Source organism: Scomber japonicus, chromosome 19, assembly GCF_027409825.1.
Source record: "Scomber japonicus isolate fScoJap1 chromosome 19, fScoJap1.pri, whole genome shotgun sequence".
In the NCBI taxonomy this organism is placed as follows: domain Eukaryota; kingdom Metazoa; phylum Chordata; class Actinopteri; order Scombriformes; family Scombridae; genus Scomber; species Scomber japonicus.
Genome location: NC_070596.1, coordinates 3853333 through 3925421, shown reverse-complemented (window position 1 = coordinate 3925421; position 72089 = coordinate 3853333). Strand labels below are relative to the sequence as shown.

The window sequence follows — 72089 nt, the reverse complement described above, 5'->3', positions numbered from 1 at the left end:
CTGGCTGTCCTAGGAACTCTGGGCCAGAGAACCAGTTGGTATTCTTTAGGGCTGCCGCTGACACAGGTCTTGTGGCGTGGTCAGCTGGATTACTTTCAGTTGCGATGTGGTGCCACTGTTCTGGGCGACTAGACTTGAGTATGCGGTTGACTCGGTTGGAGACATACATGTAAAACCTCCTTGAGGTGTTATGAATGTATCCAAGGACGATTCTACTGTCTGTGTAGAAGTCAACAGCATGTACATCCTCATCGATCTCACGGAGAATCAGCTCCGCCATCTCCACTGCTAGAACGGCGCCACACAGCTCCAATCGTGGAACTGTGTGAGCTGGCCGAGGTGCCAGCTTGGCTTTTCCCATGACAAACCCCACGTGACATTGACCTTCACTATTAATGACTCGAAGATAAGCAACCGCTGCAATAGCCATCATTGAGGCGTCAGAGAAGACACACAGCTGCCGGTGTTGAGCTGAGGCAAAGGATGTAGGGAAGTACGTTCTTGGGATGCTCAGCCCTTCGAGGTCTGAAAGAGATTCTTTCCAGGCTTCCCAGGGTGTTTCTTTTTCAGGGGGGAGAGGGGTATCCCAGTCGAATTCCTCGGTAGAGATTTCTCTGACTAGGGCTTTCCCTTGCCTGGTGATGGGAGCAACGAGCCCAAGGGGATCAAACAGGCTGTTGATGGTCGACAGGATGCCCCTGCGGGTGAATGGTTTGTTCTCCTTTGACACTTGAAAGGTAAAGCAGTCTGTCTGAAGATTCCAGACAAGTCCGAGACTGCGTTGCAGTGGCAGAGCATCAGTTCCCAGGTCAAGATCTTTTAGATCGTTGGCGAGATCTTCTGCAGGGAAAGATGCCATGACTGCAGCACTGTTGGAAGTGATCTTGTGGAGGCGCAAATTGGACACTGCTAGCATCTCCCTTGTTCTTGTCAACAGGTCGATTGCTTCTGCTTCTGTGGGGACTGATGTGAGGCCATCATCAACGTAGAAGTTCCTCATCACAAATTGCTTGCAGTCAGTGCCGTACTCATCCTCACACTGCTGGACAGCTCGCCTAAGCCCGTAAGTGGCTACAGCAGGGGAGGGGCTGTTGCCAAAGACATGCACCTTCATTCTGAACTCTCTGACCTCTTTGTCCGGGTTGTTCTCCTTGTACCACAGGAAACGCAGATAATCACGATGGTCTTCTCGAACCTTGAAACAATAAAACATCTGTTGGATGTCAGTTGTGATTGCAATGCGTTCCCTTCGGAAACGCACGAGAACTCCTAGCAGAGTGTTGTTCAGGTCCGGCCCGCTTAGCAGCACATCATTCAGGGAGATCCCATCCTGCTTTGCGCTTGAGTCGAAAACCACTCTTATCTTCCCCGGCTTCTGAGGATGATACACTCCAAATATAGGTAAGTACCATCGTTCTGCACCACCTGCGAGTAGAGGAGCCGGCTCTGCATGGTCATTATTGAAGATGTCTTTCATGAACTCAATGAAGTTCTGTCTCATGACTGGCTTTCTATCCAGTGTGCGCCTCAGGGAGGAGAGTCGTTTTGACGCTTGCGTGTAGTTGTTGGGCAGACGGTGGCGTGGGGTGCGAAAAGGTAGCGGTGCAACCCAACTATTTGTCTCGTCGATGAAGACCTCTTGATCCATGAGAGTGAGGAAGGCTTGATCTTCAATAGACTGGCCTGGCTTGTCATCGTCTGGAGTTCGATTGAAGACAGTGCTCCCAAGAGCTGAAGCTTCTTTTCCACTCTGGAGAGATGGAGTTCGTGCTAACATGACAGCTTTTTCTTTGACTTGAAAGTTGTTTGAACAGGGACTGAGAATAGAGCTCCGACCATTTAGCATTACATTTGTCTTGTAAATGCTCACACTGCTAGGCTTGTGGGCATTCCCCAGACAAACGTCCCCCACAATAACCCACCCCAGGTCCAGTCTTTGTGCAAAGGGTTCATTATTCTTTCCATTGTATTGCTGTCGCACTTTGTGGACTCTCAGGATGTCTCTCCCTAAGAGGATCAGGATCTGGGCTTTAGGGTTGAGTGGAGGTATCTTGTCTGCCACAGGCCTCAGATGTTCATGGTGGCGTGTTACTTCTGGAGTGGGAATCTCAGTCCTGTCGTCAGGGAGCATATCACATTCAACGAGTGAGCCGCACTTGCCCATCTGTTGATTCAATGACAAAGTTTGTCGCTCTCCTTCCTGTCGTTTCCACTATGCCAGAGCAGGTCTTCAAAGTGTAGGGGACTGCACCTCCTCTCACATTGAAGAGCTCGAAGAAGTCTGGTCGTGCCAGGGACCGGTTGCTTTGGTCGTCTAAAACAGCATACATGGGGACTGCCTGTTCAGGCTGATCAGCGGGATACACTGTAACTAGACATATTTTTGAGCATGACCTTCCACTAGCAGCTCCTGCACAGACCTCTGTGCATTTTGAGGTAACCTCTGGATTCTCAAGAAGGTCTCGCTCCCCGCCTTGCTCTGGTGCAGTCTCTAAGCTGGCAGAGATCCATGGTGCTGGACCAGGATGTAGTGCTGCTAAGTGCCTGTCACTGCTACATTCTATGCACTTGATGACATCTTTGCAATCCTTTGCCATGTGTGATGTTGAAGAGCAGCACTTAAAGCAGATGTTTTTCTCTCTGAGATAAGCTCTGCGCTCTTCCAGTGGTTTTCCTCTGAAAGTGCGGCACCTCTTCAGAGGGTGCGGCTTGTTATGCACCGGGCAGAACTTCCCTGGATCATCCGGCTTTTTCCCTGATGCACTTGAAGAGGTAGCCGCAGCTTCAGCTGCGACCTCTGTCTTTCTTACTGACACAGGTGTTTTGGTGGGCTTTGGAGCTTTAAAGTGGCTTTGTGTGTTGGATGTGAAGATGAAGCTTGGATCATTTTTTGTTTTAGCCTGGCTGCGTATGAACTGAGAGAAGAAGCTGAATGGGGGGAAGGGAACTCGGTACTCTTCTTTGTACCTCGACCCCTGACTGACCCACTTCTCCTGTAAGCCGTATGGGAGTTTTTCAACAATAGGGTTGACTCCACGTGGCGTATCAAGGACTGCCAAACCAGGTAGCTTCCCTCCTGATTGTGCAAACTCAACTTCAAGTAGGAGGTCTCCAAGCTGCTGTAACAACTGGTTGTCTCTGTTAGACATCTTAGGGAAGTCTTCTATTCTCTTAAACAGAGCATGTTCAATGACTTCTGGTGATCCATAGCTGTCTTCGAGCCGTTGCCATACCATGTCAAGCCCTGCAGCTGTATTGTGGATGTGCACCGCTCGCATTCTTTTGGCCAGCTCTGTTGACTTAGGTCCTAGCCACTTTGACAGGAGATCAAACTCTTCTCTTGAGTTCAAGTCCAGCTCTTTGACGACTGCAAGGAAAGAGGATCTCCATGCCCAATAATTTTCAGGGCGGTCATCGAATTTGAGAAGGCCGGAGGTAATCATCTCCCGACGCATCAGGTACTTCGCGACATCTGGCATGGGTGATGTCTGGCCATCAGCGCGGAGAGGTGTCCACTGCAGACTGTGGTCTGGCTGAGCAAAGCTTTTGCTAGCTCCTGCAGTGTGGTGCGTGGCTGGGATGTTGATACTGGCTCCTGCAGTGTGGTGCGTGGCTGGGATGTTGATAGTTGGCTCAAAGCGTAGTGGTGGTGTCAAAGGCCCTGAGACCACAGATGATTCGTCAGCCTTTTCATGAGAGTGCTGAAGTACATACTCAGATGTTCTCTGGGCAGGTGGGAGTGGTTCGAACTGGAGATCAAGTTCCCCTTGAGACCCAGTGATTTCGTTTTCCTCAGCTGCTTCATACACTGCTGCCTCGGCTGAGGCTGTTGCTGCATCTTTTTCCAGTTTCAGCACATGCAGCTTTGCCTGTACTTGAGCTTGTTCTATCATAACTTTTGCTTCCATTTCTGCATAAGCGGCTTGTGTGCGTGCTGCTTCTGCCTTTGCTCGTGCGACGACTGCAGCAGCGCTTGCTGACGACAGGCGCGTCCGTCTTGAAGCCCTGGAACCTGAGCGCCGTGACTGCACTTCTGGCTTATCGTCTGCGTGTTGCTGCTGCATCCTTAAACTGATGTGTGCGGCAAGTAAAGAAGGAAGCTGAATGCTGTATACAGGTAAGTTGTGTTCCAGATGATGAGTCCGCCGTATTGACGTCTTTCTACTGTTCTGCCCTCACTGTGCGTAAAGCCACCCTTGCAAAGCTAGGCAGACAGTTAACATCAGAAGGTGGGAAAAAAGACCAGGAGGAGACTGATTTCAGTTTGAAGGCAAAGTCTTGTTTAGTTTTCTGATACTCTTTTCTGTCCTTCTTTTAATTTTTGTAGAACTGCAATGACATGAAATACACATAGAATGAATGTTACAGTGTGTACTAAATAATGTTTAGTTGTAAATATTTAACCCTTTTTTTAACAATGATTTTTTATGAATCACATGAATTGTAATGGACATGAACTGAAAATATTCCCAAAATAATAATGCACAAATCACTCTCAAAGTGCACAAATAAATCATGTGAGTGAACAGGAGAACTAAAGCAGCCTAATGCTAAAGGCTAACAAATAAGCTATATGACTAGTACTGATTAGCAGCAAACGTTACATTTCTGCCACAGAGTGAAACACAAATGAACTATGAAACAGGTATCATCAATAAACATCAATGAGACAATGAATTACTACTTACAGACGTATATTCACCCGGGCTTGTCAACTAGAAATGAGAGCTGCACATGGCTTGTTGTAGCATGACCCAAAACATAAGTGAACTGAAAATACTACTGGAGTAAGTAATGTGAAAAGGTGTCAGTGGGAGGTGCTGTTGAACAAACTGAAAGAGCTGAACAGAAACTGAGATTTAAGGTGAGTACAGAGAAATGTTCACCCTTCAGCAAATTAATGTGAAAACAGCCATCTAACTCATACATCATTCTGCACATGAAGTTCAAACATTCATCAAATGGAACAATGTGCAAGGAAAAATGAGTTATGTTGTAATCCTTTAGATTTCAGTCCTGGTTAATTTGGCAAATGCAATTTAATAATACAGCAAACACTTATTGGGCAGCTAAAACAGGCAATTGGGTATCTGTTAACAGAACAAACAACAAAACTGACTGCATTTTAAGGAAGACACATTTATAATCAAATATTACTTTTGGTGCTAACTATGGTGACAAATACAATGCATTTCCTGTTTCTGTTTTACTATAAGAATCAGCATATATTTCACCAGTTGAACACTTTTAATCTGAAGCAGCAGCAAGAAGAAATATTGGTATTGTATTTGGAGTAAGTAAATTCACCTTTAATGTGGTGTGACGGCCTCATGGCCTCTGATTGGTTGTTTGGGAGGTGGCTCATCATGAGAGATGGGCAGCACCTGGATTGGTGTGAATGCTCCTTTATAAATAGAGCTCTGAGCATTCAGTCTGTCTCTCCTGTTTTGAGTTGCTGGGTTTGTTTGAACTTTGGTAATTTATATTCTTGTTTTATCTTACACATACATACACCCACCCACCCATACATTACAAACATTACTGATGAACTGACATACATAGTTATTTTTGTTTAATTCAATAAATTTATGTTTTCTAGTTTGAAGTCATGTGTGGTCTCCATCTTTTGTCCTACCTCCGAGCCAGGTTGTGACAAAATGGGGGCTCGTCACGTTGGATTTTGGTAGTACTCTGTGTTGATTTTGGATGGAGTATTGCACATGGCTGTAGTGTTGTTTTGGTTTGGGGGAGCTTTATTCTAATCCGTTTTTTTGTTGGGTTTTTTTTCCCTTCCTTTTGGGCTTTTCATTTTGAGGTGAACAAACTGTGATAAACTTGATGGCAATATTTTAACTGGTGTTCTCTTCGGTTAGGCATAGCAGCAGGCTCTACTAGAGGGTCTATTGCATGGTGTCCTTGTAGTGTGGCGGGGAAGGTGGTTAGAGCGGTTGGCTCAGGATCACGTCCAGGGTTTGTTGGGGGGTCGCTGTTTCATGCAGTTGCTCTCCAAGGCCACTGGGTTACAGTGAATAAATACCTGCCACCGGTACCTGTCTGAAGACTAGGGATGAGTTTTAGTTAGCTAGATGATTTTACTAGTCAGTTTAGTATGGGGAGGCACCGGTTTTTGTTTGCCAGTTGTATCGCATGTTCTGTTTGTACCTCATTTTGATTGTCAAGATTTCTAGATTTGGCTGGTTATGGCTAACATTGTGGAGGAGTTTCTTCAGCATCCCTCTGAGGAACTGCTGGAGCAGTGCACCAAGGAGCAGCTGATTAAGGTTGCTCAGCATTTCTCTGTTGCAGTGGAACCCAAACGCACAAAGGACAACCTGAAGAGTATTATCAAGGCTAACTTGCAGGAAGGTGGTGTGATGATGGAGGAAGGGGCTGAGACTGGTATAAGTGTGTCTAAACATGGCTTAACATTTGAACAACAGAAAGAATTGCTACTTTTGAAATTGGATCATGAAAAAGAACTGGAAAAAATTAAATACAAAAAGGAACAGATGAAATTGGATTTGGAACTACAAAAATTGGCATTAATTAGGGATGGAAAAATGTCTGCATCTGCTTTAAATGGGCAAACCACTGGTTCACATTGTGATGTTGCCAGTAATTTGAGATTGATGCCAAAGTTTAATGAGGATGACGTTGAAACCTTCTGTCTGTTTGAACGTGTTGCAGACTCCAGATTTTGGCCTGATGAGGAACGAACCTTAATGTTGCAGTGTGTCTTTACAGGTAAAGCTCAAGAAGCCTATTCTGCACTACCTTCAGAGGACTGTAAAGATTACAGCATGGTAAAATCATCGGTTTTGAAGGCTTATGAGTTGGTTCCTGAGGCCTATCGTCAGCGCTTCAGGAGCTGGCGAAAGACTGGTAAACAAACACATGTGGAGTTTGCACGGGATTTGGTCACACATTTTAATCGCTGGTGCTCTTCATCTGGGGTAAACACATTTGATAAATTATGTGATTTAGTAGTTCTAGAACAATTTAAACAATCTGTGCCTGATTACATTGCCACCTATATTAATGAGCACAAAGTTACCTGTCCTAAGGAGGCTGCAGTGTTGGCCGATGAATACGCGCTAACACACAAGCGTATCTTTGGTGAGCGAGGTAGCAAGGATAAATATCAGAAAACAGATTATTTTTCCCCAAAATTGGATCAACCACTTGATAGGACAAGTGATCCAAATGTGTGTAATTATTGCCATCAAAAAGGTCATTGGAAAAAGGAATGCCCCTTGTTAAATGAGAGAACAAAAGCAGCCCATGTGAAGTCTGCTGGTTTGGCTACAACTATTCATACTCCCAATTTTGGAGGTGATCAAAAACTGGTGGCTCCATTTCAAATGGAGGTTAAACAGATAGAATCTTCTGAAATTGAGTTGGGTTATGCCCCATTTATGTCTGATGGGTTTGTCAGCCTAATTGGAGGTGATATAAAGGTTCCAGTCAAAATACTGAGGGACTCAGGAGCTTTACGCACATTTGTGAGGGAAGCTATTTTGCCCTTTTCTCCACGTACAGATACAGGGGGCTGTATTCTGGTCAGAGGGATGGGCTTGACAACTCTTTTTGTACCTGTACATAAAATGTTCTTGTCATGTGATCTGGTACAGGGGGAGGCTGAGGTTGGTGTTCGCCCTGAATTGCCAGTGGAAGGAGTTGACATCATACTGGGAAACGACCTGGCAGGAAGTAGGGTATGGCCAGACACTGTAGAAGTTGATAGTCTACAGCTACCCAATGTATCAATCCAGCCAAATACTATAGGGGTTGCAGCCTTGTCATCTCCAGAAGTCCCTGAAACTGAGCAAGCCATTTTAACAGCTGGTTCTGTGGGAACTAAGGGACTTAGTGAATCGGAGCCAGCAGTTATTTCAGTCTGTGCTGTGACTCGTTCAATGACTGCTGCACTAACTGATATGAGAGAAAAACCATGTGATGTAAAGAAATTTGCATTGTCACTGCCACCTGATCTTTGTGTTTCTCGTTCAGAGCTGGTGAAAGAGCAAAGAGTGGACCAGTCTCTGAAGGCTGCGTATGATCTGGTTTTGTCTACAATGCAGGTAGGAAAGGTGGAGCAGGGATATTTCCTCCTGGACGACATCTTAGTTAGAATGTGGGCTCCTCATGGTGAGACATTCAGTGGTGATCCTATTGTGCAAATTGTGTTGCCTTTAAAATTTAGGACAGCCATAATTCAGACAGCTCATGATAATGTTGCGGGACATATGGGTGTAAGGAAAACATATGATCGGGTGCTTCGGCATTTTTTCTGGCCGCGTATGAAACGTGATGTTTCTGCATATGTAAAGACATGCCATACTTGTCAAGTTACAGGCAAGCCTAACCAAACAATAAAACCTGCTCCTTTGTGTCCTATTCCTGCAATGAGTCAGCCTTTTGAGCACCTGATTATTGACTGTGTGGGTCCTCTTCCCAAGTCTAAGTCAGGTTATTCTTACTTGCTAACTGTAATGTGCCAGTCAACTAGGTATCCAGCTGCTTATCCTCTACGTTCCATCTCTGCAAAGTCTGTTGTTAAGGCCATGAGTCAGTTTATATCTGTGTTTGGCATTCCCAAAATAATACAGAGTGATCAAGGGTCAAACTTTACATCTCGACTGTTTGCTCAAATCCTTAAACAACTTCACATAAAACACAACAGGGCTTCAGCATACCACCCTCAGAGCCAAGGTGCACTAGAGCGCTTTCACCAACATTTGAAATCTTTGTTGCGCGCTTACTGCACAGAGCTAAGAGCAGATTGGGAGGAGGGTTTGCCATGGCTCTTGTTGGCAGCGAGGGAGGTTGTTCAGGAAAGTACAGGATTTAGTCCTAATGAGCTTGTTTTTGCTCATACTGTCCGTGGTCCCCTGTCTGTGGTGCATGATCAGTGGAGGTCGACTGATCCTTCACAGAATTTGATTACCTATGTTAATGGGTTTAGGCAGAGACTATATGAGGCTGGGGAACTAGCTAAACAGAACTTACAGGTTTCTCAGAAAAAAATGAAAAGACTGTTTGACCGCAAGGTAGAGAAACGACACTTTAGCCCAGGTGACCAGGTTCTTGTTCTTCTTCCATTGGAGTCACCTTTTCAGGCAAAATTTTTTGGTCCATGTCATGTAGTCCGTCAGATTTCAGAGCAAAATTACCTGATTGAAATGCCAAATAAAAGAAAATCATCTAAAATATGTCATATTAATCTGCTCAAGCCTTATCATGCGCAGGCTTTTTCAGGTGAGGATGCCCAAAGTTGTCCAGCTCTCATGGTAAATGATTGCATGTCAGTGCTTGAGGAGGAGGAGTTAGCAGGTGATGGGGTTTTGCAACCTAGACTGAAAAATTCAGAAACTCTGTCAAAGTTGGATGCAATGCTTGGCCATTTGGAGGAAAGTAAATGCAGACAGCTGGTTGAGCTTATCGGAAATTACCCAGGTCTCTTCTCTGATACGCCTACTCGCACTCATTTAATTGAACATGATGTTGATGTGGGAGATGCTAGGCCTATCACTCAGCGGTTCTATAGGGTTTCTCCAGAGAAGCGAAAGATCTTGGACTCAGAACTGTCATACATGTTAGACAATGGCATTGCCGAACCTTCTTCATCTAGCTGGGCCTCACCTTGTCTTTTGGTTAGCAAGCCTGATTGTACCTATAGGCCCTGCACTGATTTTAGGAAGGTTAATGCTGTAACAAAACCTGATTCCTTCCCTCTTCCCCGGATGGAAGATTGTGTTGATCAGGTGGGTGCAGCCAAATATGTTAGCAAGTTTGACCTTCTTAAGGGTTATTGGCAGGTTCCACTCTCTAAAAGAGCCAGAGAAATTTGTGCTTTTGTGACACCATCAGGTCTGTACTCTTATACAGTCATGCCATTTGGACTGCGTAATGCTCCAGCCACATTTCAGAGGTTAATGAACAGAGTTGTGTGTGGGCTGAAGGGTTGTGCAGTCTACTTGGATGATGTGGTGGTCTATAGTGAGACGTGGGAAGAACATCTTAGTAGAGTAAAGGCTCTATTTGACAGGCTGCTCTGGGCTCATTTGACGATCAATCTGGCCAAATGTGAATTTGCAAAGGCTACAGTAACCTATTTGGGTAAGGTTGTGGGACAAGGAGAAGTTCGTCCCATTCACGCAAAAGTCTTGGCAATACAAGCATTTCCTGTTCCGTCCACTAAGCAGGAGTTGTTGCGTTTTTTGGGGATGGCAGGTTATTATCGGGGGTTTTGTGCCAATTTTGCCTCTGTTGTGGCCCCATTGACTGACTTGTTGAAAACTGATAAGTATGTTTGGTCTCCCCTTTGTCAGCAGGCATTTGACCAAGTGAAGTGTCTGTTGTCATCTGCTCCTGTGCTCACAGCTCCTCGGCTGGACCAGCCTTTCCAGTTGCAAGTAGATGCAAGTGATGTTGGGGCTGGGGCAGTTTTGTTACAGACAAATGAAAGGGGGGAGGAAAGGCCCATAAGTTACTTCTCGAAGAAGTTTAAAGTGTATCAGAAGCATTATTCTGTGATAGAAAAAGAGACACTGGCTCTTATTTTGGCCCTTCAACATTTTGATGTTTATGTTGGGTCAGGTTCTAATTTGGTGGTTTACACAGACCATAACCCATTGACCTTTTTGCGTTCGCTCCAAAACCCGAATCAGAGATTGATGCGATGGGCCTTATTTTTGCAGCCTTATCATTTGGAGATGCGTTATATTAAAGGCAAAGAAAATGTGGTTGCAGATGCACTGTCACGTGCCCCTTTGATTTAGGATCTGCATGCAAAAGATAAGAAAAGGAAACTGTCTTTTTGTATGTCTTATTCCCCAATTTGTATGTACTCTTAAAAGTGCTTCCTTCAGGTTTAAGGTTGCGGGGTCATGAGAATTGGGGGTGGGAGACATATTGGGAGCTGATGGGACAATTTTTTGTTGGTAGATAACGGATTAGATAGGTGTTTGGAAACTGAAGTTTAATATTTTGATTTTTCATTGCAGGGTTGGAGGTGGGACGTGGCTCTTGTGGAGGGGGATGTGACGGCCTCATGGCCTCTGATTGGTTGTTTGGGAGGTGGCTCATCATGAGAGATGGGCAGCACCTGGATTGGTGTGAATGCTCCTTTATAAATAGAGCTCTGAGCATTCAGTCTGTCTCTCCTGTTTTGAGTTGCTGGGTTTGTTTGAACTTTGGTAATTTATATTCTTGTTTTATCTTACACATACATACACACACCCACCCATACATTACAAACATTACTGATGAACTGACATGCATAGTTATTTTTGTTTAATTCAATAAATTTATGTTTTCTAGTTTGAAGTCATGTGTGGTCTCCATCTTTTGTCCTACCTCCGAGCCAGGTTGTGACAGTGGCTATAGGAAAGTTAACAGTAAACTGAGGCTGATATCAAAGAGATCAAATTAAAAACTGTATAACTGAATTACATGCTGCATTTTCCCTGTAGATACGAATCAGAATACAGGGCAAAATGTAAATAGGTTTAATGGCTGTAGCTGGAAATATGTTGTGTTATCAAAAATACTATAAAAAATGTGGTTTGACTTAATAAAGATCTTTTATTATATTGTTATATAGTTATGTTGGACTGAAACCTCTCAATCATTTACTACATTATTTATGTAAACAGATTAAAAAATACATAAACATAAAAATAGTGTCCCACCTAAAGAATATTACTGGCTGCTTCAATCACACCACATTGTGCTGGAGCTCCTATGAGCCAGTAAAATAAGCAGAATGTCACTGAGGGAACACGAGGGAACAGAAAGGAAAAAACAAGTTTTTGTGAAATCAGCTATTTGTAAGATTGCCAGTCCGTCCTCCCATGTATAATTAGGCATGACTCTTTTCTCTGTCCTGTCTGTGTTGTTTGTTCAGGAAACCAACATTGCTCCATTCACAGCCTCCTCCCATCGAGTCTACATTGTTTTCCAAGCCCAGTTGACCAGCCTGCCTTCAGGGTTCAGAATTACCTGGAGCAGCTGAAAAAAATCACTTATTCACACACACGCACACACCAGCATATGCAGATAACAGAGTTACTGCAGATCTGCAAGAAGACACAAATTCTCTGACTTGTGAACGCAGCACAATATAAATTGTACTGTCTCTGGAGCTGTACATACATGTGTACGCACACACATTTCTATCGAGTTTGACAGCCTGCGCATGCACATTCGTGTCTGTGTGAGTAGGTGATGAGTGAAAGTGGTGGTGTGCCAGTATAGATGTGTGTCTGTATGGAAAATTTGAAACAAAAATAAAAACCTTTGAGCCACAGGCGAACAAAATACAAACATCTAAGTTAAATGCCGAGCTTTGATCTTCAGTAAGTGTCATTGTGTGTATGAAACTTTGTTTGTGCATTCTCTCAATAAACAGCACAGCACAGAGTGGAAAGACTGATGCACTGATTTTCAACATTGTTAAAATGGAGGGATGGGACTTAGTTAAGCTTTTATTAAACTTAATCACTTATATTTCATTTTAATTTAGTAGTTTAATTTCAGTTTTAAGCACTGTAACAGTGAAAACAGGGCAGATACATTACTGGGATTTGTGTGTCTTACTGTTTTGGTGTAAAATGCTATATTAGCCATTATTGAGAAATATATGAATTTATTGTCAAAACTTCACAAAAAGCTATTTTAAGAGTAGAGACAGTGAAAATTTAATCATTTCACAAATTAATTTATGCACTGACGAGTCTTCAACCCATGTACTTAACGTACAGTCAAGAGTCACCACAATGGAGAGGTTATTAGCACTTTCGATGTGTAGTGAACACAGCATCAGGACGGCTCAGAACACCCTCTGGTCAGAGTCACCTTTGACCTTCAGATGAGGAAATCTAACCAGGCTTGATACAGAGACAAATAGGGTCCTTCTCTTGGACAAACAAAGATCCCTTACCATTCCATGGGACAGAATCGGTCCATATGGAAGGCTTTGAGCTAATCACAGAGGGACTGTTAAGTGATAAATCACTTTGTAAGAATGAGCCAGTTTGTCCCCCCTTCCCATTCTTCCTGTCATAAGGTTAACCCGAGGCATGGAAGATGGCCTTTCTCACCCCAAACCCGGAGACTCTGGTCTTATGAGGGGTCTCATGAGAAGCTTGTAAGCCATCCAGTCTTCCAACGGGCAACCAAGGGTGAACAGAACTACATAAAGTAACGAAAAACAGACGTGGTGTCTCCTTCGGACGTCATAATTTATCAAAGAGACTCCTTCTCCTCAGAGAAGAATCACACAGACAACGGTCGTAAACTAAAAGACATTCCTGACCCCCCTCTGTGTCTCCTGAAACCACACAGAGCATGAAAGTGAGAAAATGAGTGTTAAATACTTAAATAAGAACATCTTAGTGAAAAGTATGGTTTAAACAATACCAATTACTTTTATCCTTATCAATTACCTAAACCTCCACTGTAACAGCTATTACAGCGATCATAGATAAATGTGTATTTGAAGAACTGTGATTATACTTTCTTACTTACTTTAGTTTACTTACTTACTAAATTTTGGTATGAAAATGTTGTTTAATGTGAGAAAGTGTTACACTGATGTTATGCTTACATTTTGGTGATAATCAATTATCTATCATGGAATAAGTAGAATAACTATGTGTTATGTTTGATAATATTAATCCTCTTCAGGTTTTAATGAATGGCAGCTTGATGAATCAAGCTGATGTCATATTAATAACAGAATAATACATCCTGTGTTCTGTGTCAATAGGTTATAGTATGCATTTTATAATCAGGATCAAATACTGAATGAATGATGATGATGAAAAGTTACATGGTAAAAGCTGGAAATTAGACCCTCAGAGTAGCTGTGATGAATCTGATTGGCTGACACAACAGCCCTCCTTAGGGACAAAACCCAGCTGCACTCATGGATCTCTCTTCTCTTGCCCTCTTGCCCTCTTGTCCTCTTCCCTTCTTGGTCTTAGCATGACCTGAACCGGACTCAGCATGACCCGAACCAGCGGTCTTGCTCTGTCCATCTTTTCTTCCTTCTCCTCACACACTTAGTTTAATCTTTAGTTATTCTTTATCTAAGTTTCCTTAAGTTTTGTAATCTTGTAACTTTCACCAGCAACGTCTAGAGAAAAGGCCCGTTAAGTAAACACGTCATTAAGTTTTGCATTCAGCCTGTTTTTGACATTTTTGATGATTTTGACGCTGAGATCTCTCCAGAAAGAGAACTAGTTAATTTAGACGTTTCCTCCATCTTTCATCAACCTGAGAGAACTTTTGAGCAGACAAACGTCTGTCAACCCTACGACTCATCATAACCGAGAGGAACAAAGTCGGCCAGCGGACAACGACCGGAACCAGGCAGTCTGACGGAAAGACCAGCCGACCCGGAATCCGAATCCGAACCTGCGACGCCCTCTGAGGTCTTCCACTTGGTGTGCGTTACGCGTGGTTCTGCAGGACGGACAGCTGAGACCCTCCACGGATGAAAGTAGGATCCAAATATTGCATTAATCAAGGGTTGATGTCAGATCGAGTAATACAAATTTCCTTTAAAAGTAAGGCTCGGTAAAACTTATAGGCTAAGTTTCTTAGTTTCCACATAATTACATATCTTTCATTTAAATTCATCATTCACCATCATCTTTCATTCATATTGCTATATCGAGTAATCTCTTGAATTCATATTGCATTGTATCATCACATTTATTTATCATTTGTTAGTAGTGTGTAGTTAATAAAACCCATAAAACTCAATCAATTGTGTATGTCTATTCTTTGAAGTGATACAGGGGATCTATTGAACCGTAGAGCCACGAACTTTAGATATTTGACTGATTCAGAAATGTATTGATTTATTAATTATTATGATTTATTGATTTATTAATTGGCTAATCAAACAACCAATTAAGTAAAAATCTTTTCCTTCATACGAAGGTGGTGCCCCTTATTACGAGAGCTATTTTCAATATCTTTAAGATATACCTATTCTACGCTACAGATGCATGGTGGCCTTGAATCCTTGATCAGTTTCATCAGTTGCAGTTTTTTCATTGCATTCAAATACACATTTATGAAATCAAAATCACATACAACATTCTCTATGGCTACGTTCACACCGCAGGCCTTAATGCTCAATTCCAATTTATTGCTCCGATTTGTTTGGCTGGTCATATTACACTTTTAAATGTGGCCTCCTGAAGTGATCATTAATGACGTCACGCACAGAACGGTGTTTACGGAAACGAACGTGGCAACAGCAACAGCTGGTGAAGTTACTGGTAGTTTCATTTATGGTCTAATATAGAAAACAGTGTGTGGCGGCAGACGGCAAATTTGTGAGTGGGTGATGTTAAAAAGGAGGAAGAGGAGAAAGAAAATTAATACTTGCTGTGTGTTGCTCCAGAATAATGTCAAAGCAGCATTAAATGTGACCTGACTGTTCAGATTGCAGCCACATTAAAAATAATCTGATATGTATCCGATTCAGTACCACATTTGAATGTGGCCTGAATCAGATTTGGAAATGTCAGATTCAATGTGACTTGCGCTGTTCACATTGTCAGAAACAAATCAGATATGGGTCACATTTGAGTGAACAAATCGGATTCAGGTGATTTTTAACTGCAGTGTGAATGTAGCCTATAAACCAAAAGTAATTATTCTGGTTGCTCAAACTAGAGAAATGTTTAGTTGTACTTCATTAAACAAAAATGATTAAATTGATTAATAGTGTCATTTTGAAATTTGGGACACACAATAAAATCTGTAATCATTAAAACAAGGAAACCCTGAAAGGAAAATAAAATAAGGAGTACAGGAACACACAGAAGACTCTGAGTTTCATCTGCAGACAGCATCGGCCCCAGTTTAACACTCAGACAAATCACGCCTCCCACTGTCTGACTCCCTGATTCATTAAACTAAATACTTTTGATTAGAGACCTGAGGTCTCCGCCTCCTCATCATCATCTTCCAGGGAGAGGTCATTCTGACTTTTTTTCTCAGAATTCTGAGTTTAAAGTCAGAATTCTGACTTTCTGAGAAAAAAGGCAGAATTCTGAGAAAAAAGGCAGAACTTACCAAGTTGAGTTGAGTTCTGACTTTTTCTCTCAGAATTCGGAGAAAAAAGTCACCCACTTTTTGTGTGGATTTAACAGATGTTCTGTGGATTTAACAGAGTCAATTGAATAGGTAGGGGTGTAACAATCATCTGCATCATCGTTAAGTCTCAAACTCAGATCATTCCAATCAGGTTTTTCATAGTCAGCTTTGATGAATGGAATTGGGCAATTTAAGCATAGGACAATGGATTGACACTGGCATATTTTGACACAGCCAGCAGTTACTGAAATTACGATCACGTGCATAATCAATCACAAGACTAATAGCTGAATTTACTTTTGGCTCAACAGGCTGTTGAGCTTTGCTTTTAGTCAAGTCTTGCACAATCTGTTCTGTTTTAGCATCAGCTTGGTTTTTGGCTGACGGGGAAAAAAAAACATAGGTAGAAGATCTAAGATTTAGGCTGTCCCTTTTTCCCCTCTGGATAGCTAACATCCCATAGTTTAGAAATCAGGAGAGGAAACCAGTTGTTGTTCAGTGAAACACCATAACATCCTTCCTGGCTTAATTAACTCCATCTCCACCAACCTCTTATCATAGGTGGTCCACGTCCACTATCTCTTCATAAATATGTCAGGTCTTGCGACATAGCAATCATTTTTTTCACATATGTCAGTGGGACACTCAAAAACAACAGAGTTCACAGTTCGTTTTGTACAAGACAGAGCTGAAGGTGCTATTTTCTGGCTCCATTTTAGCAACATAATCACCTTGTTTTTCAGTTTCATGTGCATTTTCGTTGCTACTGAGCTTAAAAAAATGTCTTACTCCGTCCTAATACCTGGTTTGTTTCTCCAGGGCTGTCCCGCAGAGGGCACCCCCTCTTTGAGGACCGTATCACGAGCAGAGAAGCCTCCCTGCTATACTGAATCTTCCAGACCTAACTTGGCCCAGCCCTCCTAACAGGAGTGAAAGGATGAGTAATCGTCCGATTACCTACCATTGACCTTCACATCCTCTCTAGCGGCTGGGAGCAAGTCTGTACCTTGTGGCATGAATCCATTCTGCCTTGCCAGTCTTTCTTTGATAGTTGCATTCTGCATCCTTTCGACTTTGTGGGTGATAAGGAACATGTAACTTCCGCTTGAATCCTAAGATAGCTGACCGTCCCTGTGGGAGTTGTGAAACAAAAGCTGGACCTCTGTCACTATCTATTCCCTGTGGCACCCCGAATCTTGGAATTACTTCCCTTAGAAGACACTTAACAACAGTTCTGGCATCTTCTTTCCTGGTTGGGAAGCATTCAACCCACTTTGGATATTGATCAGTTATTACTAACAAATACTTGTAGCCTCGACAACTGGGCATATGTGCAAAATCTATTTGCATATTTACAAATGGATCTGATGGGGGTTCCAAATGGTCATGTCGCACAGTGCTCTTCTGTTTTCTGATCTGTGGCATATCAAGCAACTTTCAACAAGTGTTTGTGAGACCTGTGTGATACCTGGTGCAAACCATTGTGAGCAAATAACATCTTTCGACATGCGCTGGTCCGTGTGCAACACGTGCCAGTATCACGACCATCAGGTTGGAGCCACAAGCTAGACTCTGCATCAACTGTACAATCTTTTTCTCAACCAAAGACTACGCTCCCTATCATCAGCGCGATTTTGCAGCATTACAACATCATTAACGGAGGGTAGCGAAAACAGATGGACAGGCTGTGTGGAGGCACACTGATGTACCATGAAGGAAGAGGAAGTTGCTGCTTGTTTAGCTGTGAAATCAGCCATTGGATTTCCTCGTGAAATAGGATAATTTTACTGAGAGAGCACATTTCACAATTGCAAGCTGGAACGGACACATAATGGCATCTAGCAGGTCATTTACCAACTCATGATGTTATAGTGGTCTGCTAGATAATGACACAAACCCTCTCATTTTCCATAACTGACCGAGATCAAGAGCTACACCAAAAGCATATCGTGAATCAGTGTAGATGCTGGCAGTTTTACCAGAAGTGATAATACAGGCCCTAGTGAGGGCATATAGTTCTGCTGCCTGCGCTGGAGTGCCAGGCGGCAGGTCTAGCGCTTCTAAAACCTCCCAATCATTTACTACTGCATAGCCAGCTAGGTGAAAGTTGTCAGATGGTCTACTAGCTGAACCATCAGTGTAAAGAATCATTTCTGTCAGGCTCTTGGACCCAAATGCAGATCACGAGAGGCAAAAGTTAGTTGCAAGCCACAGATTTATTGTGGGGGCAAAAGGGGGCAGAAAGGTCAGCAAATGGCTGGCTTGGTGGCTTCGGTCTTGCAGAGGATGGGGTATGGCTGGTGTAGCTCTGCTAGTGATAGCAGCATTAGAATGGTCTGAGGGAAAGAGCGTTAACATCTACACAGACTCAGCATATGTTGTAGGAGCAACACAGGTGGAACTGAGCCAGTGGATGAGAGCAGGATTTCTCACAGCCTCTAAAACCCCTATCAAACATGAAAAAGACATCAAACGACTGGCAGAAGTCTTAATGAAACCCAGACTGATTGCAGTAATTAAATGCAAGGGACATGACAAAACTGACTCACTGACTGCAAAGGGAAATGACGCAGCTGACCAGGCAGCAAAACAGGAAGCAGGATATGGTGTGCAGTACACTATGATACAGTCAGAAAAGACAATACATGATTTGATGCTTCCCCCTTGTGAGGAAGATGTAGTAGGATTAGAACAGGAAAAAGCTTCTCCTCAAGAGAAGAGTGTGTGGATAAATAAAGGAGCCAGAGAGAGTGAGGGGATTTGGAGAGCACCGGATGGGAGGCCAGTACTTCCCCCGGGACTCACCTCAGCTGTGCTCCAGGAAGCACATGGGTTAACTCAGTGTGGCAGTACTCAAATGAAACATCACCTGACTCATTGGTGGCATCCTTATCTACCTACAGCAATTGGAAATCACATCAGAGAGTGCAGCACATGTAAGGCCTATAATGTAAAACCAACTATCAAACCACACCAAGGCAAATTTCCATTACCTTCCCTGCCAGGACAGGAAATCATTATTGATTACACAGACATGTTGATCAATGCTAGAGGGTACAGGTATCTCTTGGTAGCAGTGGATGCATACACTGGCTGGCCTGAGGCTGTACCTACTTATGGGACGACCCCTTCATGACCAAAAATTACAAAACACCTAAAAAGTTTTATCTAATTTTAGGAGTGGATCAATCCGGAGCTGACTCCATGGGATTGGTTAAAGTGAACCTCCTCAAGCCTCCACCCAAAAATAAAACCACCACCGCAACGTCCACCAGTGCACCCGAAATTCTCCCCAGCCAAAGCAAAGGAGTGGTAACTATTGATTACAGCAAATTAAGTACTATAGAGATATTGTTACATTAGCAACCGGCTATACTCATAAAAATATGTGGCTGGGCTGGATGACTGTTACTGCATCATCAATGAATATGACTAACTGTGTGGCATGCTCATCAGCCAGACCAACCTTATTCACCACTCCCGCTTCACTCTATCCCCAGGTAGACCCAGCAGGTTTCCACTACATGATGTCTCTCACCATGCAGAAGAACCCGCCCAACTGTAAAACAAACACAGATCCAACATATTCACCCTGTAAAAAAAAAATAAAGTGCCATAAGAATTATGGCACTAAAGTAAAAGCACTTAAGGATCTGGTTTTACTTCAGAACTCTTAATAATATCCAAGGGTTGTTTTAAATGATTTGGTACAGCGTGTCTTTTTGACTTGTTTATTTGAATGTGTTTTGGCTTTGATTTGATCACTGAATGGTTAATTTACTGTTATCACTTCGCTGTTTTATTTAATATTACACTGCCTCTCTCCCATGTGAAACTGTGTGCTACAAACCGCCGTGTGCGCACAATTAACCCTTCAACTGCTTCGGAGTTTTCTGCAGCATTTAATCACTCTGTGCTACATACTCAGGATCATTATGGTACTCTTACTCTTGATGAGTTTTTAGACACTTTTAATTGTACTTGTACTGACATATTAGATTTGGTGGCTCCTTTTAGGTGCAAACGTCCTAAGCCTGTAACAGAGCCATGGCTTAATGACACCACACGCACTTTAAGGCGTGCATGTAGACGCGCTGAGAGGAAGTGGAAGAAAGATCATCTACATGTTTCTTTGGACATTTTAAATAACAGCCTATTGCAGTACCAGAAAGCTGTTAAAGCTGCCAAGAGTCAGTTTTTCTCCAATCTTGTGTCAGCTAATAGTCATAAACCTCAGTTCCTGTTCAATACTTTAAATACTCTTTTAAACCCTTGTGACCGCAATGGTGTTGTTCCTTCACTTAAATTATGTGAAGATTTTCTAAGGTTTTTTATTGGCAAGATCTCCGATATTAGGTCCTCTCTTTCGCTGTCTGCATTGGATCCTGCCGTCTCTCCTGTTTGCCCTGCTGTTTTTGACACATTTGAGCAAGTGTCTCTTTCAGCTTTAACTGATATTGTCCAGCACCTCAGACCTTCTCACTGTCCTCTTGACAGCATCCCACCCCGTCTTTTTAAGGATGTTTTCCATATTATTGGGCCCTGTGTTATGGATCTGATAAATTCATGTTTGATGTCTGGATGTGTCCCAGCTGCCTTTAAACATGCTGTGGTCCAGCCCCTCATCAAAAAACACAATCTTGACCCCACAGTCTTATCCAACTTTAGGCCTATCTCCAAGCTTCCCTTTCTTTCTAAGGTGTTGGAGAAGGTGGTTAACAAACAGCTGCAGTCTTTTATTGACCTAAATGGCATTTCTGAGAAGTTCCAGTCTGGTTTTAAGTCACGCCATAGCACTGAAACTGCACTTTTAAGGATTTTAAATGATCTTTTATCTGTTGACTCTGGGAACTCTGCTGTTCTGGTCCTTCTGGATCTGACAGCTGCCTGTGACACAGTGGATCACAACATCCTCCTGTCTTGCTTAAACACCTGTGTGGGCATTAAGGGTACTGTTCTTAAGTGGTTTCAGTCATATCTCTCTGACAGAAGCTTCTCTGTCCAGATGGGCCAGTATACTTCGGCAACTTCCCCCCTGAGCTGTGGGGTGCCTCAGGGTTCTATTTTGGGCCCCCTCCTCTTTTCGATATATATGTTGCCATTGGGATCCATATTTAGAAAGCACAATGTTTCATTCCATTGCTTTGCAGATGACGTGCAAATCTATCTGCCCTTAAAAGCAAATGACCAAGCCTCTGTCCAGGTCTTATTAGACTGCCTCAAGGACATTCAATCTTGGATGGAAGTGAACTTTCTCTCCATGAACAAAAATAAAACGGAGATTATTTTATTCGGGAAACAAAATCTCCTAGATGGCTATGACAGCGCCATTGGCACCCTGAAGCCTCACTGTCACCCATCTGCAAGGAACCTTGGTGTTATTTTGGACAGTGACTTTAGGTTTGAGAAGCAGATAAGCTCAATCGTGAAAACAAGCTTCTTCCAGCTAAGACTAATAGCAAAAGCAAAGGCTTATCTCCCCAGGAATGATCTGGAGAAAGTCATTCACAGCTTTGTTACCTCACGGTTAGACTACTGTAACTCCTTGTTTGTTGGTCTCGACCAGTCAGCACTGCGCCGTTTACAGGTAGTCCAGAATGCAGCCGCCCGCCTGCTGACTGGAAAGAAACGGCGCGACCACATCAGTCCTGTCCTTGCATCCTTGCACTGGCTGCCTGTTCACTTTAGGATCCAGTTCAAGGTTTTATTAATTGTTTTTAAGTGTTTTAATGGTCTGACACCATCTTATTTATCAGAGCTTGTACAGCCTCACAGTACATCTAGAGCACTGAGGTCACTGCACTGGCTTTCATATAAATATACATTTCACTCCTCAAGTTTATCAATGTGGGTTTACACTTACTTCATGACACTGGAATGATTTGTCCAGACAATTGTTGTGTGATAAAGTTACTCTTTTAAACTCCAGGTGGTCAGAAGAACCCCTTTCTGGTTTTACCGTCTTATAACAACTGGGCACCTTGGATAGGACCAAAATGCAGAAATGGGGACACTGTTTTCAACACAGAGCATGAGAAGTTGCATGCACCAAGGCAGGCTGCAGAAATGTCAGATCTCCAAATGACAGAGGAGAGGCTCCAAGATGCCCTTATTAACCTCCGGGTAATTGCTATCCTACAACTGTTAATTCACTGTGTGGTGACTCATGGATAAATAATGTTATTTATTATTTTGTTTTATTTGTTTGTTTTCCCTATGATGAAATTATAGGTGGACATGGTGCGAAAACTATGCAAACAATGTGGCATAGATTCTAAAGGCTCTAAGATGGACCTTATTCTCAGACTCCGGGAGGAGATGAAGAACAGGTCATCTTATGATAAGATTTTTGAGAAGGTCTGGGGAGCATCAGGTACATCACACATCTTTCACTGAAGAGCTGCATGTTGTTACTGTACAGTGATGAAATAGTGTTCCATGCAATATCTTTAGTATAAAATGTTTTTAAAAAGTAAACATATATTGTAGCTCAACAGTTGTCACAGGACTTAACTAATGGACCACGCTTAGTAACACACAATGTGGCAGTTATTTAGTATAGCAAGTTGTGCAGTCTCATTAACTCAACTTTTTGTTTTCCATAGGTGGCTGGGCAGTTGTTATGTGCCCCTGTGCTGTTGTCTACTCAATAAAATTTAACTTGAGAGCAGAGAGTCCCAGAGATTATGCAGATATTTTGCTTAGCTGGAAGCACTTCCCTAACATTGCCATTTACGACTTTGCAAGGGGGCTTTCAACACACACAAACCTGAGAGAACCTGAAAGGTTGCCTTTCAGTCCGAATGAGGGACGGCTGGCTGAGGCAACTGATGAAAATCTAAAGTCAGCAGCCGAGGGAAAACTGAAGGTAAATTTACCATGGCTAAAAAGTAAAAAAATGGATCCAGACACAAACGGCCACCCGCTCACGGGATCATCGGATCACTATACCCTTTATGATGTTTTCCACGAGAAAAACACAAAGGATCCCAGGGACATCCTTCGGAGAATTGCACTTGTCCCAGAACTGGCTGGCTGGGTCAACAGCCAGTGTGCAGAGCAGTTATTTGCAGACATGCGGAAGAACAATTACTTTCTGAATACACACACACACCATCTAATCATATATTCATGATGCGTAACATCTTACACCACTATAACAAAAAATGCAACAACAAGACAGAAGACAATATCAAGAAAGTGATGGGCAAGGATGTCGATCTGCAGTTAGATCACAATGGGCAGATAGTAATAGGTAATATAATTTGCCTTCATTCATTTATAATTTTGTCAAATTAAAACAAAAGAATGCTCATCATTCAAATGATTAAAGCCTTGCTTTGTTTTTCTTTTACTAAAGCCACAGCTGCACAGCCACCCACAGAAGCAGATGTAACAACACAACCTGGTAAGTACAGTACAAGGAAAAAGTATGTTAATGACTGTATGTAACTACTTAATGTTGGAAAATATATCTTGATATCGTCATAAAATTATGTCTTTCACTTGTAAGCATACTTCCCCTTTTACAAGGAAAGTTATGTGAAGACAGTACAAATATTTTATTGCCACACTGATATGCATGTTCTCCTCAGACTGTCCAAGCCTGTCTGACCTACTTCCAGGTCCAACAACAGGCCCGACAGATGACCAACTGAACAGGAGGATATGGGCTGTTAGTCCTCTCCCAGCACAACAGAAATTGGTGATGTATCATTTTGTAGTCATATCCATAAATATTTTGTCTACATTTATGTTAATTTTTGTATTGTTGTGCTATCTGTGTGTATAATTGCCTTTTCCAGTTGGCTTATGTCTTGGATAAAAACAAAGATCCAAATGAGGACATACTTTGTTTTAGCCCAGGCCGGGCATTAGCAAGATGTGACTTCTGGTCTTTGGCCTTTGATGACGTGGAAGCACAGGTAATTGTATGTTTCCATGCATGTGGGATACATGTGAATGCATCAGCTTAGTAATGACCTTCCATTTCTTTCAACAGATTGCTAATCAGTGCTTTCAAATCATAACTACTCTTGGAGCTTCACAGGTCAGCTTATTTCTGCTGTGTTTTGCATTATACAATACAGTTTTTTCTAAATGTACAATGAAACCTGCTGCACTGTTTGTTTCTGTCTCTTCAGGGCAAAGATGTCCACACTTTCAGCATCTATGCGGTGGTGACCTGGTTACCACCATTTGACGATGATCCCCTTGCAGCTTTACCTGTCAGTTTACTTTTAAAATATTTGGTCTGTCTGTCTGTCTACATAATGTACATGTGTGTGTGTTTATTATTATTATTATTATTATTCCAACACACAGGACAATCTTGGAACAAAGGACGTCATTTTACTCCCTTCATGGGAGTCCGGCCACTGGGTTTTGTGTGTAAGTTTTTTTCCAAGATTATGTCGATGACATCACATAGCTGTTGATGTGATGTGTATTTGTTTGTCTGTTGCCTTTGCATTTACCCCCCATCACTGTATTTCTCTCTTTTAGCATGTCATTCACAAATCCCCTTTCTTTTGTTAACTTGTAGTCTTTTCTTGTGTTGTGGGCCCTCAGTCGGGCCACGTCTTAATGTCATCTGCATTTACAGATACTCAAGCCAAAGTCAAAGGAGATTTTTTTTCTGGACTTCATGAACCCTGTAGACTTTGGGCTTGGGAGCTACAGAGACATATTCAGGTTTTGCGCTCATTACAAAGCGTTCCAGAGCTTCCAGTCCGACCGTTCCAGAAGTTTTCAAGTTGTTCCATTTTGAACGTGATGAACAAACTCCAGGCTTTTGATATATCAGTATGTTTTGCTTCTCATATTCTAACATCATGGTACAGTCTGCACATCATCTATGTGAAAACTGTCATGAGATAACATAGGCTGTGATTTGGATCTGTATAAATACATGGGTTTGCCTTAAGTTGACCTGGAAAAACCTTGGTGCACGCTCTTTCAAGTGCCAGATATTGAGAAAGTCACTGCTAAGGAATATAAAACTCCTGGAGTCTGTCACTCATGATGACAGGCATGGCAGTCCCATTTGAGGGCCATACGTTCCTGTTTCAGCCAGTTGGGTATGGTTTTTTGTATATTGGTTTATTTATATGCTTTCAAGCATACTTTGCTGCCACCCCATGTAAATATCTAAATAATTAAATGAAAACATATACTAGAATAGCAGATATGGCTGTAATAGTATTAGACCAATTCAGTTTAAAACCACTGGCTGTAACACAACACGGGGAGGGGTGGTTCTGTTTTAAACCCCAACTCTTTTTTTTTTTTTTTGACTTGCATGTTGACCGTTCTTTTCAGGCATTAATGCCCTACTGTTTGTATTTATATTGTATTATTGTTTCATTACAGAAACTTGGCAAATCACATTTCACCAGGCCATTGGACCACTGTAACACTGAGTCAGTTGAAGGTGTGGGTTTTTAACCCTCCTGTTGTGCTCCCGGGTCAAATTGACCCTATCTCTTTTGACTGTTCCTTCCTTCCTTCCTTCTCTCCTTCCTTCCTTCCTTCCTTCCTCATTCCTTCTGTCCTCTCCTTCCTTCCTTCCTTCCTTCCTCATTTCCTTCCTCATTTCCTTCCTTCCTTCCTTCCTCCCTCTTTTCCTCCCTTCTTTCCTCCTTTCCTCCCTTCCTTCCTCATTTCCTTCTTTCCCCACTTCCTTCCTTCTTCTTTCCTCCCTTCCTTCCTTCCTTCCTCATTCCTTCTTTCCTCTCCTTACTTACTTCCTCTTTTCCTCCTTCCTTCCTTCCCTCGTTACTTCCTTCCTTCCTCATTTCCTTTTTTCTCACTTCCTTCCTCTTTCCTCCCTTCCTTCCTTCCTCCCTCTTTTCCTCCCTTCCTTCCTTCCTTCTTTCCTCCCTTCCTTCCTTATTTCCTTCTTTCCCCACTTCCTTCCTTCCTCTTTCCTCCCTTCCTTCGTTCCTTCCTCATTTTATTCGTTCGTTCCTTCCTCATTTTATTCGTTCCTTCCTTCCTTCCTTCCTTCCTTCCTTGACCTGAGCACAACAGGAGGGTTAACTTCTTTGCACATAAACCTTTATTATCTGCTGTGGGGTGCCCTGACAGAATAACTATAGTGAACTATGTGGTCTTATTTCTTAACAGGATGCACCACTGCAGCGGGGAGGGAATGACTGTGGGGTATACATGATGATGGTCAGAGCTCTTATAATTGAAATGCCATGGTCTTTGTGTGTTCTGAATGCAGATTTGTTGATGTAACATTGGAGATTGTTTTTTTTTTCCAGTATGCCCTGTATGTGACCCTGGACATGCCTTTTGATTTCGCTTCAGTGAGTTTTTATAGTTATTTAAAAAATGGACTGTGAGACCAATTGAAATTTTATGATAAAGAAATTTTAACTTTCTATCTATTATCAGTCAGACATGCCCGTAATCAGGAGGTGGTGGTGCCAACAACTGCTCGAGACATTTCCTCTGGCAGGGTATGGACAGACAACTATACTTTGGAGGAAATCTCCATGATGTGAGTTCCCAGTACACAGGGAGTTTGTAATATATCATGGGAAAAATCTTTTTTGTCATCCTTTTTCCGAAGTCAATTCAGCCCAACAGAGCCAGGCACGATGGAGGTCACCCAAACTGAGCCCACCCCAACAGAACCAGACACGATGGAGGTCACCCAAACTGAGCCCACCCCAACAGAACCAGACACGATGGAGGTCACCCAAACTGAGCCCACCCCAACAGAGCCAGACACGATGGAGGTCATGTGGTGACCTTTAACTTTTGTCACCCTCCGAGTGGATGAGAATGAATAAAAAATACAATCAAATAAAATCATCAACATTGATTTATATCTTAAACACTCAGTCATTCATTCATTTTCAATATCACTTATCGTCACTGGGCTATGGGGGAGCTGGAGTATGTCTCAGCAGACGTCAGGAGAGAGGCAGGGTACACCTTGGGCTAGTCACCATCACAGAGCAGAGAATATACCACAGAGAAACATTCACACTCCCTTTCACACCTACAGGCCATTCAGCAATTATCCTAACCTGCATGTCTGTCAAAACATCCTCATAATCCATACAGCTATTCAATGCCACAAGATATAAGATTAAAAATGAACTTGTCATTTCTCTTTTACAAAGTAATACTGTTACCAGAACAAGACTGGAACCCTGAGATATTTAATCAATAACACATACTAAGAAAATAATAAATATAGTTGTTATTAGTTCAATAATAATATGCCTGAAATGTTTCAGCAGTAACTGCATCTTGAGCCGAGGTTATGTTTTTTCAAGACAACAGAAGGGGAAACAGGCCATGGGACGGGTGATTAAGGTCTTTTATGATGTTGGTAGACCAGCGAGAAGAGAGATATTTTTTGATCCCAAGATGAGAAATTACAGTGCAGCAGCAGCATTACACACAGTGAGATCATAGAGAATAAACTTTTCATTTTAAAAAAATAGCATATAATGGCACAATGTAATATCTAAAAGTATACAACAAATGGTTTATGTTGATAATAGTGCGGACCCCAGGAAGAATAGCCGATTCTGTTGGGGCTGTGAATGGGGATCCTAATAAAGAAAAGAAAAAAGTGCAAAGTAAAAATGTGCAATGTGACTCTGGTGCAGCTCCACCTTCGTGGTTCCGCAGCAAGACCCATCTCCCTCTATCCGCGCACTCCATCGTGTGTCAGACAAGCTGTGCAGAGAACAACCCAAAACTCTTTGTAAGATTTCCCATCGGTGAGGGCTGCCACTGAATAGTTTGTACAGCTGATTGATGAAGCCAAAGAATATTTTTTCCCTTCCATTGTGGGATGTCGAATATGTCAAATAGTTTGGGAATTCCCTGCCCTCTGCATCTGCTGTCAATTCCTTTGCCCTCTCTGAGAAAGGCGTTCGTTTTGCCATCACACGTACGATGTTCACTCTATCAGAGTCGGTCATTCTAGTTGGCCATAATGCAGGATCGCTGAAATTAAGCATGTGATCAGTCTCTGATCCATCCTGCTCAGACTCTCCGACGGGGCAGCGGGCCCCTCCCGCATCACTGTGACACTCTCTCTCTCACCGGTAACCTAACTCTGTCCCTCCGCTGCGGGGCAGCGGGCCCCTCCCGCATCACTGTGACTCTCTCTCTCTCTCTCTCTCTCTTCTCTCTCACCGGTAACCTGACTCTGTCCCTCCGCTCCAGGGCAACGGGTCCCTCCCGCATCACTCTCTCTGTCACCTGACTGCCGCTGGATCTCTCTCCTCTCTGTCTCATCCTCTCTGACGGAGCTACCAAACTCAACTGTTTCTGTCAAAGATAACATGTTGTGTCAGGCTATACAAGCTAATGGACGTTAACATTAGTGCTGACCTGTTAAACATTGGCTGCGCTGTTTCTTACCTTGCTCTACGTTGATTTCACTAGTTCCAGCTTCATCGTCACCACCTTTTTTAAAATATTTGTGAAGAAAATCTCTGAGGCCTTTATTTCCTTCTTGTCTTTTTCTCTTTTCTTTCCTTTTCTGAGCACCGGACTTGTACTGATTGGACATTTTGAGCGTATTGAACTTCAAATCAACTGACAAAATCAAATTTTGATCAGTGGCCAAACCATTTTTGTGTTGGGGGTGGGGGGGTTCTTGGCCACTATTTCAAGGACAATTAGGAAGAAAACAAATAAAAAGCTTTTATGTAACTCAAATATTACATATGTTTTCCACAAATAGGCCTATTTAAAAATAATAATAACAATAATAATTCCATAATTTAATGACGGCCCAGTTATGGGCCCCCCCCTACCCTGGGCCAGGGACAACAGACCCGTTTGTCCCCCCTATCGGCGGGCATGCACGTACCCACCATCAAGCATACCCACCCAGTACAACACATACCCTCCAACACAACACACACATCTTCACACAGATACCCACTCACACACACCCCATATCCCCACCCACCTTCAGGCAGAGGGACAAATCATGCCCGCCCGCCCCCATCCACCCTCTACTCACACTCATATATACACATACCCACTCCATCCACTTTCTTACTCACACTCAGGGGTGGATTGGCCATAGGGAGTACCGGGACTTTTCCCGGTGGGCCGGTCAATAATGGGCCGGTGGCTGCCGTTTTTTTATTTTGTTTATTTGTTTATTTAGTTTTTGCTGCGCCTTGCCATGGTCACTCTCCCGGCCCAGAGCAGAGACATGCACCGGCCCACAGAGCTCCGCTGCAGCCTGCAGACACATTAGAGGCCCATTGGCTTGTCTGTCTAAAGAATACCTGGCCCAGTGGCCCTATGATAGGCTACAGAGGCCCAGGAGTCCCACCCATGCTGGTTCTTGACCCTCCCCAACCCCCTCTCGTCCAATCACCTTTGATGACAACTTCAAGCAATCAGATGAGAGATAGTGAGAGATACTACTACAACAAAATGGACAATGCGGCTAAAAAGCGAAAAGGCGGAGCGGAAAAACAAAGAGATAAAAAAAAAAGCTCTAGCAACCGACGCTGCTACGAGCAAAAAAAAATCAGAAATGTTTGCTGCGGGGGCCAGCGTGGCCGGAGCGGCTTCGGGAGTGGGTCCCTCTCAGCAGCAGGTGTCGGACAGTGAGTCAAGTGAGGCTCCCGCTGCCATGGTGGTGCAGGAGCAGGAGGTTGAGGAAGACTCTCCACCGTGTGGAAGTGATGATAGAGTTTTAAGCAGGTGTGTGCCTGCTAGCATGGTGTGGATAAACACTCATTAAATGTTCAGAATGGTTACTAACTGTCTATGAACTTTACTAAACATAATAAATAGCAAACTCTGCATAGTGTGGTGTGTTACAACTAGGCCTAAATCTAGTTATCTAAAGTATTGGAAAACAATCATATTCATATACTATCCTGATTCATTGATTAGTTGCTTTTATTAACCACTTAACCACTATTTTCATCAAAGGATGCCACATAATTACAAATCTGCAAGCTTACCACTCAACTCACATGTTGCAATGTGATGTGGTTTGAGCATGTAGATCTGCTATTTTCACATTTTTTGATCATTTCTACCTATAATGACATCCGCCAAATCAGGTCACCAGAGTTAAAGTGTTTTAAGTGTCAACATGCACCTTTCTTTGTGCCTATAGTCTAATATGTTCATGAAGGACATTGATCTAACACCATAACACATATGTAGCCTATGATGCTTTACATATTTTTTTCAGTCAGTGTTTATGGTTTATTGCTCGTTCAACAGTTTCACATTATACAGTTAAAACTAATTCCAGCCTATTCAAGTCTCCAGAATATAAGGGATATTGTTCAGTATACTACTGTTATTAAGGGCTTGTGTGTTTAAATGTACATCAACGTGAGTTGGCACAGTATCTGAGCATGGATTGTAGCGGGCCGGTCTGGACCAAAAAGTCCAGGGCCGAATTTGTGTCCCAGTCCAGGCCTGCTCACACTCATACAATACTCACTTACATTCCCACACACTCACCCACATCCACGCCCATACCCACTCCATCCACCCCCTACTCTCACTCATATCCACACATATCCACTCCATCCACTTTCTTACTCACACTCATACAGGACTCACTCACTTTCCCACATCCACATTCACACACATATAGCCTACTGTACATACAGTGCAAATTTAAAAAAAAAAAAAAAAAAAAAATATATATATATATATATATATATATAAAGCACAAAAATAAAGCGAAAGATGGGGCCTCCCATCTCTCTTTAAGCTCAACCATAACTTGACAATATGTCCATAAGAAAGGTTGTCATTGTCCACTAGGAAGCCAAAAGACGAAACAAAAGACGAAACAAAGCAGTGAGAGTGACCAGCCCTGTCCGTTTCACAGCTTAATAAATAAAAATAAAAAAATGCAGAGCGAGGGAGCAGAAAAAAGCTAAAGTCATTAACGAGAGAGAGAAAAAAAAGGAGAGGAGCGTCGCACTGATGAGAGATAGAGAGATAGATAGAGAGAGAGAGAATCCATCATCTTCCTCCATTATCCATTATCTTCTTGCTTTATAGAGACCTTTTTCTTCTAATTCCTTTGCAGCTACTGTCGGGTTTGGAAACATAGTGATTGATCCGTCACTGTTAAATACTTTAAGTTTTGCTGGAGCCATGATATGAGTTTTGATGTCCTGCGCTTTCAGCCGCTCTCTAATTGGTTTGTATAGCGAATGTTGTTGTCTTGTTTGGTATGTGAAATAATGGTCAAGAAAAATCCGATCCTCCTTAAATTTAATCTCCTTTTTACTCCAGGCGGCTTGCAGCACAGTCTGTTTAGCGTCGTAGTTCAGAAAAGCAACAATGATGGGTCTTGCCAAGTTCCGTCTCTCAGTTGCAGTTCTGTGCGCCCGCCCGATAATTAGATCTCCTGTTACCCCAAGAGTGTCTTTAATCAGCTGTTTTAGGAAAGCTGTCATATCAGATCCTTCAGTTCCTTCAGGAACGTTGTAAATGCATACGTTGTTCTGTCTGGACTTATTTTCTAAGTATTCCATCTGTTCCGTAAGCTGTTCAACTCGAGATTTCATAGATACCATCAACTTGTTGTTATTTGTCCCATCGTGTCCCACTCTGGCTTCAAGTTCATCAACTCGTCCCCCTATCCGCTCCATGTCTTTACGTAGGTCCGCTGTTTGTTGCATTATAGTTTTAATGTCTCTGTCACAGTCTTGGCGAAACTCTTTTAATTCCGATATTAGTCCCTGAAGTTCATTTGTAATAAAGTCTTTTAACTCACCAAACAATTTTTGAAGCTCGTATTTCTCCGCCATGCTGCTTGCGTCTTTGGCTTGTTTGTGTTTCTTGCTTTTCTTCTGGAATGCAAGTTCCTCAAATTCACCGTCAGCGCCAGAACGTAAATTCATTCCCCGAGTTTGGCGACGTACATTTCCACAGTAGACTACATTTAATTAAGCGTCGTTTTACATTTTCGGGAGGGTTTGTGAAGGAGCTCACACTGCCGCCATGCCACCGGAACCGGACAAAGACATCATTGATGGGGCTTTGTTTAGCCCACGAGAGACACACAGGACCTCACTCTCAACCACTGCAACCAGATGTTCATGTTGTCATTTTAAGGTAATAAGTCTCAGAATTGAGTTCTGTTCACTTCAGTTTATTTCAGTTATGCAGTTCCAGGTTTGTTCTTTCATTTGCGTTCTATTGCACATGATCATAACTAATGAAAGATGGATACTGAAGGCAGGTTACATTACGTTTTGTAAGCAAGTTGTATACAGTTTGTTGAGAACCTGAACATGATAATTGTTGTTATGCAATCTATTGTAACGAACTGGACATGTTACTGTTTTGTGTTTTATAAAATTGAGAGTTTAAGCCAGATTCTGTTCTGTTCAGTTAAAGTGCTGGTTTTTCCGAGTGTCTGTGAACGCATCTTGAGCGTGAGACTTGCAGCTAGCGTACAGGTGTGTTTGATGCAGATGTTCGTGAACTTTTATTGTTTTGGCGTTGGCTACGGCCCACAGTAGGCTGTGTAACAGTCAAAAATAAAAAGTCAGCTAAACCGGCTAACGTCTCGGCGTGTGGTTATTGAGGGACGTTACAATATTTTACAAGAAATGTATTACTTGATTCTTTTTAGCTACTGAATGTGTTTGATGCAGTGTAAAAATGTAATATTATACAGTCATCTCTTGTCACTGAATCCAGGTTACATGTGCTAGGGCATGCAGAGTGAGACAGATGGGTCTCGCTGCGGAACCACGAAGGTGGAGCTGCACCAGAGTCAGCCACGCCCACCGGAGTCAGCCACCCCCACTATCTACCAGAGTCATCCCTGCCCACCAAAGTTAGCTCCGCCGACTTTCTTTTTTCTTTTTACATTATTGCAAACGAATTTACAAGCAAATTGCGCAAATAATCCTTTCATTAATGTTTGTTTTTTTTATTTAAAATACTAACAATGGTTTAAAAAAAAATACAAAAACACAAGGGTTAAACACTAACAACCCCTTTTTTCTTTCTTTTTTAGAAGTGTATTCCACATACAAAACAAGCTTAAAAATCAATACTTTACATATTCTACGCCGGGGAAGGGCTCTTGGGGGGGGATAACGATAACCATGTCTGGATAACGTCATCATTGTGATAGCGTAGTGGGTATGTGAGTGAGCGTACGGAGCGAACGATGAGTGTGGGGCACACTTTTTATTTTCCATTTATTATGTATTATCACACTAGGACAGACGGACGAAGAGATTTTGTAGACAAATAAGCCTTTGGATATGTATCCAAAAAGAAAAACTGCAAAAAAAATAATGCCGGGGCATTAATTCCCCTTCTATCTACAACGATGTCCTCGCAGGTTGCAGGTTATATTTCCTGCCACATGCCATCACACTGTAGCCTACAATAACAACTCTGGTTATAACTCCACACTTAACACATTACACACATTGCACATTTTTACTTTGCACTTTTTTCTTTTCTTTATTAGGATCCCCATTAGCAGCCCCAACAGCATCGGCTATTCTTCCTGGGGTCCGCACTATTATCAACATAAACCATTTGTTGTATACTTTTAGATATTACATTGTGCCATTATATGCTATTTTTTTAAAATGAAAAGTTTATTCTCTAAGATCTCACTGTGTCTAATGCTGCTGCTGCACTGTAATTTCTCATCTTGGGATCAAAAAATATCTCTCTTCTCGCTGGTCTACCAACATCATAAAAGACCTTAATCAGCCGTCCCATGGCCTGTTTCCCCTTCTGTTGTCTTGAAAAAACATAACCCTAACCCTCGGCTCAAGATGCAGTTACTGCTGAAACATTTCAGGCATATTATTATTGAACTAATAACAACTATATTTATTATTTTCTTAGTATGTGTTATTGATTAAATATCTCAGGGTTCCAGTCTTGTTCTGGTAACAGTATTACTTTGTAAAAGAGAAATGACAAGTTCATTTTTAATCTTATATCTTGTGGCATTGAATAGCTGTATGGATTATGAGGATGTTTTGACAGACATGCAGGTTAGGATAATTGCTGAATGGCCTGTAGGTGTGAAAGGGAGTGTGAATGTTTCTCTGTGGTATATTCTCTGCTCTGTGATGGTGACTAGCCCAAGGTGTACCCTGCCTCTCTCCTGACGTCTGCCGAGACATACTCCAGCTCCCCCATAGCCCAGTGACGATAAGTGATATTGAAAATGAATGAATGACTGAGTGTTTAAGATATAAATCAATGTTGATGATTTTATTTGATTGTATTTTTTATTCATTCTCATCCACTCGGAGGGTGACAAAAGTTAAAGGTCACCACATGACCTCCATCGTGTCTGGCTCTGTTGGGGTGGGCTCAGTTTGGTTGACCTCCATCGTGTCTGGTTCTGTTGGGGTGGGCTCAGTTTGGGTGACCTCCATCGTGTCTGGTTCTGTTGGGGTGGGCTCGGTTTGGGTGACCTCCATCGTGCCTGGCTCTGTTGGGCTGAATTGACTTCGGAAAAAGGATGACAAAAAAGATTTTTCCCATGATATATTACAAACTCCCTGTGTACTGGGAACTCACATCATGGAGATTTCCTCCAAAGTATAGTTGTCTGTCCATACCCTGCCAGAGGAAATGTCTCGAGCAGTTGTTGGCACCACCACCTCCTGATTACGGGCATGTCTGACTGATAATAGATAGAAAGTTAAAATTTCTTTATCATAAAATTTCAATTGGTCTCACAGTCCATTTTTTAAATAACTATAAAAACTCACTGAAGCGAAATCAAAAGGCATGTCCAGGGTCACATACAGGGCATACTGGAGAAAAAAAAACAATCTCCAATGTTACATCAACAAATCTGCATTCAGAACACACAAAGACCATGGCATTTCAATTATAAGAGCTCTGACCATCATCATGTATACCCCACAGTCATTCCCTCCCCGCTGCAGTGGTGCATCCTGTTAAGAAATAAGACCACATAGTTCACTATAGTTATTCTGTCAGGGCACCCCACAGCAGATAATAAAGGTTTATGTGCAAAGAAGTTAAAAACCCACACCTTCAACTGACTCAGTGTTACAGTGGTCCAATGGCCTGGTGAAATGTGATTTGCCAAGTTTCTGTAATGAAACAATAATACAATATAAATACAAACAGTAGGGCATTAATGCCTGAAAAGAACGGTCAACATGCAAGTCAAAAAAAAATAAAAAAGAGTTGGGGTTTAAAACAGAACCACCCCTCCCCGTGTTGTGTTACAGCCAGTGGTTTTAAATTGAATTGGTCTAATACTATTACAGCCATATCTGCTATTCTAGTATATGTTTTCATTTAATTATTTAGATATTTACATGGGGTGGCAGCAAAGTATGCTTGAAAGCATATAAATAAACCAATATACAAAAAACCATACCCAACTGGCTGAAACAGGAACGTATGGCCCTCAAATGGGACTGCCATACCTGTCATCATGAGTGACAGACTCCAGGAGTTTTATATTCCTTAGCAGTGACTTTCTCAATATCTGGCACTTGAAAGAGCGTGCACCAAGGTTTTTCCAGGTCAACTTAAGGCAAACCCATGTATTTATACAGATCCAAATCACAGCCTATGTTATCTCATGACAGTTTTCACATAGATGATGTGCAGACTGTACCATGATGTTAGAATATGAGAAGCAAAACATACTGATATATCAAAAGCCTGGAGTTTGTTCATCACGTTCAAAATGGAACAACTTGAAAACTTCTGGAACGGTCGGACTGGAAGCTCTGGAACGCTTTGTAATGAGAGCAAAACCTGAATATGTCTCTGTAGCTCCCAAGCCCAAAGTCTACAGGGTTCATGGAGTCCAGAAAAAAAATCTCCTTTGACTTTGGCTTGAGTATCTGTAAATGCAGATGACATTAAGACGTGGCCCGACTGAGGGCCCACAACACAAGAAAAGACTACAAGTTAACAAAAGAAAGGGGATTTGTGAATGACATGCTAAAAGAGAGAAATACAGTGATGGGGGGTAAATGCAAAGGCAACAGACAAACAAATACACATCACATCAACAGCTATGTGATGTCATCGACATAATCTTGGAAAAAAACTTACACACAAAACCCAGTGGCCGGACTCCCATGAAGGGAGTAAAATGACGTCCTTTGTTCCAAGATTGTCCTGTGTGTTGGAATAATAATAATAATAATATATATATATATATATATATATATATATATATATATATATATATTTACACACACACATGTACATTATGTAGACAGACAGACAGACCAAATATTTTAAAAGTAAACTGACAGGTAAAGCTGCAAGGGGATCATCGTCAAATGGTGGTAACCAGGTCACCACTGCATAGATGCTGAAAGTGTGGACATCTTTGCCCTGAAGAGACAGAAACAAACAGTGCAGCAGGTTTCATTGTACATTTAGAAAAAACTGTATTGTATAATGCAAAACACAGCAGAAATAAGCTGACCTGTGAAGCTCCAAGAGTAGTTATGATTTGAAAACACTGATTAGCAATCTGTTAAAAGAAATGGAAGGTCATTACTAAGCTGATGCATTCACATGTATCCCACATGCATGGAAACATACAATTACCTGTGCTTCCACGTCATCAAAGGCCAAAGACCAGAAGTCACATCTTGCTAATGCCCGGCCTGGGCTAAAACAAAGTATGTCCTCATTTGGATCTTTGTTTTTATCCAAGACATAAGCCAACTGGAAAAGGCAATTATACACACAGATAGCACAACAATACAAAAATTAACATAAATGTAGACAAAATATTTATGGATATGACTACAAAATGATACATCACCAATTTCTGTTGTGCTGGGAGAGGACTAACAGCCCATATCCTCCTGTTCAGTTGGTCATCTGTCGGGCCTGTTGTTGGACCTGGAAGTAGGTCAGACAGGCTTGGACAGTCTGAGGAGAACATGCATATCAGTGTGGCAATAAAATATTTGTACTGTCTTCACATAACTTTCCTTGTAAAAGGGGAAGTATGCTTACAAGTGAAAGACATAATTTTATGACGATATCAAGATATATTTTCCAACATTAAGTAGTTACATACAGTCATTAACATACTTTTTCCTTGTACTGTACTTACCAGGTTGTGTTGTTACATCTGCTTCTGTGGGTGGCTGTGCAGCTGTGGCTTTAGTAAAAGAAAAACAAAGCAAGGCTTTAATCATTTGAATGATGAGCATTCTTTTGTTTTAATTTGACAAAATTATAAATGAATGAAGGCAAATTATATTACCTATTACTATCTGCCCATTGTGATCTAACTGCAGATCGACATCCTTGCCCATCACTTTCTTGATATTGTCTTCTGTCTTGTTGTTGCATTTTTTGTTATAGTGGTGTAAGATGTTACGCATCATGAATATATGATTAGATGGTGTGTGTGTGTATTCAGAAAGTAATTGTTCTTCCGCATGTCTGCAAATAACTGCTCTGCACACTGGCTGTTGACCCAGCCAGCCAGTTCTGGGACAAGTGCAATTCTCCGAAGGATGTCCCTGGGATCCTTTGTGTTTTTCTCGTGGAAAACATCATAAAGGGTATAGTGATCCGATGATCCCGTGAGCGGGTGGCCGTTTGTGTCTGGATCCATTTTTTTACTTTTTAGCCATGGTAAATTTACCTTCAGTTTTCCCTCGGCTGCTGACTTTAGATTTTCATCAGTTGCCTCAGCCAGCCGTCCCTCATTCGGACTGAAAGGCAACCTTTCAGGTTCTCTCAGGTTTGTGTGTGTTGAAAGCCCCCTTGCAAAGTCGTAAATGGCAATGTTAGGGAAGTGCTTCCAGCTAAGCAAAATATCTGCATAATCTCTGGGACTCTCTGCTCTCAAGTTAAATTTTATTGAGTAGACAACAGCACAGGGGCACATAACAACTGCCCAGCCACCTATGGAAAACAAAAAGTTGAGTTAATGAGACTGCACAACTTGCTATACTAAATAACTGCCACATTGTGTGTTACTAAGCGTGGTCCATTATTTAAGTCCTGTGACATCTGTTGAGCTACAATATATGTTTACTTTTTAAAAACATTTTATACTAAAGATATTGCATGGAACACTATTTCATCACTGTACAGTAACAACATGCAGCTCTTCAGTGAAAGATGTGTGATGTACCTGATGCTCCCCAGACCTTCTCAAAAATCTTATCATAAGATGACCTGTTCTTCATCTCCTCCCGGAGTCTGAGAATAAGGTCCATCTTAGAGCCTTTAGAATCTATGCCACATTGTTTGCATAGTTTTCGCACCATGTCCACCTATAATTTCATCATAGGGAAAACAAACAAATAAAACAAAATAATAAATAACATTATTTATCCATGAGTCACCACACAGTGAATTAACAGTTGTAGGATAGCAATTACCCGGAGGTTAATATGGGCATCTTGGAGCCTCTCCTCTGTCATTTGGAGATCTGATATTTCTGCAGCCTGCCTTGGTGCATGCAACTTCTCATGCTCTGTGTTGAAAACAGTGTCCCCATTTCTGCATTTTGGTCCTATCCAAGGTGCCCAGTTGTTATAAGACGGTAAAACCAGAAAGGGGTTCTTCTGACCACCTGAAGTTTAAAAGAGTAACTTTATCACACAACAATTGTCTGGACAAATCATTCCAGTGTCATGAAGTAAGTGTAAACCCACATTGATAAACTTGAGGAGTGAAATGTATATTTATATGAAAGCCAACAGTGCTATAATGATGGAAAGTCATTACTACTACTGACAATGTTATGAACTCACTTGTCAATAAGCCACTACAAATGATCTGAGAGGTCACAGAGTCCCAGAAATCTTTGATGTTGACTTTGCCATCAAAGTCTGCTGGTGGAGCCTCCATCTCACTTACTGTAAAGTCAAGCATGGTATTAATAAAGCATTATAATTTTGTCTTTTACATGCTGTTTGTTCTGTTACTCACTTGGCATATTGAAGACACCCTTTCTGTGCAGGTCCATGATAACCACAGGTGGATGGTAGCCACACTTACAACAGGAGTATGTGTAGCTGTGAGATGTCAGGGCTTCAAAATGCATGTATGCGTGGAGCATTGTGGCCTTGCTGGGGAAGGTCTTATTTTCAGTTTTCTCCAAGACCTCAATTGCTCGGCTTACAGCATGGTGTGTCTAGTAAGGTAGAAGATATAGTAAGGTACATGTTCCAATCAATAACAAGAGCATTCCTTGCAAGTTTTTCTTACCTGAATAGAGTTACGCAGATAAATACATAGATGAAGAGTGATGAGTATATGGTCATTGAAATTATGAATTCCATCACTCCACTCTTGGTATCAATAAGTCAGCCCACAGTCAGGACATTCGCTGCAGTATGTAGAAAAGCCTAAAGAAGAAATCAGAAAGAACAGGGGTACACGCACAGTACTGTAGGTGTTTGAGGCTGATTATCATAATATCTACAAGTAATTCACTGTGTACCTACAACACTGACTTTATGTTTACTTTGCTTTAAACATTATAGTTTAGTTGATATAGATGACATTAGTCTCACCATCTACAACACCAGTGTATGCCACCAGCTTGGCACGTGCTGTAATGAGCACTGGCGCATTAAGATGTCCTCCACACTCTTCACATACGGTTTCTTTTGGCACCAAGTCCTTGGGAATGTCCTCTAATTTTTTGGAGCCAGTGACCAAATCCTGGGGGAGATTTTCCGGTAGAGCCTTGTTTTTCATGATGTATTGTACCATTCTCCTGAGACCATCATCACCAGGAGGATATTGCAGTCCTCCAACCGGTGCTGCATTTTCCTCCGCGCCTTGATTTGTCTCAGCAGCATCACCACTGGCAGTGGGGCTCTCTTTGGACCTGAACATTCCTCTGTCCTTCTGAAAGAGATGCCATTTTGCCACACTTTTGTGCAAGCACAACTGTCTGGGTTTGGCACATGGGCAGTGCCATGACCTCTGTTTAATGTCAAAGGCCACCATTATCCTCCCCAGTCTGCTGTAGCATGACACTTTCGGCTCAAATACAGATATGAATTTTTTTGAGGAAGGCCCTCCAACTGTGACCTCAACAGAGAGAGGAACCCCTGCAGCAGCAGATGCTCTCTGGAGGTTCAAGCAGCTCTGTTTCCTTGCGTCCCCAAATATTTTGGCAGTCACTACGTCTGACAGCACCTCCTCTCCCAGAATTATGGGGGGTGTGTCTGATCTGGGGGAAAAAGTCAATGATTTGATATGGATACATTCATATGGCAGAATTCCACTTCTCACTGCAAATTCCAATTTTGTATTGCAATCATCAAGTTCACAGGTTTGTTTTTGGCTTGTACCCCAGGTTTTTTTCTGTACATGTATTGGTGAGCATGGTTTGTAGAAGGATTTGTCGACTGCAAAGATGCCATTTGTAGCATCAATGCACTGACATGACAGGTGCCGTGTCTCTGAAATCTGTATACGTTTTCTTTTAATATGCACCTGCAAGTTCTTTTTATTTAATGTGATGCCGCAGTGGTTGCATGTCACTTTCACCGGCTGGCGGACCCTTACTCGTCCTGATGATGACGACGACAGTGCTGCCTGTGCTGGTGGTGGTGGAGGAGGTGCTGCTGGTGCTGCTGGTGGGGGAGGAGGAGGTGCTGCCTGTGCTGCTGGTGCTGCTGGTGGATGAGGTGCTGCCTGTGCTGCTGCTGGTGGGGGAGGAGGAGGTGCTGCCTGTGCTGCTGGTGGAGGAGGTGCTGTCTTACATTTACTGAGATGTTTGATGAATGCCATTCTCCGGAGTATTGTTGATGGACAGTAACAGCAATGAAAATGTGCTGTTTCTCTACAGCCCAGGTTGCATTTCACGATGACATACTCTAAAATGGAAAAAAGAACAAATTTGATAAGCTGTGTTGTGTACAGTGATGCTTCATGCAAAGCAGCACAACAGATTGCACCCCATACCAGCCATAACTCCATGATTTCAAGTCCTTGCCTTGTGTTTTACGTCATTTATTATTAATAAAAAAGAGAAACTGACATACAATAAATTAGTAAATATTCATATTAGCAAAAAAAGTATGCATTGATTAAAGCTTTGTGAAGGAATGATAGGCCAAGACATGAAAACAGCAGAAGGGTCCACAGTTCTAAACATTGTGTGGGGGATGGGCGTGACACACACACACACACCTACACACACACACACACACACACACACACACAGAGGGAACGATTGGGAACTGACTTAAGGAACTTTAAAGAATGCATACATACCCTCATGTTTAATGGCAATGTTTACGTGATTTTCCACTTGGTATTTTACTTGATAAAATATGCCAAATGCCGATTTACAGAAATTGCAATGGAAGCTGCTGCAACACTCTCTGCAGCGCTGGAGAGACTGCAGGGGATCCTGCCCTCTCCTCAGAATTGTCTGATGCATCTATGCAGGTCAAACACACACAGGCACACATATTCGAGAAGAAAAAAGTTACTACAAGTTCTAATACACTCACTGAGCACATTTTTATTTATTTAAAAAAAAATTTTTGTGCGAAGCACACTGGGAAAGTCTACCATACCGTAGCATGTAATTACCGAGTGTAATTACTGCACAATTTCCCGCACATTGCAAGATAAACGTTAATGCTTACGTCAACATAGTGACATATTTCTTGTAAAACATTTTAAAACACTTAATAATTATGTTTATGTAACGTTTGGTTACTTACAGCCATCAAACCACTTGCTCACAGTTATTCAAGTCTATCAATGGGCGGGCCTGCACCGACTAGGGGCGGATTTCCCGCACATTGCAAGATAAACGTTAATGCTTACGTCAACATAGTGACATATTTCTTGTAAAACATTTTAAAACACTTAATAATTATGTTTATGTAACGTTTGGTTACTTACAGCCATCAAACCACTTGCTCACAGTTATTCAAGTCTATCAATGGGCGGGCCTGCACCGACTAGGGGCGGATTTCCCGCACATTGCAAGATAAACGTTAATGCTTACGTCAACATAGTGACATATTTCTTGTAAAACATTTTAAAACACTTAATAATTATGTTTATGTAACGTTTGGTTACTTACAGCCATCAAGTTGGAGTACAGCCATCAAGTTGTCAAACCTAGCTCACAGTTATTCAAGTCTATCAACGGGCGGGCCTGCATCGACTAGGGGCGGGGCTGACTCTGGACTAGGGGCGGGGCTGACTCTGGTTTAGCTGGTGCAGCTCCACCTTCGTGGTTCCGCAGCGAGCACTACTTGCAGAGAGAACCTATTCAGGATGAGGAATGGTGTTTTTATGGACTATGTTAATGTCAGGTTCAGGCAACCTAAAACACTTAAAATATCAGACAAAGGAGAGAAGACAACAAGATTAGAGTTTCTACTTGCAAGGAGAACGGACAGAGACTTGCTCAGTATACAATCTCCAACCCGCTCTGAGCAAACCTTGCCGAACCCTTTCTTTTTATTGGTTTCAGGATTTCCCTAATTTACATAGTCATTTTTGCTCTAAGGAGTGGGGGTCACAAGTCGGTCACACACACTTTAAAGATTTTCTGATCAGAGTCACAAGTTGATCCATGATGGTCACACACTTCCAGGACTTCCTGAGCAGGGTCACAAGTTTGTCAAAGGCCCTGAAAAACAACTTTAAAACAGCATGCTTGTATACTATAAAGTTGAATGATTATAGAAAGGGGTAAATATGAGATAACTTATATACAATAATTCCAACATTTCCCTCCTGTTTATCACATATTTGCTCATCTTCTCCTTTCACTTATATCAACCACTTCAAAAGATTTTCAATTGTAAGATCATTTTTATGAGAACAAATAGGTTTACACTCAGAGTTATTTGTTTACTTTTTACTGTTTACCAATCAGAATCAACATTAGACGAAATCGGGAACAGATCAGGTAGAATATCCTCAGGATCATCATTATCATTATCATCATGTCCAAGTAAAGGATACATCTGAGCATATCGACTATCCACGGGTGTAATGGCAGTAGTGATTAGTCTATTAATTAACGCACGGAGACAGGGAATACAACAACAGCCACACAAAGTCAAAATCGCTGCAAAAACTGCAATTGAGACTAGGACAGAAGATACCAGAGCTCTGTACTTCCCAAAGGCATTCATCCATGAATCCCACAAGGTGGTGTCAACACCGGAATGGTCTTTCATTTTACCATTCAGTGAACGCAGGCCCTCAATGGCCTTAGTCAGACTGCCATCAGCAGCTGTATTGTTGGGGATAAAAGTACAACACTTTTCCCCAAAAATTGCACATACACCACCTTTTTCTGCCAACAGCATATCCAGCGCTATTCTATTCTGAAAAGCCATAAGGGAAGTTGCTGCCAGTTGGCCATGTACAGCTTCAAATCCGCTCTGGGTCCAATTTCCTAGTTTTTGAACATTGTAATGAATGTAGTTAATCCTGTCTACGTTTTTATTTATGGTACACCACCAACAGAGGGTGGACTCAAAACCTGCCGCAACTTGATCAGCCAATTTATATTCACTAGGTACACCTCGTGGAACACCGATAGCATCAATGTAAGTTGGATCTTTGTCTGTCAACCAAGCAGTGGATCTTTTCTTATGAAACCACTGTTGTGACACAAATTTTAACTGATTCAGTGATCAGTCCCTCAGTCGTCATAGGAAGTACTGAAACTGGTAACAGTAATGTCACTAATGCACAATATCCAGTCACATTTCTAGGCAACCTGTCAAAAAGTCTTTCGTCTCCACACCACCACCAAATGTCCCCTCAAGACACTGGTTTGAAATCATTAGGTTTAGAACCAGTTGTACTTACTCTTATATGTTTTCTACATGAGGTTGCAGTAAGATTACCTAGGGGGTTTCCTCTCCTAAAACCATCTCCTCTTTCCATTTTAATGCACGTAAAAATTACCTCTAGCTACTTTCTTGAAGAACAACGGCTTTTCCTTTTCTGCCACTGTGACTGGGAAAACTGAATCCCAAATACTACAATTTTTACTGAGGTTTGTGTTATTCATAAAGTCTATAACACACTCACACACACTCCTGTGGTATCACTGCCAGGACAATTTGCAAAAGCAGTCTTGGTCCCATGCAAACTACACAATCAGTCTTAGTCATATTGGCAGCTTGTTCTACCATTAACAACCAATTTTTATTAGTTCCAGAAACACCAATTGTGACTTGGAACCATCCATCCACTGTCACATTATTTGCCATCAGAATTTGTCCTCCTTTCTTGTAGGTTCTTTTTGGCATTTCAGGTTTAGTTCGGCTTCCATAACATAAAACTGCTCTAAATTCTGGATCTCTTTCACTGGAATATACCCACAGATTTATGGATTGACACTCAGATTTATCAGACTGATATTTTAGTACTAAACCATCCTTAGTTTTGTTCATACTGAATTTTTCTCTCATTTCTATGGCTCCATATGTTGACCAATCTGACCAATCGTACCCAGTTTCTCCAATCAATGCTCCCCATCCGTAACCAATAGTGGCATACCATTCATATGCCGCTCCCCAGCTTTTCCCTTTGTCATTGGCATCATTTCTAAGTGCGGAATATGGAATTATTATCAAAGCAGTTTGATTTTGTGGAGAACAGAAAACTAAAGGGTTATGTTTAGTCTGTATGCCTTCTCCGCACGTCACATCGTCTGCAGTATTTCTCTTAATACGAATTCATAGTTTCATCTTGGTTTCATTTATGTGATAAGTGACATTTTCAGAATATGTCTGGACAGTGTTCATTGGTCTATCAGGCTTAGGTGCTTCCCACAAATACCAAAACAGAAAGATCAGAATTATTAATAGGAATAGGAACCAACACCGAATTGCAACACACAACCATCTTGAAGTCATTTTGACCGAAAGACCTCCTCTACTAGGTTTGGTGGCTTGTAAGATCTTCACTGACTTTCAGGTGTACCTGAACTCTAAATGTCCAGGTCCACCCTATTATCGGTCTTTGGCTCACCTCCCCTGTCGGAGTCTTCAGTCGAAATGATCTTTTTGCAATATGTTAAATAGGTCCAAGTTGATCTTTCTGCTATTTTCAATACTGTGGGGTTATTATTAGTACCTGATACAGCCCTTCCCACTTTGGTGAGTGCCAGTGTTTCTTTTTTATGCTTCATATTAGCACCCAATCTCCTGATTCCACTAATTGGATTTCCTGCTGGGAAACAGAAGAATTTTCATCAGTTTGTTTCTGTTTTTGTTTTCCCAGCATGTTTCTCATGTAGTCAGCTATATTTGCCTCTTCATCTATTTCCCATTGATTCTTAAATTGAGGTAATCTATAAGTTCTTCCAAATAATATTTCATATGGTGTTAACCCAGTAGTAATATCAATATACAATTTTTCCAGGTCTAAACATTGTGTCCATAATCTGCCTGTTTCCTCCATACATTTCTTCAGCCTATTCTTAATTGTTCCATTCATCCTTTCTACTAATCCTGCACTTTGAGGGTGGTATGCACAATGATTTTTTAAATCTATGTGGAACATTACACCAATCTTTTTAACCACTTGGTTAACAAAATGGGTTCCATTATCACTATATATCTTCTCAGGAATGCCATACCTAGGAATAATATCCTTACATAGTGCTTTTTGCTACCGTCAAAGCGTCTGGATTCTTGGTTGGGAAAAGTTCAATCCATTTTGAAAATGCATCTATTATGACCAAACAATACTTTTTCCCTTCACTTTGGTTTAACTCTATAAAATCCATATGGATAATTTGAAACGGATACTGAGGTGTTGGGAAACGCCCTCTACGTGGTCTCAAATTACCTTGTGGATTATGTTTAGCACTGGTCAAACATGCTCTACAAAAATTTTTTGAATAAGAGTTGAATCCATAAGTGGTAAAGTATTGATGTATCTGTCCCAATATCCCTCCTGTTGAGACATGTGTTTACACCATGGCTCAATTTTGCTGCCCATTTATAGAGATTCTTTGGTAGGACAGGTTTATTATTTGGTCATACATAGATGTCATTTTGTAATTTAGCTCATTCTTTTCCCAAATGCTTTTTTTAGATTATGGACTTTGTTGTTGCATGTCTTTTAGTGTGGTATCATCTAAATGTGTTTGTTCTTCTAAGGTCAATATATTGATTTGACCTGCCGCAGCTGCTTTCGCGGTTTTATCTGCAAATGCGTTTCCTAGAGAAACTTTATCAGTACCATATGTGTGTTCTGCACATTTGCATACTGCTATTTTTTCTTGGTAATTGTACTTGTTTCCACAGCCATGGATGCTGCTATCACTGCTCTTACACAATGTGGTAGTGCACAAGCTACACTATCTAGCTTTGATGAAAAATAAGCTATAGGCTTCATCTTATCTCCATATTGTTGTGCCAATACAGAGGTCATAAAATGACCTTTACAGTCAACCATCTGAATGAATGGTTTGTTATAGTTTGGCAATGCTAGTGCTGTACTGGACACTAACACTTGCTTTACTTCACAGAAAGCTTTTTCAGCTTCTTCAGTCCATTTTAGCTAAGATGTCATTTTAAGGTCTTTCTCATACATCAATTTATTTAACGGTGCCGTTATTTCAGCATAGTTTGGTACCCAATTTCTGCAATAGTTTGTCAACCCCAGAAATGACATCATCTGCTTTTCTATTAAGGGTTTTGGAGCTTGGAGAATTGCAGTCTTTCTGTTCTCCATTATTGTTCTTCCTAAATATTTAACTTGCATTTTACACATTTGGAGTTTACTTTTGCTTACTTTATGGCCTTCTTCAGCCAAATACTTTAATAAAGCTAAAGTGTCTTTTTTACATGTTTTCAAATCAGGGGAGGCTAATAACACGTCATCTACATATATTAAAACTTGACTTCCCCTTAGGGGTTGAAACTTAGCCATGCTTGCACTCATTACTTGAGAATAGATAGTTGGACTTTCACAATAACCTTGAGGCAATGTAGTATAAGTGTATCTTTTGCCTCCAAAGGTGAATGCGAACCAATATTGACTATCTTTATCTATAGGTACAGAGAAAAACGCATTACTGATATCCACTACAGTAAATACTTTAGCATCTGCGGTCTCATGGGGTGGTTTATTAGGAACATCGAGGGAATAGAAATAGTGTGATAGTCCTATCCCTCAGAGAACGAAAAAGTCTCCCTTCTGTAGTTCTGCTTTCTCTTTTAACTACAATTCGCCCTTCTCGCATAGGCACCAAAGCCAATCCTAATAACAACAACACATCTCTCCCAAGGAGGTTAACTGGTCATTCTGCAAACATCAGAATTGATAGATGGCAAGACAAGCCATCTGGATCTCATAGCCACACTGGCTCAGACTCTTCAACTTCAGTTAACTTCCCGCTCGCAGATCTTACTACTACAACATTGCCATTAATTTTAACCTGTGGTACACCTTCCCTACAGGTAGTTCTGCAAGCTCCTGTGTCACACAAAAACGTAATAAATTTTCCATTTACCAACAATCTTACTTCAGGTTTCACATCATCCATTGAGAGTAAATCTTGTAAATTTAAAAGGTCTCCATTTATCTTATCCTGTTCACTCTCCTGATAACACTTTGCCTGCCATTCTTGGCCTAGTCAGGCTGAATTATACTTTCTTTCTGGACAATCTTATATAAGTATAAGGGCAACAGTATTATACTGTAAAGCTGAAATTCTATACAGTACATTACCGTAATAATTTTAACAGTAATTAACAGTTTTTTAGATTACAGTAAGGATACTGTAAAATAACAGTAAATTGCTGGCGTCTGTAGCTGCCAGTACTTTACTGTTATTTTACAGTAATTTTTTTTACAGTGTAGAGATACTCCACAAAAAATCTTTACTGTATTGTCTGCATTGTATGGGGACTCGACTCATGTATCTGTTTTAAGGGCTCAATTCTTTAATTGCAGACAGGAACCTAACCAGTCCCTTCGATCCTTTTCCCTCCGCCTCAGGGAATTGTTTCTTAGGTTAAAGCGTAGAGATGATACCGGCCTAGAACATAGTGACATACTTTTGCGTGATCAGTTTATTATGGGACTACGAGAGGGGCCAATAAAGCAGGAGCTGAAGCGTCAAGTAAGGAAACATCGAGCCCTGTCATTTGACAAGGTAAAATTAGAAGCTCTTGCTTTAGAAGAGGAACAGGATGATAACTGGTCAGCAGGACCTTCGTGCTTTCGTAGAGAAATACTTAAAGAGGTTAAAGAACAATTTACCGAAACTGCAAAAATCCTTGTAAATGAGTTGCGAGCAGGGATTAACGGCCCTCCATGTCCTCCTGTACCCATAGCTCGGCCTAGGGCCTATTCAGACGACTCTAGGACAAGACAGAGGTTTAGAACCTCATCGAATAACCAGGACTTTAAGTGGGATCCACGTGGCCGCCCCATTTGAAACCAGTGTGGGGAACCAGGCCATATTAAGCGCCACTGCCCCCATAGAGAGGCCCCACAGGGTTTTTAGTTACACCGGCCACTGTGGGTCAAGTGGCCGGACCCCCCAAATGCGACCCTATCCACAAGCTCGCAGAAGCCACCATTGCTAGAGCGTGCCCTGTAGCAGAGGTTAAAGTAGACAACATAGATGTGAAATGCTTGGTAGACACTGGTTCTCAGGTTACATTATTTAGTGAAAACCTTTGTAAAGAACTCTTTAAAGGTAAACAGACCAATTGCACCCTGTCACTCCACTCGGTATTTTAAGGAAGCCTACTAATAATTTAAGACACATTTATAATCAACTATCAATTTTGGTGGTAACTATGGTGACAAATACAATGCATTTCCTTTGCTGCTTTACTATAAAAATCAGCATATATTTCACCAGATGAACACTTTTAATCTGAAGCAGCAGCAGTAAGAAATATTGGTATTGCATTTGGAGTAAGTAAATTCACCTCTTATGTGGCTATAGGAAAGTTAACAGTAAACTGAGGCTGATATCAAAGAGATCAAATTAAAAACTGTATAACTGAATTACATGCTGCTTTTCCCCCTGTAGATACCAATCAAAATACAGGGAAAAATGTAAATGTAATGGCTGAAACTAGAAAAATGTGGTTTGATTTAATGAAGATATTTTATTATATAATTAATGTCGGGCTGTAACTTCAAACTCATTTACAATATTTATGTAAACAGATGTAAAAAAAAAAACAACAACAACACATATTTTGAAGCCTGCTTCAAGAGTTGACCCTGGAAGGAGCCTTTTTGACCTGCAGCCAGGGCTGGTTTATGATGCTCTGATCAGACCCGGCCCTAACCAATGTGGCGCCCTAGGCAAGATTTTAGGTGGCGCCCCCCTTGCATCGAAGTAAATTCCACTGCTGGTGTACATACTCACAAGAAACTGAATAGCTTTATCTTGGACATTCTTTTATTTAAAGAAAGCAATTGCCCAATCAAAATACTTAGAACAAATTAGAAAGAAATACAAAAAAATATGATATGAATATATGAAATGTAATATAAATAGCTTACATAAAGTATAAGATAAGTAGTAGTAGTATAAGTAGTAGTATAAGATACCCACAAAATAAAAAGTGTAAACAAGTGACATGCTGCTGCATCACTTCTGGGTGGTGCTGCTGAGGTGGAGGCAACAGGAGGAGCGCTTGATGCTGTAGGTGGCCCAAGATTTGCAGGGGTGGGACTGAGAAACCTCAACAGTGCATCTGAAGAGAGAAGATGAGTATGTGACACCAGTCTAATAATAAATATGATATGATACATAATATGATTTCAAGAATAAAATGAAATGAAATAATATAAATGAAAAATCTAAGAGATACATGCATGATGTTCACTATACTGTACAATATACAATGTACTTTTTCTGATATGCAAACTATATAAGATTCAATTTTATTGTCATTACAATAAAATGCTGATTAGCAGAATGCAAAGAAGTAGTAAACTGCAGTATAATATAGAATGTGGGAATGCTAAATTATGCTAGCTATAATATGAATGATGTGCACTTTAACACTGATGTAAAGTTTAACACTATAAACACACTTTAGACAATATGAACTGTAACACAACATACAGCTAGGCTTACAACTATAATAAAAGGGTGGAAAAGGAATAGCATTTTGATTGACTATTACAAGCTAAGAAAACGTTAGCTAACCAGATGTTAATAAAAATGCTGAATAGATCTAATATTTACACATTTCCCTGAGGAAACCCAGCGAGCACAAACCCTAATTTCATCGTTTGATTCCCGGTTGAAAACAGGTTGATATGAGGTCTGAACGTCTTTTCAACCGTCTGAAAACGGTTACAACATCAACGTGTCACAAAACACACATTTGTTTGATGTCGGTTGATAATTCGCTCAGTTGTAGCTCTCTACAGAGATTGTATTGATTATTTTTACGTTTTTTCTATAAATGAGAGGAGCTGAAATAACGTCTAAACAAAACGTAATTTCAAAGCATTTAATGTTGAATAAAATATCATAAATATGAAACTATATAGGCTATGTCTGCACACTAAATAAGTTGGGAATTTTCTATACAGCAATTCCCGGTGAAATATGTTTTCTATGTGAAAGTTGAATAAACGTCTCCATATAGCCGGTAAAAAAACTTTCACTTTTCAACCAATTTTCAACGTCTTTTCACCGGTTACCATAGACGTCTTTTAGACGTCTTTTCAACCAAAATGTGCTTGCTGGGAAGTAAGGTGGGAGTAGTTACATTACTATTTTCCATAACAACTTAGGCTCTTCCATAACATTAACTGGCGTTAAAACTAACAGTTTAACAACAAACCATGTTATGCTAATGAATAACGACGTTATCGTCGTTCTGCAACACACAAATAATGTCATGACATCATCTTTATTGTAACATTACCTCTGTCTTTGTCTCGTTTTTCCTCCTCTTCTTTTCTTTTTTTCCTCCCCTGGGCACCAGACAGCTTGGGACGTTATGACCTATTGCTTGCCTTGCCTTGGGGTCACATTAAAAAACGACCATCCTCCCCCAGGTAGCAGGTACAGTCTAATTAGTGGGGGGGGGGGGGGGCGTCTTAGGAAAGTAACGTGTCATCATTATTATTATTAGTATTCCTATTTAACAGGCTTTGCTATGCAGTTAAATTAATGTGGACTTATTATCTTCATATTAAGACATGATACCAAGTAGTTTTAAGGATAGTGGAAGTTACATTTTTTTTCTTCCCCCATTTGTGGCGCCCCCTGGATGGACGGCGCCCTTAGCATTTGCCTATACTGCCTATGCCACGGGCCGGCCCTGGCTCTGATGATGCAGCAGGGCCATCATGATGCTCCACCATCCACAGGGGCTCAACTGCCATTCCATACCTACCTCTGACATCTGCAGCAACATACACCCCAAATTTACAGGCATCATTTAGAGATCAAAGGCAATTCAGTCCTGTTCAGTACATTTAGGGACTACGGACAACGGATGCAAATTAGAAATTTGCTATAATCTGGCATATTTACAAAGATGTCTAACATTTATGTTCATTAATATGCACTGTCCCTATCCAAAAATAAACTACTATTACTATTATTACTTCACACATGTTTAATTAATTTATGTTCAGAAGTTATTATTGTTTTGCCTATTGTTTATTGATAAGTAAACAAATATTTGCTTCATTAACTAATGACCTAATTGTGAAACACCACAAGTTTTCTGTTTTGTGGTAAACAGTACATCAATTTACATTTCACTTGAGGTTGGTTATGGTCAGTGATCTCTATGCAGTCGTGGAGTGCCTCCTGCACTCCAAAAGACCTCAGCAGGGCGAGTCTGCTCTGGGCCTTCTTAGTGCAGTGGTGCTATCTGTCCAGTCCAGTTTATTGTTCAGGTACTTATATGGTTGTGTAATTACTATCATTAGTCTGGAAAAAACAGCATGGTGTTATATTTGTGCAAAAGTCTTTACTGAAAAGCATTCACTATATCCAAAACCATCTTTATTAGCTCATCTAATTATCTTGCTGTAGTATTCCACTGCAGTAAGAGACTAGAGCTTCTCACTGTGCTACCTATGGGACTTATGAAATAATTCCTTTTGGACACAGGAAAAGTACCTGTAAAGTTATTTTTTATTTTCTGTCTGTCCTGATAACGTGTCACTTCTTTCCTTTTATTTTGCTTTATAGATTTTCCTTATTGTATGTATATTTGTGTACAGGGCACTGCTCATTCCAGTTTAGACTGGCTACTTGGCTTACAAGGAGGAATAGACCCAGTGTTATGTTGAAGGGGTTACTCTCTGCATGCCACAAGGCAGAATATGCTTGTTACTGTTTGAATGATATTGTCGGGTTTCAGAAGGTCTGCTATATAGATGGGGCTGCGTGAACTGTGGGGGAGAAGGGTCTGTGTATGTATCTGAATGTGATGACATCATACAGACCTCTCAAGTCTCATGCATTGACTGTGAGACACACACAATTCAAGCAGTTCACACCTCACACCTGTCATTTCTCACACTGAGAAATGATAGACCCCACCACACAGAAATGAATATATTATATACAGAATGTAATCCAGACATCCCAACTCTCCCGCATATTGATAGCGGCTCCCTGACTCCCGCAAATGAGATCCAATCTCCCGGAATCTGGAGTGAGCGAGTAAGAGTGTGCGATAGAGTGACTGCGCATGTGTGTGTTTGTGTCACTATAAATGCAGTGCGTGTGAAAGCACAGCGTTCTTTCTCTCTCAACCCAACTAGTCAAGGCAGATGGCTGCTCGCCTACGGTCCAGTTCTAGTTGATGTTTCTTCCACTTAAAGGAGAGTTTTTGCTTGCTGCTATTGCCAAGCACTTTCTCATGGGGGAATGTTGGGTCTGATAAAATTAATGAGTACAGTCTAAGCCTGCTCCATGTGAAAAGTGCCTTGAGATATCTTTTGTTGTGATTTGGTGCAATGTAAATAAAAATGAGTTGAAAGAAAGAAATGAGAGGTCTTAAAGAAGGATTACCTAAATGATCGCAAATAATTTTCTCACTGAATGCAGCCCAAAATACAAAACAGAAACTCTGAAAAGAAAGACACACACAACCAGCAATCGTGACCTTTTTTTCTGTAAGGTTTTGACGATAAGATCACATATATGCCTTGAAGACACACAAAACCCAGTAGTGTTTGTAGCTGTCCTGTTTTCACTGTTTCTATTCTTAAAGCAGCCTTTTGTGTGGTTTTCAAAGATTGTCAATGAATGCAGCCCAGTATGACACTATTTCTGAAAAAAGACACAAAACCAAGCCATTTGCAAGGTTCTGACCTTAATTTTGTCTACAGGTATATACCTCATGATGATGACAAAAATAGCATTTTCTCACTGAATGCAACTCAAAATAAACAACAATAGTAATTCCAAAAAGAAAGACAAAAAACCCAGGAATGTTCATGTCTTTTTTTCACTGTTTATGTTCTTACAACAGCATTTTGTGTCATTTTGATAATAAGATCAACCTTCTATGTCAATATTGGTTAAAATTGCCAAAACTTTCTTTTCATATTTGTCCTTTTTTCAGTGTGTCTGAAGTCAGCCAGACATGAGTTGGGAAAGTTAAGTCTAGTCAAACTGTGTGGGTTCGATTAGCAAGGTACCTGGACAGCATGAATAATCACTTGCATAGAGTACTATACAGACCTGTACTTTTAATGTAATTTCATGGTCTTTTTAAATGAGTTATTATTCTAGAGCATTTCTCTAAACCCAGCATTGTCTCGCACCATGCTGTTATAGACTACCTTGTATTCTTTCAAAACATCCAGAGCGGAAGGGCGGAGCTTAGGGTCTTCCTTCTTACACTCCTTGTGAATGTGAAAAAGATGGAAGTGGACTAAATCCCCTCCAGGTACCCTTCCCATCAGGAACTGTGTCACATCTGGAATTTTCCAGATGTCTGTTCTTTCATCATACTCAGTCATGAGATCATCTGAAAAAGGCTTTCCTTTATTTCTTAAAGGCCACAACTGTTCTGGTGCAACAAAGTCCCCAGTGAGCTCCCGGTGGCCACATTTCACCAATAAGCCTCTGGATGGGTCCACCTCAGGCAATGCATCCAGATCGTTCACTACTAGGTGAAAGTCACTTGTCAGCAGAAACTGAGAGAGAGTTTTCTCCAGGCTGTTGGAATCACACATGACCCGTCGCCCAGCTGGGCTGTTATGGAGGTAATGGAGGATAGAGACGTAATCTATAGCCAGCATCAGTCGGTTCTGCCATGTGTTGTATCGTTGTTGATGTTCTTGTGCGAGAACACCATCCAAATTAAGCAATGAGCCAAGTGGGTGGTACTCCGTGACCAAGGCATGGTCTTCAAGGCAAAACCCCACCAATTGTACAACCTGAGGACCCTGCAGGGTCTGTAACATGGACAGCCCGTGGAGAAAATCCTCCACGTAATCGAGAGAAGATAGTTTGGACAAAGCCACCTTCTGACCCCTCCACTCTGCCAGATAGACCTGAGGGACAAAAAAGTTGGTGTTTGAGTTTAAACTCCACAAGACATACTGAGCAGTACAATGGCAATTGGGAAGGTAGATTTGAGTCTTTATTATTCAATCAAAAAAAAATTCACTTAAATAAAAAAAAAACATGTTCAATCAAAGAAAAAAAGTATTTGAATGCAAAAAAATATTTGAGACCCCAAAAATTGCATTTGAACACTTTTATTCTTTGAAAATGTTTTTTTCGATTGAAGTGATTTTTTTTTTTTTAAATTGAAAATATTTTCTTTGATTGAATTAACCTTTTTTGTGTTTTTGTGTGTTTTGTGTTATGGGTAGGACATTTGTGTCTTTATTATTCAATTCCCAAAAATATCACTTCAATCAAAAAAAATAATTCACCCAAGAAACCTTCACTTCAATAATAAAAAAAAAATCATCAAACAAAAACAGTGTTTGAATGCAAAAATGAAACCCTTTTTTCAAATCATCTGAACACTTTTTTTCTTTGATTGAATTTTTTTTTTCCCAATTGAAGTGAAAATAGTTTTGGAGTCCTTTTTTTTTGATTGAATCATTTTGACACAAATGTCCCGCAGTGGGTGGATGCTTCCCCATTGGTCAGACATGTTTGAGTGACAAGACTGTCCACACCAATGATAATCCGCCGCCGGACAATTCAAATGACGACTTGCTTGTTGTAGGAAGAGATTGCTACTCAAACGTCATTGGTGTGGACAGTCGTCACTGTCAGACTCATATGGTGACAAACACAAGAACTTGCAAGGACAACTGAGAACAGACAAGATAAATGAACTGTTGGTAGGTTTGAGGAAACAACAGTCTGTTTTTAGCCATAGCCGAGACATCTGTGATGCAGCTGGAAAAGCTAGTTACCTTATTGCTAATGAAATAGTATCAACATCAAAGCCAAACTCTGAGGGTGAGTTTATGAAGACATGCATTCTGAAGTGTCCCGACAAACAGGCTTTTGCCAACATCAGTCTGACATAAAACTCTGGCAGACAGGATTTTGGATCTTGCTGGAGATTTTGTCATTTGTTGAATGTTCGGTTGCAATTGATGAGAGCACGGACATATTGCTCAACTGGCCATATTAATTTGTGGTATCAATGAGACTTTGAATATCACTGAGGAGTTCCTTGAGTTGGTGCAGATAACATTAACCACAACAGCAAATTACATTTTCAACTCACTTGTTAGCGCGCTGGACAGGGCTGGGGTGGACTGGGCCCGTGCTATCAGCCTGGCTACAGATGGCACTCCATCAATGATCAGAAAATGATCAAATTGGGCTATATGTGGCCCTTGACCTGAATGAGTTTGACACTACTAGTCCAAGTGGTCAAGTTATTACCTTATGGTAAAAGAATAATGAATTAACAGCTATCAAAGGGTGTCACCACAGGTTTTGTTTTTTCTCACTTCTTATTGTACTCTTGAATATCAAATAAAACCAAGGTTGATCTCTTTTATTTCTATTTTTATTTTGTTTTCCTTTTTGTTTCTTGTCTGTTTTGTTAGCCATGTATTTGTTTTTGGTTTGTGTGTGTGTGTGTGTGTGTGTGTGTGTGTGTGTGTGTGTGTGTGTTAATCTTCTATGAATTTGAATGTCCACAAGGTGTTGAGATGACCTGTATTAGTACTGCAAATACTGTTGCTAAAAAAAACTTACAACCTACAAAGGAAACAAAATACACTTACCAGCGCCTCAACTCACATTTGATTTGATTTCTTTGAGTAATAATATCTTGTTGGCATCCAACTAATTGTTGGCAACAGTTTCGCAATTATTTCCCAGTGATGCCTGAAGCTCAAGCTAGCAGCTGGATTAGAAACCCTTTCAACATCGACACCTCTCACGTGGCCTCACTGCATTTAACTGTTGTTGAGCAGCAGAGTTTAATAGAGCTGTGTTGTGACGAAACACTGAAGGCATCTTTCAGAAAGCACACTTTGTTGGACTTTTGGATGAAGCAGTACAGTGTGTACCCTGTGCTTTCTGACAAGGCCGTGCACTTTCTCCTTCCTTTTGCAACCACCTATCTGTGCGAGAAAGGCTTCTCTTCACTTGTTGTCATAAAAACTAAGTACATAAGCAGGGTGGATGCTGAGCCAAACCTGAGACTGAAGCTGACCTCCATTGACCCAGACATTGCAGGACTGTGTTCACAGAGGCATGCACACCCATCACATTAAGCTCATGTAAATTGTCATCAATAGTCTGTGTATGTTTAATTACAGCTGTTATTCCTAATGCTCTTCCTCACTTTTGTTTTATTCTTAATCTTATTGTTCTTCCTCTGGAAGTTTTTCTTTGCCACTGTCACCAAGTGTTTGCTCATGTGGGAATGTTGGGTCTAGACCTGCATTCTATATTGTAATGGAAAATGTATGTCCACTCTATCCTAAGATATTGGGTTCACGAGATCGAGACGAGGGGAGATTTTAACTATATTTTTAAGAGAATTTCAATGAGGAAATATATGACTTTTTTTATTTAAAATTCACAAAATGGAAATTGAATTGAAATGTTTGAGCTAACATTACATCTTGTAATGACTCACTTGAGTTCTACTTTCTAAATATATAATTATCATATGCAGTATGCAGCACTGTAAAAGGTTTCCTCATATAGATATTTTATAGATGGATCATTTTGGTATTTATGGAAATGACCATAAATACAAAAGTTAGATACAATCACAAATACTAAAAAGTAAATTATAGAGTAGAAACAATTCTAATATATAAATATAACAAACAACATTTTAAAAACATTTTTAGATGTTTTACCATTGTTTCAATGCCACTTTGATAAAGTAATTTCAATACCACAATATCATTTAAAGTCCTTGTAATTTTGATAATTCCTGTATTAGAGTAGGAAGGGGGAATCGACAGGACTTAAAGATATCTGTTTGTTATATTTCACCCTAATCCTTTAATCCAATCACACAATAAACTAAGAAGACTTTCAAACATCATCTACCTTCTTAACTGCTCCCTGGCCGATGAGCCTCAACTTGTGTACTTCGGCATCTATCTGTGAACATTGAAGCCAGGGGGTGCAATTCTTCATGGTCATCATTTTAAAGTTTTGAGGTGTACAGCCTATATAAGAGGCCAGCAGCTGTTCATTAGTCTGATACACAGAGTCCAGATACAGGTAGAGCAATATGTTGCTGAGGAGTAAAGCAGCAAGGCATAACACCACCACTGGAACACTGTAGGAGATTGTGCTGCTGCTGCTCCGACCCATGGTGCTCTGCATCTGGAATGGAAAACAAAGGTGGAAGAGGATAAGTACACTAAATACAGGTAAAAAAAATTGTAAATTAAAATTAAATAATTCAATATTGTAAAATACAGTCTTTATAAGAGCTCAAACAATGTTAGAAATAATTAGTTAATACAGCAATTTTCTAAATGAAATATGGTATGATTTAGTACAGTGTGGTACGCGCACCACTAGTGGTACGCGGGGCTCCCTCTAGTGGTACGCCAAAGAATCACTGAAATAAATATAAATGCGTTGACGTCAACAGTTATTCACAGTAGCAGACAAGAATTGATGGCAAGAGGCGGAGGTTTTTAACAATCAAGAGTTCTAAACTACTGTTGTGGCTTCAGTCTGCGAAGGGAACTGTGGACCAGGAGAGGGCGAGAACTGAAGAGGAGTGTGGGCAGGGTGCAGGTGCTAACAGCACTTTGGTGGCGCCAGTGAAGCCTCCAGTGAAGCCCCCAGTGCAGCTGCTAGCAAAAACAAAAAGGTACAAACCAGTGAGGAGATATAACGAAAACTACATCAAATTTGGATTTACTTGGAGTGGGAGAGAGGAAGAGCCCAGGCCGCAGTGTGTGGTCTGTGGCGACGTTTTGAGCAATGAATGCATGAAACCATCGCATCTCAAACGGCATCTTACAACCAAACACAGTCCACCATTCAGTCCTTTAGTACACCAATAGCCAAAGCGCAGGACGTTTCATATCGTGCCAGCCTCCGGATCGCAAGAGCCGGTAAGCCGCACACAATTGGGGAACAGTTGTGTTTACCTTTAGCCAAAGAGATGACACGGATCATGTGTGGAGAGAAAGCTGCCAGAGAGTTAAACTCGGTGCCAATTTCAAATGACACTGTGTCAAGGAGGATAAAAGACATGGCTGGTGATGTTAAAAACACACTGATTGAGTGCATTAAGAACAGTCGATATTTTGCCATACAGCTTGATGAGACTATAGATGTTGCAGATATGGGCAATTTATTGGTTTATGTGAGATATGAATATGATGGTGCAGCTCAGGAGGATTTTATGTTCTGTCAGTCACTTGAGACCAGAACTACAGCAGAGCACATATTCCAGGTACTGAACGCGTTTATCCAAGAGAACGGACTGGACTGGAAAAAGTGTGTAGGTGTGTGCACAGACGGCGCAAGGGCTATGACAGGTCGTAACAGCGGGGGTAGCGGCTCGCATCGGAGAGGTGGCACCTGAGATGTGCTGGACTCACTGCAGTATCCACCTTGAGGCGCTGGCAGTGAAGAAGATGCCTGATGACCTGAAGTCATCAGGCAAGACTGTGCTGTAAAAACTTAGTTTTTTCATGTGCTCTGCGAGGAGATGGGTAGTGAGCATGTCCAACTCTTGCTTCATACTGAAGTAAGGTGGTTTTCAAGAGAAAGGTGCTTTCAAGGCTTTTCAAATTGCACAGAGAGGTCCAGATGTTCTTGCAGGACACAAATTTCCCCTTGTCAGACATTTTTGAGGATGCTGTGTAGCTCAGTCAGCTGGCATATGTGTCTGACATTTTTTCACGTTTCAACTAACTGAATTTGGGACTGCAGGGACTCTCCAATGTTTTTGATGTGCAGGACAAAATTAATGCACTGCTGAAAAAGTTGGAGTTATTTGAAATAAAAGTCAAGACAGGTGATGTTTCAGCTTTCCCTGCTTTGGAGAGTTTTCTGTCTGATAATGACCTGATGCTTGATGATGGAGTCAGGGAGAACATTGCTGCACACCTTGCATCACTCAGACAACAGTTCCGCAATTATTTCCCAGTGATGCCTGAAGCTCAAGCTAGCAGCTGGATGAGAAACCCTTTCAACATCGACACCTCTCACGTGGCCTCACTGCATTTAACTGTTGTTGAGCAGGAGAGTTTAATAGAGCTGTGTTGTGACGAAACACTGAAGGCATCTTTCAGAAAGCACACTTTGTTGGACTTTTGGATGAAGCAGTACAGTGTGTACCCTGTGCTTTCTGACAAGGCCGTGCGCTTTCTCCTTCCTTTTGCAACCACCTATCTGTGCGAGAAAGGCTTCTCTTCACTTGTTGTCATAAAAACTAAGTACATAAGCAGGGTGGATGCTGAGCCAAACCTGAGACTGAAGCTGACCTCCATTGACCCAGACATTGCAGGACTGTGTTCACAGAGGCATGCACACCCATCACATTAAGCTCATGTAAGTTGTCATCAATAGTCTGTGTATGTTTAATTACAGCTGTTATTCTTAATGCTCTTCCTCACTTTTGTTTTATTCTTAATCTTATTGTTCTTCCTCTGGAAGTTTTTCTTTGCCACTGTCGCCAAGTGCTTGTTCATGTGGGAATGTTGGGTCTAGACCTGCATTCTATATTGTAATGGAAAATATATGTCCACTCTAACGTCGTCTAAAGGAGAATCACAAGATACTAGGGGTGTGACAATACACTCAGCTCTCGAGACGAGACAAGATATTGGGTTCACGAGATCGAGACGAGGTGAGATTTTAACTATATTTTAAAGAAAATTTCAATGAGGAAATATATGACTTTTCTTTTATTTGAAATTCACAAAATGGAAATTGAATTGAAATGTTTTAACTAACATTACATCTGGTAATGACTCACTTGAGTTCTACTTTCTAAATATATAATTATCATATGCAGTATGCAGCACTGTAAAAGGTTTCCGCATATAGTCATTTTATAGATGGATAATTTTGGTATTTATTGAAATAACAACCATAAATACAAAAGTTAGATACAATCACAAATACTAAGAAAGTAAATTATAGAGTAGAAACAATTCTAATATATAAATATAAATTAAATAAAGAATCCAATTATCAAAAATTATAATATATTGCTAATAAGAAAATAAAAGTAAATTGCACAAATCCTGTATCCCATAAATACACAAGTAGAACAACATATAAATTGTGTTATAATTTGGTAGTGTGACTCATTTTACTTTTGGCATCATTAGGCTTCCATAGCTAGATTATCCGCTCCTCCTACTTCAGGCTCTCAGTGTAGAGACCTGAGGTTAACCTGCTCCTCTCCTCATCTCAGACTTCTGACTGAGATCTTTTCAGCAGGTAGAAGCTGTAACAAGGTTAATGATCCACACGTGACATTATAAAAAGAAGACATGACGTGCGAATGAGCGATAGAAAACCAATCATCTTTTTTTTCCTTTTTTCTTTTTTTGGTGCGCCCCTTAATTATAGCTTCGCGAGACAAAATTCACTTCGACAAGAAATATCATCGCATTGTCATCTCGCGAGATATCGTGGCACGAGATCACACCCCTACAAGATACACTTTCTGAATGTCATGAAAATAGTTTTTCTAACTCTGTATGCAACCAAACTGCAGAACTGTATGTCCTGATCTATCTGCAACTATGTATCTCCTGCTTTCATTGCCAGTTACTTGTTTTTTAGTGTTTGCTAACCAAGCTATCCATTCCATCAGCTTGAGATGATCATGCGCTGTCCTTGAGTGCTGATTAGGTTGATGTCTTCCTGTCATGCACGAGGCGAACAAAGAATAATGGGTTGAGTCTTAAAGCGGGAAGGGGGGTAGCCCAAATGTATTAAGAGTTGCTTATCTGACGTGATCCATCGACAGCGATGCCAGCATAGTTTTTAGCTCTGCTCTCATAGTCTTATTTTTTCAATAATCCTATCATATACCTTGAATACTTTGACAGATTTCTTATCATGAATGCTTCCCCAAACAAAGAAACTCGGAAAAGGGAGATTGAACAATCGCCTATAAAGAAACAATTCAAGGATTCTGCCATCTCCAAGGAAGAACTCGATGAAGCTATAGCTAATGGGATAAAGCTAGCCCTCAAAGAACAGCAACATGGTCTGGATGTGGCGGTAACCACTCTATCCTAGTCCCAGCACTACGTGATTTACGAACGGAAATCCAAAAGACTAATTAAACTGTGAAGGAGATTACCAGTGAACTTGATCACGTAGCCAAATCTACCAAAAGGACCCAAGACTGTATGGACTCCATTCAAGCAGCTGCACGAGAGGATAGGCGATCGGCCACTGAGCTAAGAACACAGCTAGAACAGCTCACCACAAAGTTAACAGATCTGGAGAACTGAAGAAATAACGTAACGTTGGTTGGCTTACCAGAAACAGTGGAGGGTGCAGATGCAATCAGCTACCTCAAAGATGACCTCCCCAAGTGGATCCCTTCACTGGTGGGCCGAGACATTGACACTGAACGGGCACATCCTGTGTATGGAGGAGAGGTTAACTCAAAAAAGCCACGTACCCTCATCTTCAGATTACTTTGTTGGCAAGACAGATCGGCTATACTTAACGGGGCACGTCAAGTTTATCCAGTGAAGTACACTCCCAACGGAGCCTCTTTGGCACCAACAACTAGCACGCTCCTGTTCTTTCCAGATTACAGTCCAGCGACGACAGCAAGGAGAAAGAGCTTCAGCTCTGTCATGAAGAAAGCTAAGGACATGAACCTGGAGCCATTCCTCATCTACCCTGCGCGGGTCAAACTGCAGTACAAAGGTGAAAAGAAGATGTTCGACTCCCCCAAAGCCGCCGAAGATTTCATCGACACTCTTCCACGGAGGTCCACCTCCACACCGGTACGGCGCGACGGTGGAGCTACTGCCGCATCCTCAAATCTGATCAGAGAGAAGAGCCACGGGGATCTTCTGCATGCCAGAGAAGGGAATTTAGTGGTCATGGAGGAATGATCTTTCATCACTTTACATATACAAGTTAGCACTATGTAGCAATGGACAGTCTCAGGATCCTTATTAAGGTATTTTTGAATGTTTGGAATATAAGATTAGCTAAGCTCTTCTGACAGCTCCTTCCACTATGATTTAACACTAGCATACTAAATAAGCCTAGCTTGACCAGCTCGAGAGGTGATGTATTTTTATTTTTATTATCTTTTTTATGTTATGATTATGTGGGCTTATCTGGTACTATAGTTATGCGTTGGTGTGGATTGGTCACGTATCAGACGATGTTTATGTTTGTACAGACCTAAGGTATTTTGTCTGTGCGGTCTGCGTTTGTTTTTGTATATAGTTTTTCCCACCCCTTCCCCGTTACAGACATATTCATACTCTTTGTTACAACATCAACATGGAGGCATCTGCACAGGCAGGATGCTCGCATGCATATGCTCTATCTTATACTAACACGTTTATATTTTAAGACAGATCTTAGCCATACAATATGTCGACACAGTCACTGAATATATTATCACTCAATGTGAATGGCCTAAACTCCGCTATCAAACGAACTTGTGTTCTTGAGTATCTTCATCATAAAAAGGTGGACATTGCCCTGATCCAAGAAACGCACCTAAAACAATGTGATGTGGCACGGTTTCAAAATAAACATTACAGATTAATTACATCATCGCGCGCCTTGAATAAGACCAAGGGGGTATGCATCCTTTTTAACCGGAAAGTGTCCTGCGAGGTAAATGTCATTGGTAATGATGAGAATGGAAGACTTGCTTTTGCCCGTGTTAACATATTCAATCATAAATTGGCGTTCACATCCGTATACTGCCCAAATGAGCCCGATGGAGACTTTTTTTCTTACATTGGAAACACATTATTAGAACAAAATGACTGTTCTTTAGTGGTGGGGGGTGACTTCAATGCAGTCCTTAATCCATCTCTTGATAAATCTAATTCAGATGCAATAGCCAATCCTTCATCTACCCTATTGAATACACTTATCACAGATTTGAATCTTGTTGATATTTGGCACATGCAGAATGCTACTGCTAGGGATTATACATTTTTCTCCAATAGACATAAGACATTTTCCCGGATAGATTATATTTTTCTTAGCCCTTGCCGGACATACATCCATTACTATCTTACCAATTCTACTATCTGATCACTCTGCACTATCATGCAACGTTGATCTGCCCAACATTAAGACAAAGGCCCCCAGGTGGCGTTTAAACACAACTTTACTAACTAACTCTGGATTTCTTAGTTCACCCAAAACTCAATTAAAAGATTTTTTAGATATTAACACAAAGGAAGGCTCCAATCCACAAATGTTATGGGAGGCCACAAAGTGCTTTATTCATGGTTTCTGTATTTCATTCTTCTCAACTCTAGCTAAAACAAAAGCTTCCCAGATCACAAATCTTGAAAACAAAATAGAATCGTTAGAAAACTTAAAGTACTACTACTCAGAGAGACCCAGTCACCTGCTGGCTCTTACGCTTAAGGAACGTGAAACAAAAGCACACATCCCAGCAATAAATAAACCTGATGGCAAAATTACAACCAATCCGCAGTCCATCAATAAGTCATTTTTAACATTTTATGAAAATCTATATGAATATATGATTGCTTATGACGATGCTACTTGTAAACAGTATCTTGACAAATTGGAGCTTCCCTGCCTTGAACAAACAGATCAAGATGATCTGGAAGCTACTTTGAAGCTAGATGAACTACAGAGAGCCTTGAAATGTCTCAATAAAGGCAAATCGCCCGGCCTGGATGGCCTCCCACCAGAGCTTTATTTAGAACTTTGGGACATGGTGGGCACACTCATGCTTGATTCATTTAATTTTGCAATCAAGAGTGGGACCTTTCATAGAGATCAAAAAACAGCACTCATCACCTTACTCTTGAAAAAAGGAAAAGATCCCTTTGAGTGCTCTAGTTTTAGACCAATATCTCTACTTACAAGTGATCTTATGATACATGCCAAAGCTCTTGCTCTGTGCCTTGAAAAAGTTATTCAATCTCTAGTCAATGAAGACCAAACAGGCTTTATCAAGGGACACTATGCATCTGATAACATGAGAAGGCTGCTACACATTATAGATGTAGCAGAGACACACCCAAATCAATGTGGGCAGTTTTGGAACGTTTTGGATTCAGACATAATTTTATAGCAATGATCAAGGCACTATACCACTCGCCCTTAGCAAGTGTTCTAACAGGGGACATAATCTCTTCTCCTTTTACCCTGCAGCGTGGAACAAGACAGGGGTGTCCACTCTCACCACTTTTATTTTGTTTATCTCTGGAACCACTGGCACAAGCCATTAGGCAATCTACAGCCTTCCCTATGAAAATTGGTCATCATAATCATATTATTTCTCTATATGTGGATGATATAATTTTGCTTTTAGATAACTTTGACACCTCTATTTACCCAATCATTAAGGAATTTAGTCATTTCAGCAGCTTGTCAGGCTATAAAATTAATTGGTCAAAATCTGCACTTATGCATCTAAATAATATACAAACAAAGGCTCCTATTCCCACCTATATTCAGACCAAAAGCTCTTGTACATATCTGGGCATAACAATCTATAAAAACATAAATAAAATTAACAGAGACAACTTCAACACTATGCTAAGCAAAATGAAATCAGACATTCATAAATGGAAAAATCTAAAGACGTCCCTTCAAGGTAGAATTAATACAATTAAAATGAACGTATTGCCCCGTCTCAATTTCCTTTTCTTTATGCTACCACTCTGCCCCCCTCCAAATTATTTTAAAGACATTCACTCCATGATTTCCAGTTTTATTTGGGATGGGAGACGGCCTAGGGTTCGTTCGACTACACTGCAACGACCCAAACTGTTAGGAGGGTCGGCAGTACCAAACTTTGAATTTTACTATTGGTCCTTTCAGATCAGAGCGCTCAGCACATGGGTTGACCCACAGTCTACCACTGCATGAAATTGATTGAATCTGCTAAAATATTACCACACAAACTGCAAGAAATCTTATTCTCTAGTGTAACAAACAAAATAATTAAAAATAATTTTGGGCCTATCATTGCAAACTATATAGGTGTGGAAGAAAGCAGAACTTTGGATGGGCACCCCTTCTAAATTCTGCCAGAATACACCACTATGGCATAACTTGAGGTTATTATGCGGTAACAAGCCATTTCATCAACCGTCTTGGTCATCTCTTGGAGTGAATACATTAGGTGACATATATAACACGCAAGGTCTTTGCTCCATACAAGACTTAAGAACACGCTTTTCTCTTCCTGCGTCCTCTTATTTTGTTTACTTTCAGCTAAGATCTGCCTTAAAAATGTATGGAGTTCCCTGGAACTCTCCTCTCCCCTCACATCCCATGTTACAATGGATTGCACCATTACTGGGCAGACCCTCTGTCTCTTTAATATATGGTTCACTGATTCAACACAGGGCCAAAGCTTTACCAATTGAATCCATATGGAACAGGGAGCTGGGGAGTTTGAATATTAACTTGAATTGGGAGAGAATTTGGGGCAATTTAAATATGACTTCTAAGAACCTAGCTCACCAACTACTTCACTTCAAAACCATACACAGAGCCTACACCACACCCGATAGGAGATTTCAGATGAAATTGCAAACTACCAACAACTGTCATATATGTAACACTGCTACACCCGGAACATTCTTACACGTTTTGGGATTGTCCAGTTATCTCTAAATTCTGGTTTCATGTAAACTCAGATTTTTATTTTTTATGTTTCTAATCCTGGTTTTTGTCTGCTTTATGATAATTCTGATATCAATCTAAAGCAAATTCAGTTCAAAATGATATTTGCAGGGTTTACCTCTGCAAAGAAAACGACTCTGAAAAACTGGTTTACTCCAGATATGTATATGAAATCATTCTGGATCCATAGCCTGGTCAACACTGTTAATCTTGAACATACAACTGCCGGACTTAATAAGGCATGACCAATGACTGTACAAGCTTGGATCTCTTTCTCATCCAAGATAATCTCTTGGGCTAGGGACAACGACGACTAGGCAATCTTTGACATGATTTACCTGCTGAACATGTTTTTGTTGCTTTATGTATTGTCTTACCAACCTGAAATTTTTTCTTCTTTTTTTTCCTTTGCTTACTTTTCTCAATTTAACATATGACTTTTGATATGTCTGTAACCCCCCCCCCTCTCCATTTGAGAAACAATAAAAATGTTGATCACAAAAAAAGAGTTGCTTATCTTAGATTCAGCGGACTTCCCTGTAAAATGCCTTGTGTGATGTATCACTGAACTCCCTCTTGCAAGAATAAATCAAAAAAGCTGTGAACTACTGAAGCTGTTACTGAACTCATGTTTTTCCTCTCTTACCACTAATTAAGGAAATCTCCATAACAATATGTAAAGTGCCTTAAGTTGACTTTTGTTGTGATTTGGCACTATATAAATAAATATTGATTGACTGAATCAACACCTGCCTGTGAACCCTTCTGTTTTTTAAAAATGTCTCCGTACAACATACAGCTGTGAGGGTTCATCAAAAGCCTATCTATCTACGGAGAGCGTGCTTGACACCGCTATTATAGTTAATAAGTGTGGATGCTCAAATCTTTATCTTTATAGTTACAGCTATTGCTCTTAGTGTGAACGGCCCTTTACAGACCTATAACCAAATTAGATCTAACCTCTCTCTGCATTTCACTGTTGTTTAGGATGTATATTTATTTACCGTTTTTTACAGTAAATCATCTTCTATCATTCCTATTTGTGTGGTGGAAAAGGATGTGAAACCCTTGCTTTCAGTAACTGATGTGACAACTTAAAACTTGTTCATCAGCCCTGCACATTGGCTTAGAGGAATTTTTGCCCATTCTTCTGAAGTCTCAATTCAGGGATGTTGGTGGGCTTCAGTGAGTGTAAGCAACTTTTCTTCTAAGGTCCTTAGAAATCGCTTATGTTCATGCCATGACACAATATTACAAACCTGTGTTGTGAAACTTAGACGTTGATAGTGAAGACCCAGATTTCTCTTCTTTCAATAAAACAGGGCATCCCAGACTCACACTTGATTGTCACCTGACTCTAATTTCCCCTTCAAATTGATAACCCCAGAGGTGCATGTTTGCCATGCACAAATATGTAAAATTGGATAATTTTCTTTAACTCCTTTTCAGTCATCTATTTAACTGATGTCTCTAGTTTTAGGACTTGGATGGTAATCTGATGACATTTTAGGTCATATTCATGCAGAACCATAGCAAATTCTAAAGTGTCCACACACTTGCATTCAGCATTGTGTATATATAACGTGACGTGAGAGAAAAACGTTTAATTTTTCACTCTATTGTTTATATTGTTTTGATGTAAGTCACTTATTACAGCAGTATTTTCAGGGAATGAAATGCCAATGGCAGGTAGGTCAATCTCTCCACAGCTTTCTTCATTTCCTTATTGCAGATAACTGGAAGCGTAACACCCAACACTGGTCATAATTGACCCTTCACTAAGCCCTGCCCCCCTTAATTACTGTTGCTATGGCTGTCAAGCTTTCGCTCCTACCATAAGAAAAATAGAGTTTTCAGTGATATCAATAAGAGATATTCCAAAAGGAAATTACAACAAATTTCTGGAAAAACTGTTCGGAGATATCAGAGAGAAGCCGACAGAAGGGTCTTCAGTATGCATTTAAGAGATACATCCACAATATCATCTGCTGGCGGAGTATAAATCAGGACAACATTAAGATAGAGGGAAAAGCTCACAGGTCACAATGCAAACTTCACGCACCCGACGTCTTGACACTTCACGTGAAGGACAAACATATACAGGAACAACAATGTTCTTGTAAAGCAGGGTAAGTCAACATATTGTTTAAATTTAAGTTAATGTCAAATTAGTTTTCATTATCTATTTGTTAGCCCATTGCTAGCTAAACTAGCTAACAATATCCCGCTCTTGTACTTGTTTACAGCGCGCCAGGATATTGTTCCCATATAGTGGGATTGATCTATACCTTGGATCTCATAAACGCACAGCAAGAAAGCCCAACAAAATCCTGCACAAGTGTGCCACAACAATGGCATAAACCGAGGAGTGGTAAAATAAAAAATATGCCCATATCATTCGTGGTGGTCGCAAAAGCCAGATGTGACCGCAAACGGAGACCTGATGATTGCCACTACACAGGGAGCAGGTAAACTTACAAGTATTAACGTTATTATTTAGGTTTGATTGGTTACTATTATTACTATGTTACTATGATAATACAGATGATGGTGCTCTTATAACATAAGTTTCTTTTAGTCAGACAGGTAAAGTATGGGAATGATGTTATCCTACCTGCTTACAAGTTTCAGCTGTAGCTTCAGCCTTCGTCAGAGCTGTCAGTGTGACGTGTGTCAGATTCCACGCATTTGTCACACATTTTTACTTTTGTCACCTTATCTTATTCTTTTAATCTTGAGTTATTCTTTATCTTAGTTTACGCGCCAAATTTTATTGTAAATTTTTGTAATCTTGTATTTTTTGTCAGCAAACGTACAGAGAAAAGGCCTTCAAAGTAAGCACGTCATTAAGTTTTACATTCAGTCTGTTTTTGACATTTTTGAGGATATTGACGTGTGGCCAGCGCTGAGATCTCTCCAGAAAGTTATTAAACAGTGAGCTGATTAAATTGGACTTTTCCCTCCATCTTTCATCAACCTGCAAGAGCTTTTGGACAGATCAACGTCTCATCATAATCGAGAGGGACAAAGTCTGCTCAACCACCGGAGCCAGGCAGTCTGACAGAAGACCAGCCGATCCGGATTATCCTCACAGCAACCCGACCGGACCTGTGACGATCTCTCAGATCTTCCACTTCGTGTACGTATGCATGGTTCTGAAGGACGGACAGCTGAGGCCCACCAGGAATGAAAGTATGTAGGATACAAATATTGCTTTAATCAAGAGTTGATCTCAGATCGAGTAATTCAAATTTTCTTGAAAAGTAAAACCCAATAAAACGTTATGAGTTTCTTAGCCTCCACCTAATTACATATCCTTCATTTAAATTCATCATTCACCCTCATCTTTCATTCATGCCACTATATTAACAATTTGTTGAATTCATATTGTATTGCACGTTTATCTTTACATTGATTTATACATCATTTATTAGTAGTGTGTAGTTAATAAAATCCATAAATCCACTCAATTGTGTATGTCTATTCTTTGAAGTAATACATGGATCTATTGAGCCGTTGAGCCACAAATTCAGAAATTTGTCTGATTTAGAACTTTATTGATTTATTGATCTTTACTAATAACCCAATTAGTAAGTAAACAGATATTTCCTCCTAAAAGGGAGGAAACAAGAGCTCATAAATTTAAACATCCAAAACTGCTACAGGTGTACTGTTCATTTATGAAAGACAGAACCAAGCACTGGCCAAGGCACCTCCTGGGATCATTACAATTTAAGATATCTAAAGCCTGCAGTCTATCCCTGAAAGGTTCAGGAACATTTCCTGCATGAGATCATGGGATCAATCATCAGAGAAATCTGTACAGCCAATTTTCCACCTCAAGACCTAATAAAATGTCAGGGAAAATGCCGGTAGAGCTATATGTTGTAATAATGTTCTCCTACACTACCAGTATAGCTGGAGCTTCGACTTTCTTTAGACTTTTTTCCTTCTCCATGCATCTTGGAAGGAGGTGAAGTTGTGCCAGAAACATGCTCCTCATGCTCAATTTCTTTACACCACGCATCTACGACGCTTCATCGCTGTCTTGCGGAGAAGATATGCCTTAAGTACAGTTCAGTTATCAACAAGGGGTGTAGTAATTTCACTTGTTAGGTCCCAGAAACAGGAACAACAAGGTTACTCCAAGCCAGTATAAAATAACTACATGGCGAATGTATAACTTCATCTATATCAACATTATTTCATATTTTATTTTAACATTATTTTGTATAACTTAGTAACGTACCTGACACCACGTTGTTTCACATAGTGTAATCATTCACACGGCACACTGATATAACAAATTGTTCCACTCAAGTGCCTCTGTTGTTGTTGTCGTCGTCTTCTTCTTCGTCTTCGTTTTCTTGATTCTGATTGCAATATCAGCTTTGAGGTCGATACCGCCACCTACCGTATCGGAGTATGTACCACGGGATCAATTTTATAAGCCATTATAATAAACTAAAAAACAAACAACTATGATGGTCCGTGTATCATTCGTGACTGAGTCGTTTATTTAGATAGAGAGAGCCCAGAAGCCTTGGAGGACTGGATAGTACTGACTGCTACTGCTACACAGATAGAGGTCAGGGGCTTCTGCTCCGGGGCTGCAGCTGGATAGTATTGGAAATCTTAGGGAAGTGCCACTGTTTAGTTTAATAGAGCTGTTTCCATTAGTGTATGAGGTTTGGACTGATTTGCAAAAGAAATTGCAATTTTTTTTAAAGAGCTGACATAATAAAATCATGTTACAAAGAATCTAAGAAATCTAAAAAAAAGAGAGAGATATATATGCCTATTTTGCATAAACCAGATTGACTCTCATTGATATGAGTGGTATCTAATACAGGTTTCAGTCTATTGACTTAAAGCAAAGACTTTATAATTATTATTTAAGGAGATAGGGCACCAATTGTCTAACAAAAGATAATCTTTTTTTACTTTGACTTTTGACTTAAAGTATGCAGTAGTGAACCTCTGTCAATGCTTTCGGCAAAGACTTCTTTTAGAAATGGTGCTAAGCTCACAGAAAATTGCTTATAAAATTCGACAGTTAAGTCATCTGTTTCTGGTGATTTATTGATTTTTTAGGTGATTTATAGCATTAGTAATTTCATTCAATAAAATAGGGGTGTCACAAAAATTACTATCTACCTCAAATAGCTGATCAATATTAGGAATAGAATTAAAAAAACTGGAGGCATTTTGATGACATTTGGATGTGTAAAGATCACTGAAATAACAGGCACAAAATTTGTCTATTTTCTTTGGATCTTCAGAAATTGACCCATCAATTCTTAATTGCTGAATATAATTGGTTTTGATTGCTGTCTTTCTAGTCTAAAAAAGTATGCAGAGTTCTGCTCTCCCTCTTCAAGTCACTTATGACGAGATCTAACGAATGCTCCTTCAGCTTTGCATTCATATATTTCACTCAACCTGTAATCTTAAGTATTATATCATTTTCATCTGCTCTTCTTCTTTTAGCTATGCCACTAGTAAGGTATTTCCTAATGTATTTAGCAATTTCATACTTTAATTACTCCCAATTATTGCTATAAACATTTTCATTTAGAGCTTTGTTCCACTAAAGCCCAATAATTCTCTCAATCTCAGTAGTTACTTCCTTGTGTTTAAGACCAGTACTATTAAGATTTGTGTCTGTTAAGACATTCTTCAAATCCTTGGATACAAGCCAAAATTC

The 72089-nt window shown here is 40.7% G+C and overlaps 1 protein-coding gene and 1 pseudogene across 2 annotated transcripts; both read right to left on the bottom strand.

The window, feature by feature from the left end:
- Positions 1-34421: 34421 nt before the first annotated feature.
- On the bottom strand, positions 34422-40881 carry LOC128380647 (uncharacterized; annotated as a pseudogene).
- A 12401-nt stretch (positions 40882-53282) lies between these two features.
- Positions 53283-70731, bottom strand: pomk (protein O-mannose kinase). 2 transcript variants are annotated; one of them, XM_053340029.1, is made up of 4 exons: positions 70632-70726; positions 62039-62143; positions 57611-57892; positions 53283-54612 (listed from the first exon to the last, which is right to left on the bottom strand). In XM_053340029.1, exons 3-4 carry the CDS (start codon positions 57890-57892, stop codon positions 53842-53844), a joined length of 1053 nt encoding a protein of 350 aa, XP_053196004.1. In that variant the 5' UTR covers positions 62039-62143; positions 70632-70726; the 3' UTR covers positions 53283-53841. The 2 variants fall into 2 exon arrangements, with proteins under 2 accessions (XP_053196004.1, XP_053196003.1); XM_053340028.1 differs by lacking the exon at positions 62039-62143 and having other exon boundaries at positions 70632-70731.
- Between the last annotated feature and the right edge of the window lie 1358 nt (positions 70732-72089).

Excerpts from the sequence above, each read along its gene's own strand:
- pomk (XM_053340028.1), bottom strand. The coding sequence starts at position 70,664 with ATGATTACACTATGTGAAACAACGTGGTGTCAG. Across the intron at positions 57,893-70,631 it reads GTGAAACAACGTGGTGTCAG|ATGCAGAGCACCATGGGTCG; the intron begins GTACGTTACTAA and ends TTTCCATTCCAG. Across the intron at positions 54,613-57,610 it reads GCCAGGGAGCAGTTAAGAAG|GTCTATCTGGCAGAGTGGAG; the intron begins GTAGATGATGTT and ends TTTGTCCCTCAG.